Source organism: Phyllobates terribilis, unplaced genomic scaffold, assembly GCF_046119375.1.
Source record: "Phyllobates terribilis strain yellow unplaced genomic scaffold, ASM4611937v1 Scaffold_11__3_contigs__length_659146591, whole genome shotgun sequence".
Lineage (NCBI taxonomy): Eukaryota > Metazoa > Chordata > Amphibia > Anura > Dendrobatidae > Phyllobates > Phyllobates terribilis.
This window is the reverse complement of record NW_027362771.1, coordinates 602394942-602466270: the sequence shown is the minus strand read 5'-3', so window position 1 is coordinate 602466270 and position 71329 is coordinate 602394942. Positions and strand designations below refer to the sequence as shown.

The 71329-nt window shown below is 46.1% G+C and overlaps 8 non-coding genes across 8 annotated transcripts; all 8 read left to right on the top strand.

Annotated features, from left to right (window-relative positions):
• Nucleotides 1-45950: 45950 nt before the first annotated feature.
• On the top strand, nucleotides 45951-46024 carry TRNAW-CCA (transfer RNA tryptophan (anticodon CCA)). The gene has a single exon. It is a non-coding gene; the product is annotated as a tRNA-Trp (tRNA).
• Nucleotides 46025-46940: 916 nt separating this feature from the next.
• TRNAW-CCA (transfer RNA tryptophan (anticodon CCA)) lies at nucleotides 46941-47012 on the top strand. Its single transcript has one exon. It is a non-coding gene; the product is annotated as a tRNA-Trp (tRNA).
• Nucleotides 47013-47442: 430 nt separating this feature from the next.
• Nucleotides 47443-47514, top strand: TRNAW-CCA (transfer RNA tryptophan (anticodon CCA)). The gene has a single exon. It is a non-coding gene; the product is annotated as a tRNA-Trp (tRNA).
• Nucleotides 47515-50923: 3409 nt separating this feature from the next.
• Nucleotides 50924-50995, top strand: TRNAW-CCA (transfer RNA tryptophan (anticodon CCA)). The gene has a single exon. It is a non-coding gene; the product is annotated as a tRNA-Trp (tRNA).
• Nucleotides 50996-51922: 927 nt separating this feature from the next.
• TRNAW-CCA (transfer RNA tryptophan (anticodon CCA)) lies at nucleotides 51923-51994 on the top strand. The gene has a single exon. It is a non-coding gene; the product is annotated as a tRNA-Trp (tRNA).
• Nucleotides 51995-54906: 2912 nt separating this feature from the next.
• Nucleotides 54907-54978, top strand: TRNAW-CCA (transfer RNA tryptophan (anticodon CCA)). The gene has a single exon. It is a non-coding gene; the product is annotated as a tRNA-Trp (tRNA).
• Nucleotides 54979-57385: 2407 nt separating this feature from the next.
• Nucleotides 57386-57457, top strand: TRNAW-CCA (transfer RNA tryptophan (anticodon CCA)). The gene has a single exon. It is a non-coding gene; the product is annotated as a tRNA-Trp (tRNA).
• A 430-nt stretch (nucleotides 57458-57887) lies between these two features.
• On the top strand, nucleotides 57888-57959 carry TRNAW-CCA (transfer RNA tryptophan (anticodon CCA)). The gene has a single exon. It is a non-coding gene; the product is annotated as a tRNA-Trp (tRNA).
• The last annotated feature ends 13370 nt before the right edge of the window (nucleotides 57960-71329 follow it).

Genomic DNA, 71329 nt, shown 5'->3' with positions numbered 1-71329 from the left:
CTTGCAGTGCTAGTGCACAGTTCTCTGTGCTGTTCACCGCTTTCTGCAAGGTCTCTGTGTGTGAGTGCAGCTCACCCTGTAGTGTGTGCTTCAACCACGTCTGGTTGTAGTGCACTCAGTGTGTGTCACTGCCTCATACATTGTCCTTTTTTGCCAATTCATAATTTTTCCTGATATCTCCTATTAGTGTGGTGGTTCCATCCATATTCAGCTAAATTGGTTCCAAACACACTATATAGGAGTAGATAGAGAAATTTTTTTGGTCTTGCAGCGCTAGTGCACAGTGCTTTGCATCTGTACTGTTCACCGCTGTCTGCAAGGTCTGGTGTGTGAGTGCAGCTCACCCTGTAGTGTGTGCTTCAACCAGGTCTAGTTGTAGTGCACTCAGTGTGTGTCACTGCCTCATACATTGTCCTTTTTTGCCAATTCATAATTTTTCCTGATATCTCCTATTAGTGTGGTGGTTCCATCCATATTCAGCTAAATTGGTTCCAAACACACTATATAGGAGTAGATAGAGAAATTTTTTTGGTCTTGCAGCGCTAGTGCACAGTGCTCTGCATCTGTACTGTTCACCGCTGTCTGCAAGGTCTGGTGTGTGAGTGCAGCTCACCCTGTAGTGTGTGCTTCAACCACGTCTGGTTGTAGTGCACTCAGTGTGTGTCACTGCCTCATACATTGTCCTTTTTTGCCAATTCATAATTTTTCCTGATTTCTCCTATTAGTGTGGTGGTTCCATCCGTATTCAGCTAAATTGGTTCCAAACACACTATATAGGAGTAGTTAGAGGAGCCTTTCCGCAGCGTTGGGCCCTGCAGCCCCAGCCAGATTAGTATTAGCCTATTTTTTGTAGCCTCATCTATTGCATTGTAGGTTACCTTCCTACATTGTAATAGCTACAAAAAGTTTGTGATACTATCGTTATTACATCTGTAGGCACATCCAGTGTCTTTTTGTGACAAAAAAACCTAAATAAAGTTCACCAAACACTCCACTTTACAGTTGTGTAGGCCACATTAGCTCATATTAAAGCCTAGTCCACACTTTATAAAATTAGTGTTTCTTATACCTGTTAGCAGGTGTTCAGGAATAAGCACACTAAGCTCTTAGTACTTTTCTGCCTATCTTTATCAGTCTACCAAGATGAAGAAGGCAGGGAGTAAGGCATGTGGGCGTGGGCGTGGGCGTGGGCGTGGAGTTTCTGCAGGGAGAGGACGTGAGGATTCTGTGCCTGCAGGGAGAGGACGTGGGGATTCTGTGCCTGCTGCGGGCACCAGTGACTCAGCATCCCCCAGTTTTACCAGGGAACAGTCCTTTATGCGCAGCTTTGTAGGAGTTAGCCGTACCCCACTGTTGCGGGAGGACCAAATTGAAGCCGTTGTCGGATGGATGGCAGCTAACGCATCGACTTCAATGAGTTCCAGATCCTCTCAGGTCCTGAGCACTGAAGAGCACCCATCTGTCTCTTCACCACCTGCCAAATTGCCCAGGCAGTCAGAGAGCCCTGGACAGGAGCCATCTCTACTTCTGTTCTCTGAATCTCTTGGCTTGGAAAGAGGGGGCCAGCCAAGCAGAATTCGAGAATTTGAAGAAGAGGTAGTATGCAGTGATGCGCAACCGTTTTGTCTCTCTGAATCTGAAGAGGCGGGTGGGCCAGTGCCTATGGTCAGCAGCACACCTCAGTACGCATCTGATGATGAGACTCAGGTGCCACTTTCTGGTGCGTACTGTGCTGTCGAGACTACCCAGGAGAAGCAGTTGTTTGAAGAGGGTGGTGTAGATGATGAGGTCCTTGACCCATCATGGTGTGAGGGACAGGAAGGTGGTGGGAGCAGCTCTGAGGAAGAGATTCCCTGAACAGCCCAAAAAGGAGGGAAAGGGAGGGGGCAGACTTGGTTGCCTGTAGCCTCCACTTCGGCACCCATAAGGAGCATGGCTCTTCCAAAATACAAAGCGGGCGCTCCCAAGACTTGCAGTGCCTGGTCCTTTTTTGACACAGTTGCAGATGACATTTGCTTTGTCAAATGCAAGCTGTGTAATCAGAAGGTGAAAAGAGGGAAAAGTGTCAGCAACCTCAATACCACAAATATGTGGAAACATGTGCGGACCAAGCACGTGGTGGAGTTACAAAAACACACTGAAGACCTAGGCCAACCTACAGCGCCACCTACCACCTCTTCAGCTCGTGTTGTAGCCTCTTCCTCCAGCTCACACACAGCTGGTTCGGCTTCCTCACAGGATCGCCATGGAAGAATCTCTGACACTGTTGTACAGAGACACAGTGTAATTCCACCCACAGCACCACTTTCCCAGTCATCCTCGCACTCCCAGGCCAGTCTACAGCCATCGTTAGCACAGGCATGGGAGAAAAGGCGCCCATACTCGGCAAATCACCCCCGAGCACAGGCTCTGAATGCTGGCATTGCTAAACTACTGGCCCTTGAAATGCTATCATTCAGGCTGGTGGAGACTGACACATTCCGTAACTTTATGGCATTGGCAGTCCCACAATATAACGTGCCCAGCCGCTTTTATTTCAGCAGGCAAGCCGTCCCTGCCCTGCAACATCATGTGGAGGGAAAAATTAAACAAAACACTGTCAGTAGCAAGGTCCACCTGACCACCGATGCGTGGACCAGTAAGCGTGGACCGGGACGATATCTTTCCCTCACTGCCCATTGGGTAAATGTTGTGGAGCTGGGTACAGATCTTGAGAGTGGCGCTGTACGTGTTCTGCCAACTCCAAGGATTGCAGGAATCCAGTCTGTACACATTGACTCCTCCTCATACTCCAGTTCCTCTGAATCAGCGCTGCAGGAGCCGTCACGGTCTACCTCCACATCGACCCGTGAACTGTTACCTGTTATGGTGACCGATATGAGCACAGCCGTGGCCAAACGTCAACAGGCCATATTAAAATTAATTTCTTTGGGGAATCGAAGCCACACAGCGCAGGAGCTCTGGAATGCCATCAAGCAGCAGAGCGACGTGTGGTTTGTGCCAGCGAATCTCCAGCCAGGCATGGTAGTGTGTGACAATGGCCGAAATCTGGTGGCAGCTCTGGGCCTAGGCAACCTCACTCACATCCCATGTCTGGCACATGTGCTCAACTTAGTAGTGCAGAGTTTTTTGAGGGACTATCCGTATCTTGATGCACTGCTTCACAAGGTCCGCATAGAATGCGCTCACTTGCGGCGTTCCAGCAATGCAAGATCATGCATTGCAGCTCTGCAGCGCCGATTACGTCTTCCGGAACATCGCATCATATGTGACCTACCCACCAGGTGGAATTCAACGTTACATATGTTGGAGAGGTTGTGTGAGCAGCAGGCAGCAGTAATGGAGTACCAGCTGCATCAGGCGCAAACAAGTCGCAATTAGAGATGAGCGTTGTTCTACTCGAACTGTTCGCCAATCTCAAATTCGAGCTGTTTTGAGCGGTGTTCGAGCCGTTCGGCGAACACGAACAATTTGAGAAAAATTCGGCTGTTCGAGGTTATGTTCGATAACTGTTCGTGCACCAAAATCATAACTGGATTTTTTCTCTGATGAAAATTAATGTTAATACGCAGTTTGAGTGTACAGCGGGGTGGGGGGAGGGGCAGGGGATGGATCTCTGCAGGAACAATGAAGATCTCCATTTTTTTTTCTCTTTCCCGCATTTGCAGTGGGGAGGTGCAATCTGTCAGCCTATCAGCAGCGCACACACGGAGCGAAGTGCTTTTTTTCACACAAGCAAGGGCATGTGTCATTGGCAGTGTATGTCACATGTCCTTGCCCTATAAGACCAAGCCATTTTCCCCGTCGCCACCATTTTCTCACTGCTGCAGCTTCGTGTTAGACGGCACCGCTGTTGCTGTGTGCGCTATACCTTGTTAATTTCAAGCCAATTTTCGCACAAATATACAGATAGCTTGGGAGTAGGGAATAGTTGTGATTGCAGTCCTTTTAAGGACTAGGTTACAGCATTTCCTACGACTTTTATCAGGGAGGTCTGTGCTCTTAAATAGATAGGTTGTGGGAGTAAAGACTAATTGTAATTGGAGTCCTTTTCAGGACTAGGTTACATCAGTTCCTATCAGTTTTTGCCAGGCAGGTCTGTGCCAGTGCTGTGCAAGTTTTTTTCACAGCATTTGGCTGAATCTAGCAAAGCTAATCCTTTTTGGCCTATTGCAGAGTGTGTTAGTCAGTGGAGTAGCCTATCTGTGTTGCAAGATATACCACCTGTGTATAGAATACCAATTTTTTTACTGCACCTAGTGAAGTAAAATATTTTGGGCATAGCATCATTCTATTAGTCCATCTATACTGACCTCCATCAGGTTGCAAATTAAAACTAATTTTTATCTGCATCTACAGTACCTCTGAAAAAATATTTGGGATTCTACCTGTGTGTGGGACTTGTAGTATTAGTCCATCTATACTGACCTCCATCAGGTTGCAAACTGAATATATTTTTTTCCTACATCTACCTCTGAAAAAATATTGGGCTTCTAGCTGTGTGTGGGTCTTGTTCTTTTAATCCATCTATACTGACCTCCATCAGGTTGCAAACTGAATATAATTTTTTTCTGCATCTAGCTCTGAAAAAATATTTGGCCCTCTAGTAGTGTGTCGGACTTTCTCTATTAGTCCATCTATACTGACCTCCATCAGGTTGCAAACTGAATATAATTTTTTTCTGCATCTAGCTCTGAAAAAATATTTGGCCTTCTAGTAGTGTGTCGGACTTTCTCTATTAGTCCATCTATACTGACCTCCATCAGGTTGCAAATTAAAACTAATTTTTATCTGCATCTACAGTACCTCTGAAAAAATATTTGGGCTTCTAGCTGTGTGTGGGACTTGTTGTATTAGTCCATCTATACTGACCTCCATCAGGTTGCAAACTGAATATATTTTTTTCTGCATCTACCTCTGAAAAAATATTGGGCTTCTAGCTGTGTGTGGGACTTGTTGTATTAGTCCATCTATACTGACCTCCATCAGGTTGCAAACTGAATATATTTTTTTCTGCATCTACCTCTGAAAAAATATTGGGCTTATAGCTGTGTGTGGGTCTTGTTCTATTAATCCATCTATACTGACCTCCATCAGGTTGCAAACTGAATATAATTTTTTTCTACATCTAGCTCTGAAAAAATATTTGGCCTTCTAGTAGTGTGTCGGACTTTCTCTATTAGTCCATCTATACTGACCTCCATCAGGTTGCAAATTAAAACTAATTTTTATCTGCATCTACAGTACCTCTGAAAAAATATTTGGGCTTCTAGCTGTGTGTGGGACTTGTTGTATTAGTCCATCTATACTGACCTCCATCAGGTTGCAAACTGAATATATTTTTTTCTGCATCTACCTCTGAAAAAATATTGGGCTTCTAGCTGTGTGTGGGACTTGTTGTATTAGTCCATCTATACTGACCTCCATCAGGTTGCAAACTGAATATATTTTTTTCTGCATCTACCTCTGAAAAAATATTGGGCTTCTAGCTGTGTGTGGGTCTTGTTCTATTAATCCATCTATACTGACCTCCATCAGGTTGCAAACTGAATATAATTTTTTTCTGCATCTAGCTCTGAAAAAATATTTGGCCTTCTAGTAGTGTGTCGGACTTTCTCTATTAGTCCATCTATACCAGGGGTCTCAAACACGCGGCCCGCGGGCCGCATGCGGCCCCTGAGGCTGCTTTATGCGGCCCGCAGGCACAGACCCCTTGACGATCCCGACCTGGTCCAGGAGGAGCCGCCGACAGCAGCGCTGAATTGCCGCACAGAGACTGTTTCCCAGCACTGTATTTCCAATGCCAGCCGCTGGCCAATCAGAGGCCAGCAGCTGATATCTGCGTGTCGGCGCAGCGAGTATGACGTCATTGCCATATGCAGATGTCAGCTGCTGGCCTCTGATTGGCCGGCGGCTGACATTGAAAATGCTGTGCTGGGAGACAGTCTCTGTGCGGCAATGCAGCGCTGCTGTCGGCGGCTCCTCCTGGACTAGGTCGGGATCGTCAAGGGGTCGGACTCTGTGGTGCCTGCGGGCCACATCTGCAGGAAGGCCGCCGAGGGAACGGAGGACAGGTGAGAATCATCTTTTTTTTTTTTCCATTTTATGTGTGTGAAGAACAGCACAGGGGGCACAGAGCCACAACATGGGGACCAGGATGGGGCACAGAGCCACAAGAGGGGACCTGGATGGGGCCCAGAGCCACAAGAGGGGACCTGGATGGGGCACATAGCCACAAGAGGGGACCTGGATGGGGCACATAGCCACAAGAGGGGACCTGGATGGGGCACATAGCCACAAGAGGGGACCTGGATGGGGCACATAGCCACAGGATGGGGACCTGGATGGGGCACATAGCCACAGGATGGGGACCTGGATGGGGCACAGAGCTTCAAGATGTGGACCTGGATGGGGCACATAGCCTCAAGATGTGGACCTGGATGGGGCACATAATGGGGACCTGGATGGGGCACAGAGCCACAAGATGGGGACCAGAGCCACAAGATGGGGACCAGAGCCACAAGATGGGGACCTGGATGGGGCACATAGCCACAGGATGTGGACCTGGATGGGGCACAGAGCCTCAAGATGTGGACCTGGATGGGGCACATAGCCTCAAGATGTGGACTTGGATGGGGCACATAATGGGGACCTGGATGGGGCACAGAGCCACAAGATGGGGCACAGAGCCACAAGATGGGGACCAGAGCCACAAGATGGGGACCTGGATGGGGAACATTGCCACAGGATGGGGACCTGGATGGGGCACATAGCCCCAAGATGGGGACCTGGATGAGGCACATTAGTACAAGATGGGCGCCAGGATGGGGAACGTTGCCACAGGATGGGGACCTGGATGGGGCACATAGCCACAGGATGGGGACCTGGATGGGGCACATTAGTACAAGATGGGGACTTGGATGGGGAACATTACTACAAGATGTTTTCCATTATTACTATATGATGCTAATTGTAAGACAATATTACTGTATGTGGCCAATTGGGGGAAATAAAATTGTAAAAAAAATAAAAAATAAAATAAAGCATGAAAAAATATTGGGCACTAAAAATGCTGTTTTATATGTAAACTAAAGTAAACACAAAAAAGTGCACGTTTATTATCGCCACATCCATAACGACCCAAGCCATAAAAAAATAAACACGGCAAAAATGTTCAAAAGGTGTACACAAAAAAAAATGGTATCACTAAAAATGTCACATTGAACAAAGAATGCGGCCCCCCAAATTAAAATTTTTTCCATGTGCGGCCCATATACCCAGCCGAGTTTGAGACCCCTGATCTATACTGACCTCCATCAGGTTGCAAACTGAATATATTTTTTTCTGCATCTACTTCTGAAAAAATATTTGGCCTTCTAGTAGTGTGTCGGACTTTCTCTATTAGTCCATCTATACTGACCTCCATCAGGTTGCAAATTAAAACTAATTTTTATCTGCATCTACAGTACCTCTGAAAAAATATTTGGGCTTCTAGCTGTGTGTGGGACTTGTTGTATTAGTCCATCTATACTGACCTCCATCAGGTTGCAAACTGAATATATTTTTTTCCTGCATCTACCTCTGAAAAAATATTGGGCTTCTAGCTGTGTGTGGGTCTTGTTCTATTAATCCATCTATACTGACCTCCATCAGGTTGCAAATTCAAAATAATTTTTTTCTGCATCTAACCCAGCCAATAGTTTTGGCTTAATACCACAGTTTGGCCACTCAGCTCTGCTCGGTTACCATCCATTGTTTTTTTGTGCAAACAACTCCAGAGTTGTGAATTAGTTAACCACCAAAATGAGTGGAAAAAGGCCTGCTGCTGGTGGAAAGGGGAATAGGCGTGTTGGGAAGGGGAAAAAAGGTTGTGTCCGTGGGGTAGGTGTTAAAGCAACAGTAACATCTGCAGAAGAAAGACCATCTTCCAGCCAAACTATAATGTCTACTTCTTTTAGCGGACAATGTGATAAGATCCCTTTCTTACGGCCACGCCAATCGCTACAAATTCCAGATGAGGCACAAAAACAGCAGGTGCTTCAACGTATATCAAGTGCTCCTTTAAGTGGGCTCTCCTCCACATCAACTTCAACATCACAAATACTCCAGTCCTCAAAGGTGTCACCCAAATCGCACTTGCTTCCTCACAGCTCCCAAATCTCCAGCTGCCCGTCTGAGTATGAGGTAGAACAGATGGTTGAGTCTGCAGAGCTGTTTACTCATACTATAGCCTGGGAATCAGAGGTCGACTCCAGCGCTTCTGTGAATCCAGACGAGGAAATGATCTGCACTGATGCCCAGAATCTTTATGAGTCGGATCCAGGACCAGACGCAGAAGGTTCTGACCATAATGTAGAACCTCATTCCCAAACTGTAACTCCCGTTGGTGGAGACAATGAGGAAGACGATGATAAGACTCAAATACCTGATTGGAGCGACAACTTTAGTTTTTTGTCAGGGCAGGAACAGGTTGGCTCTGAGGACGACGGGTGTGATAACGCACAGGGTGATGATGATGAGGTCGGAGATCCCACTTACTGTCAACCCACAGTCAGCCAAGAGATGAGGTCAGCAGAGGAGGTGGAGGAAGATGCTAGTGACGACGAGGTCAGGTTGCGCCTTCCTGGACAGAGACGTAGTACTGGAAGCACGTCAACAACTGCATCCTCAAACACAACTCTGCCTCTCACCACAAGTCGTGGTGGCTCTTCAGGTCGCATGGGTGCTAAGCCTTGCATAGCCTGGGCATTTTTTCAGATCGATAAAGATGACCCAACTCGTGTTATCTGTAACATTTGTCAGCAAAAGCTAAGTAGAGGCCAAAAAATACATAGTTTGAGTACTTCATGCATGAACCGGCACATGGACATGAAGCATAAGTTGCAGTGGGAAGCTCAGTGTGCTACAATGCGTCCTAGCCGGCCGGGCCAACCACCGTCTGCCATATCTTGTGCATCCGCGGCCTCTTCATCCTCTGTGACTGGGGGGACAGCAGTCACACCTGTTTTGGGGCGCAGACCTGCCACTTCTTTACCCGCAACAGCCAGCGTGATTGGCAGGTCATCATTTTCTTTGGAGGTGGTAACACCAGCTAGTGTTGAGCGCTGTCCGACATCGATAGCACCACCTTTGGATCAAGGCAACCTAACATGTCCGCCTGCATCTTCCTCACAGACCGGCAGTTTGCCGGGGACACCCTTATCAACCCCGTCTAAGCACAATAGCCAGCCCTCGGTCCCTCAGATGTGGACAAGTGAAAGACCATTTCCTCCTAGCCATGAGAAAGCTAAGAGGTTGAATTTCACCATCTGCAAGCTCTTGGCTACAGAAATGCTGCCTTTCCGCCTGGTGGACACAGAGGATTTTCGAGACCTTATGTCCGTCGCAGTGCCCCAGTACCAGATGCCCAGTCGGCACTACTTCTCAAAGAAAGGTGTGCCTGCGCTCCACCAGCATGTCGCACATAACATCACCGCTTCTTTGAGAAACTCTGTGTGTGACAGGGTGCATTTCACCACAGACACTTGGACGAGTAGGCATGGACAGGGGCGTTACATGTCGCTGACTGGGCACTGGGTAACTATGGTGACAGCAGGACAAGGGGCTGCTGTCCAAGTCTTGCCGTCCCCACGAGTTGTGCGTCAATCCTCTTTATGTCAAAGTTCCTCCACTGTTTCTGCCTCCTCAACCTCCTCTCGGTCTTCCACCTGCACCCAAAGCCTGTCTGGTCATGCCACAAGCTATCTAACTGCGCAGAAGGGATCCTGCACACCTCCTTACTATGCTGGCAGTAGGGCTCAACGTCATCAGGCGGTTTTTACATTGAAATGTCTGGGAAATGTGAGTCACACAGCTGAGGAGTTGTGGTCAGCTCTGGAGAACCAATTTCATGAATGGTTGTCTCCACTGGACCTGAAACCAGGGAAGGCCGTGTGCGACAATGCTGCAAACCTGGGTGCGGCCCTTCGCCGGGGCAATGTCACACACGTGCCTTGTATGGCTCACGTGTTGAACCTGGTTGTCCAGCAATTTTTAGCCCACTATCCCAGACTAGATGGCCTTCTGCAGAGGGCACGGTCGCTGTGTGCTCACTTCCGCCGTTCGCATCCCACAGCTCAGCGACTTACATCTCTACAGAAGTCGTTGGGCCTGCCACTTCACCGGCTAAAATGCGATGTGCCTACCCGGTGGAATTCAACTCTGCACATGTTGCAGCGACTGTGGCAGCACCGACAAGCCCTGGTGCAATACGTTCTGACGTATAGCCTGGGCCAACGAGATTCAGAGGTGGGGCAAATCACGCTGGAGGAGTGGTCTCAGATCAGGGACGTATGCACCCTTCTGCACAGTTTTGAAATGGCGACGAAGATGTTTAGTGCTGACGATGCCATTTTCAGCATGACTATTCCGGTGATTTACATGCTGGAGCACATGTTAAACAGAATTCGGAGTCAGGTGGTGGCACAAGAGGAGGTGGAGGAAGTAGAGGAGGAGGAGTTGTATGCGGAAGGGCTAACATCTGCAAGGTCCAGACGGTCGGCAGCACCAAGGCGGCAGGCATGTGAGGGTGGGGGAGATGGTTTTACCAGGGCGCATGGTAGCAGCCAAACTAGTGAGGAAGGTGCAGGAGCCCAGGAAGAAGTGGAGGACGAACTGATGGAAGGCTCATCAGATGAGGGAGACCTTGATCACATTTCTGTTGTGCGAGGTTGGGGGGAGAGGACAGAGGAAGGAAGCATGATTGTTACCTCGCCACCAACACAACAGGGACTTGGTGCTCCTGGATGCGCAACACACATGAGTGCCTTCTTGCTGCACTACCTGCAACATGACCCTCGAATTGTGAGAATTAGAAATAATCCTGACTACTGGGTTGCCACACTGTTAGATCCCGGTACAAAAGTAAATTTGCAGAAATTATTCCTACCATAGAAAGGGATGCACGCATGCAGGAGTATCAGCAGAGACTGTTGCAGAATCTTACATGTGCTTTTCCACAAAATACCAGTGGTGCACGTAGTGAATCTCACAGTTCCAACTTGCCAACCGTGGGACCGTCAAGTGTTCAGCACTCAAACCGTAACAGAACCACAGTATCTGCTGGTAACATCAATTTTGCGGAATCATTTCACCACTTTTTTAGCCCATCCTTTGCAAGGCCACAGGAGACAAGAAGTCTGACACATAGTTAACGCCTAGAGACGATGGTATAGGAGTATCTCCAAGTAAACATTGAAGCCACGACTGTGTCACTGGACCCTTGCTCTTTTTGGGCTTCCAATCTGGATAAATGGCCGGAGCTAGCCACTTACGCCTTGGAGATCTTGTCATGCCCCGCAGCCAGCGTTCTGTCTGAACGTGTGTTCAGCGCTGCTGGTGGTGTGCTGACAGATAAGCGCACGCGGCTCTCCACTGATAATGTAGACAGACTCACGTTCATAAAGATGAACAAATCATGGATCCGAAACGACTTTTCTACCCCTGTGTCATCCTGGGGAGAGTAAAAGCTTGATGATTGGTTAAAATCACCCTACCAACCGTTTTAAGCTTTCAAATTACTAATCATGTTTATCTGTATCTTGACTGGAAAATAATTTGGGCTTTGTAGCAGTGTGCAGCACTGATCCTATTAGGCCATCTATACTAAAGCTTCACCAGATTTAAAATTAAAAATAATTTTTAGCTGCATCTAGCCCAGAAAATAATTTTGCGGCTCCGAGATGCGCAAGGCACATAAGTGCCTTCTTGCTGCACTACCTGCAGCATGACCCTCATATTGTCAGAATTCGAAGTAGTCATGACTACTGGGTTGCCACACTCTTAGATCCCCCAAACTTTTCAATCAACCTTTTCATTTTAATAAAGACCAAAAAAATGGTCATTTTTGAAATTATAAGCATTAGCAGGTTGTTAGAAACTGAAATCAAACAGTTTTCAACTCAAAACTTTATTCTAGGTGATGTTACATTTTCACATACGACCCCTTGTTCGAAAGGAGCTTCTGAACTCTCTCGTCCATTGAATTTGTCAGGTTTTGGATGGTTTCTGCTTCAATTGTTTTGCATGAGGACAGAATACCCTCCCAGAGCTGTTGCTTAGATGTGAACTGCCTCTCGCCATCATAGACACTCCTTTTAATGATGCTCCAAAGGTTCTGAATGGGGTAGAGGTCAGGGGAGCATGGGGGTCACACCATAAGTTTGTCCCCTTTTATGCCCATATCAGCCAGAGATGCAGATGTTTTATGTGCAGCATGAGATGGTGCATTATCATGCAGAAAAATGATCTTGCTGTGAAATACACGGTTCTTCTTCTTGAACCATGGCAGGAAGTGCTGTTTGAGAAAATCCACATACATTATGGAGTTCATCTTTAGCGCCTTCAGGGATCCTAAAGGGGCCGACAATCTCTCTCCCCATGATTCCAGCCCAAAACATTACTCCACCTCCTCCTTGTTGGCGCTGTAGCCGTGTTTGCGTGGGGTGTCCATCAACCAGCCATCCTCCACTCCATCCAACTGGACCATCGAGCGCTGCACGGCACTCAACCGTGAGCAAAACAGTTTTGAAATCAGTCTTCATGTAATGTTTGGCCCACTGGAGCCGTTTCTGATTGTGTGAAGTGGATAGAGGAGGTCGACAGGATGGCGCATGCACAGCTGCAAACCTCTGAAGGACCCTGCATCTTGTTGTTCGGGGGACGTTGGAGGCACAAGCAGCTTCAAAAACTTGTCTGCTGCTATGACAAGGCTTTTTTGCCGCTGCTCTTTCAACCTGACGTAATTGCCTGTAGGAAAGAGTCCTCAATTTGCCCTTATCAGCACGCACACGTGTGTACTGTGAATCAGCTACATACTTCTTGATTGCCAAGACACTTCATCCTGATCATCGCACAATGTTGATTGTAGTCATGCCTTGACCTAAACACTCCACAATTTGTTGCTTCTCAGCAGCCGACACATCCTTTTTCTTTCCCATTTTGGCAGAAAATGTAGGCTGCTTAATAATGTGAGAGAGCCTTCTTAAGTAGTCTTGCCTTTCATTGGACACACCTGCCAAACTAATTAGCACAGGTGTCTGCAATTGCTTACAGTGATATAAAGAGCCCTGACACACATCACCATCAATGAGTTTAACTGACAAACAAACAAATTCTTCCCTTATCACTCCTAAACACTTTTTGCATAATAATTTGGAACGCAGTGTACATGTGCTTTTCCACAAAACACCAGTGGTTCACGTAGTGAATCTTACAGTTCTAACTTGCCAACCGTGGTCTGTATGGAGTTGTTCAATAAAGGGCCCAAAATTAAGATAACATAGATGGGAGAGGTCTCTATGAATAGGAATTCCTAAGTATTTGATACCCTGTGAGGGCCAGGCAAAGGGAAAGTTGGACTGGATGGAATCCTATATGGATTTGGGGAGGGAGATATCAAGGGCCTCAGACTTCGCTGCATTGATTTTAAAATTTTACCATGTAACAAAGTGATCTATTTCAGCCATAACAGCATGGATGGACATATGTGATTGAGTGATATATACTAGGACATCATCAGCAAATAGAGAGCACTTGTACTCGGTGCCTCCCACCTCAATCCACCTAATATTGGGGTTATGGCGAATTGATGAGAGCAGGTGCTCCGTCACTAGGATGTATAAGAGAGGGGACAGAGGACATCACTGCCTTGTCCCATTGGTGATTGTGAAAGGTGATGAAAATGTTCTGACGCACCCCCTGGGCCTTGGGACACCCGGAGCCGGACCCTTTTTGGTGGATGCTGGTGGTTGTAGTCTTCGTGGCGGCGACCCGGTTCCGTGGCTCAGGGCGGTCAAACCAGTGGCGGAACTATTTATGTGGTTTTGATGTTTAAATGTCCGACTACGCCACCCGTGGATTGCGGTCAGAGTGAACCGCCGCTACAGGGCAGACCGCTGAGGCTGGTGTTGTGGGTGCAGCAGAGCGTAGCATAACTCCCCACGGGAGGAGTATAGCCTCAGGGCAGTGTATGCGGAGGATGGGGGTGATGGTGCAGGGCAGCAGCAGTAACGACACGTAGTCAGTGATGCAGTTCAGGGCCTTTACTCACAGTTCTTATTATCCAGACCATGTCTGCAGGTAACGGCTGCCCACGTCGTACTGTGCTCACCAGGTGAGGGGCTCAGACAACTCCCAGATAACTTTGGAGCACTTCACAGGACCCCCTTTGTGTGTCCTTTGTCTGGCCTTTCTTACCAACACTTCTGTCCGGCTGCCTCGGGCCTCCTCTTGGTAAACTTGGCGCCAATTTCCCTGACCCTATGTGGTGCCTTCCTAGCGGGTGTAGCGAGGGGCTGCGCCATATAAAATGTCAGAGCTTCCGGTTTCTAGCTGAGGGTCATTTCCTGCCTCCACTAGTTCGGGGACCGGTCTCCCCCTTTGGCCTGACCCCTCCACGCAGGTGGATTCGGGCATGCGGTGGCGACTCGCCCGTCCGCACCCCTGGGATCCCTTCATTCCTCGTTCCTGGAGCCTTCTCCGCTCCTCTTCCTTCCTTCTCCCTCTTGCAGGCCTGGGCCTCTGTTACCAGGCCCACCTCCGGAGCAGAGCTCATGCAGAGCCCCTGCTCCCTGCCACTTCTGCTCAGACTTCTCTGCACTGAACTAAGATGGTGCCCACCTTTTATACTCCCTTCTTAATGCACCCAGGAACTGCTTCCTCCCTGCTCCTGCACTACAGGGTTCCCCTTCCTCAGTGTTCCCTCCCCCCACTCCAGCCAGGGACAGGGACTGCAATGTGGTGTAATGCATGCAGGTGTCGGGTCCTGATCCACTCTCCATCCTTACCTGAGAGTGAGATATCACACCTCTGGGTGAGGTGCAATACGTCTGTAGCAACCGAGCCCTCAGGGTGCTACAGTTCCATTTATCTTCAGCCTAGGTGACGTATTGCGATACAGGGCCGTGATTTTGGCTATAAAAGGGTCCCCTAGACCCCTACCCCAAGCTTTTTAAGAGAATCATATATGGCGTGCCAGGAGACTCTATGGAATGCTTTCTCAACATCCAACGAGAGTATCTAATTACAAATTTTTAACTGCATCTAGCCCAGGAAATACTTTGTGCCTAGTAGCAGTGTCTGCTAGTCAGCGGATTATCCCGGCTGTTAAGCAAGCTGCACCACCTGTAGTTTAGACACTTAATTTTTTCAAAGGAAATGCTTCGGGACCATGGGATACTTAGTGAAGAGCATCAGGAGGCACCCCAAGGCATAGGGGCTGGGACTGGCAGTAGGATGCCTTGCGGTGGACAGCCGAACTCGATCCTTATAAAAGCTTTTTAACTGCAGCAGCTTTAGTGGACGCTACTGGAGCTGGAATTACCGCGGCTGCTGGCATGAGACTTGCCCTCCAATAGATCCTTGTAAATGGATTTAAAGTGTATTCATTCAAATTAGAGAGACATTTTAAATTAAAAAGCTTAGAGCTGCCTCCACCACAGGGGGGCTCGCTCGACCCACCAGCGGACAGGCACCAGTATTGGGAGAGGGGGGCTGGCCGTCAGGGTTCACCGCGGCTCTGGCACAAACCCGGCGACACGGAGGTGGCACGGGCAGGAGCGGACTGGCCGTGTCGGCTTCTCACTTTTTGGATTTTAGAAGGGCATGACATGCCTATATCTGTGTCTCCCCCTCCTTTTACTCCTCCACCTCTTTTATTTTCGCATGACTATATGTACTTGTCACTTTTCCATGTGTTAGTTATGTCTTCTGAGCAGTTTGTCAGCTTTTGGACACCTTTGAAGGTGTTTTCTATGTGTTTCTATGTGTTTTTGTTTGCCTGCCATTGGTTTTAACGGTGTTCGAAGGTGTTCGACGAACAGTTCGACGAACAGTTCGGCGAACACACTGGTGTTCGACGAACTGAACCGAACTCGAACACTACGGGGGTGGCTCAACACTAGTCGCAGTGCGCGCCGTTCACACTTCACCACCACTAAGTGGGCCTCTATGAAGGACATTTGCCACTTTTTGCGTGCCTTCGATTATTCCACGCGGATGGCGAGTGCAGATGATGCACTAGTCAGCATGACTATCCCCCTTATCTGCCTGCTTGAAAAAACACTGCAAGCACTAAGGGATGAGGTTTTGGAAGAGGTGGAGGATGAGGAGTCACAAATGCCATCTGCTTCTCTACAGTCTGCGCAACATGGTTCCTCACAAAGACCTAGGCAGGGGACACTTTGTGAGGAGGATGAGGAGGAGTCAATGGATGAGGAAGACATCTGTCCAGAGGAGGGAGGTACACAATGCTCTAGTAGTCAGTATCTAAAGCGAGGGTGGGGTGATGCAGAGCAGGCAGAGATCACGCCTCAAGCAGGGGACAGCGTTTCTTGGCCAGTTGGCAGTCTGCAGCACATGGTTGATTTCATGCTGCAGTGCCTGAGAAACGACCGCCGCATCGCCCACATTCTCAACACGGCTGATTATTGGGTGTCCACCCTCCTAGATCCTCGCTACCGGGACAACTTACAAAGCCTCATAACACCGTTGAACTGGGAGCGTAAAATGCGGGAGTACCCAGACGCACTGGTGCATTCCATCATGTTCTCCATTCCAACCGAGAGCAGTGCTGCTAGTGCTTTACAAAGCAGCTCAGTGCGTCGAGGCAGTGGAGGAAGCTCTGCACAAAGAGGGAGCAGAAGCAGCGCCTCAGCACAAGGCAAGACCAGTATGGCCAAAATGTGGCAAAGTTTTGTGTCCCCGCCGCCACAAATGTCTACACCATCACAGACGGCTCCAGTCAGCAGGAGGCAACGTTTCCATCAGATGGTGACAGACTACATGTCTTGCCCTCTTAGTGTACTCCCAGACGGCTCTTCTCCCTTCAAGTTTTGGGTCTGTAAGCTGGATATATGGCCAGAGCTTAGTCAGTATGCATTGGAGGTGCTAGCTTGCCCTACTGCTAGTGTATTATCGGAACGCGTCTTTAGTGCCGCAGGTGGTGTACTAACAGACCGTCGCATGCGACTATCCTCCGATAACGTTGACCGGCTTACTTTTCTCAAAATGAACAAGGCCTGCATCTCTCATGAATTTGCCAGTCCTCTTCCAGAATAAATAATTGGTTGGCAACAGTATCCAGGTCTCCTGTTCTGTTCATGTTTCTACCACCTGAACTGTAATCCCTGAGGTCCAACACTGCCAGTTGGCGCTCGGAAGTGCCGTCTGCACAGTTAACACTTGCTGCTGTGTTATTGGGGTTCAGTAACATCAGCTGTTCCCCTGCTGTGCGGACGGCAATTTCTCCTGCTCTGTCCACATTCTCACTACTACAGATTTTAAAGTTGCTCCAATTACACCTCTGGCTCCTCTGTTTTCAGTATTATCCCTGAGCTCCAACACCGCCAGTTGGCGCTCGGAAGTGCCGTCTGCACAGTCAACACTTGCTGCCGTGTCATTGGGGTTCAGTAACGTCAGCTGTTCCCCTGCTGTGCGGACGGCAATTTCTCCTGCTCTGTCCACATTCTCACTACTACAGATTTTAAAGTTGCTCCAATTACACCTCTGGCTCCTCTGTTTTCAGTATTATCCCTGAGCTTCAACACCGCCAGTTGGCGCTCGGAAGTGCCGTCTGCACAGTCAACACTTGCTGCCGTGTTATTGGGGTTCAGTAACGTCAGCTGTTCCCCTGCTGTGCGGACGGCAATTTCTCCTGCTATGTCCACATCCACTGTACTACTGATTTAAAACCTCCTCCAAATACACCTCTGGCTCCTCTGTTTTCAGTATTATCCCTGAGCTCCAACACCGCCAGTTGGCGCTCGGAAGTGCCGTCTGCACAGTCAACACTTGCTGCCGTGTTATTGGGGTTCAGTAACGTCAGCTGTTCCCCTGCTGTACGGACGGCAATTTCTCCTGCTCTGTCCACATCCACTGTACTACTGATTTGAAACCTCCTCCAAATACACCTCTGGCTCCTCTGTTTTCAGTATTATCCCTGAGCTCCAACACCGCCAGTTGGCGCTCGGAAGTGCCATCTGCACAGTCAACACTTGCTGCCATGTTATTGGGGTTCAGTAACGTAAGCTGTTCCCCTGCTGTGCGGACGGCAATTTCTCCTGCTCTGTCCACATTCTCACTACTACAGATTTTAAAGTTGCTCCAATTACACCTCTGGCTCCTCTGTTTTCAGTATTATCCCTGAGCTCCAACACTGCCAGTTGGTGCTCGGAAGTGCCGTCTGCACAGTCAACACTTGCTGCCGTGTTATTGGGGTTCAGTAACATCTGCTGTTCCCCTGCTGTGCGGATGGCAATTTCTCCTGCTCTGTCCACATTCTCACTACTACAGATTTTAAAGTTGCTCCAATTACACCTCTGGCTCATCTGTTTTCAGTATTATCCCTGAGCTCCAACACCGCCAGTTGACGCTCGGAAGTGCCGTCTGCACAGTCAACACTTGCTGCCGTGTCATTGGGGTTCAGTGACGTCAGCTGTTCCCCTGCTGTGCGGACGGCAAATTCTCCTGCTCTGTCCACATTCTCACTACTACAGATTTTAAAGTTGCTCCAATTACACCTCTGGCTCCTCTGTTTTCAGTATTATCCCTGAGCTCCAACACCGCCAGTTGGCGCTCGGAAGTGCCATCTGCACAGTCAACACTTGCTGCCATGTTATTGGGGTACAGTAACGTCAGCTGTTCCCCTGCTGTGCGGACGGCAATTTCTCCTGCTATGTCCACATTCTCACTACTACAGATTTTAAAGTTGCTCCAATTACACCTCCGGCTCCTCTGTTTTCAGTATTATCCCTGAGCTCCAACACCGCCAGTTGGCGCTCGGAAGTGCCATCTGCACAGTCAACACTTGCTGCCGTGTTATTGGGGTTCGGTAACGTCAGCTGTTCCCCTGCTGTGCGGACGGCAATTTCTCCTGCTCTGTCCACATCCACTGTACTATTGATTTAAAAACTCCTCCAAATACACTTCTGGCTCCTCTGTTTTCAGTATTATCCCTGAGCTCCAACACCGCCAGTTGGCGCTCGGAAGTGCCGTCTGCACAGTCAACACTTGCTGCCGTGTCATTGGGGTTCAGTAACGTCAGCTGTTCCCCTGCTGTGCGGACGGCAATTTCTCCTGCTCTGTCCACATTTTCACTACTACAGATTTTAAAGTTGCTCCAATTACACCTCTGGCTCCTCTGTTTTTAGTATTTACCCTGGGCTCCAATACCGCTAGTTGCTGCTCAGAAGTGCCGTCTGCACAGTCAACGCTTGCTCCAGTGTTATTGGAGTTCAGTAACATCAGCTGTTCCCCTGCTGTGTATCCGGCAAATTCTCCTGCTTTGTCCACATACACTGTACTACTGATTTAAAACTTGCTCCAATTACACCTCTGGCTCCACTCTGTTTTTAGTATTTACCCTGGGTTCCAGTGCCGCCAGCTGATTCTCGGCAGTTCCTTTGGATTAGGTGCCTCCTTCTCGGTATCCAAGTTACACCAAAGTCTGCTGGTCCTTGGTAGTGCTTTCTGGCTCAGGTACCTCCTGTTTAGTAACCGAGTTCCAGTACCGTCAGCTGGTCTTCGGCAGTTCCATTGGCTCTTGTACCTTCTGCTACCCATCCGGGTTCCAGAACCGTCAGCTGGTCCTCGGTAGTTCCATTTGCTCTTGTACCTTCTACTACCCATCCGGGTTCCAGTACCGTCAGCTGGTTCTCGGCAGTGACTTTGGCATGGGTACTACCTCCTGCCCAGCCTGGTTCCAGCACGCCAGCTGTTTCCAGGTAGTGTAAATTCACTTTGCCTCCAATGCATTGTCCTGTCGTGTTGCGGTCTGGTTAGACGACTCTATGGTGCCTGCAGTTTAGGTGACTCCTATGTGGGCTGCGGGATCTGGCAATGAAGGCTGGTTCCATAGTGCCAATAGGACAAGCACCCCCTGTAGGACTGTGGGTTTTGGTAACTGCAGCCGGCTCGCGGCCTTGAACTTTTTTTTACATGGGTACCTTCTGCTACCCATCCGGGTTCCAGTACCGTCAGCTGGTTCTCGGCAGTGCCTTTGGATTAGGTGCCTCCTTCTCGGTATCCAAGTTCCACCAACGTCTGCTGCTCCTTGGTAGTGCTTTCTGGCACAGGTACCTCCTGCTTAGTAACCGAGTTCCAGTACCGTCAGCTGGTCTTCGGCAGTTCCATTGGCTCTTGTACCTTCTACCACCCATTCGGGTACCAGTACCGTCAGCTGGTTCTCGGCAGTGTCTTTGGCACGGGTACTCCCTCCTGCCCAGCCTGGTTCCAGCACGCCAGCTGTTTCCGGGTAGTGTCAACGTCACTTTGCCTCCAATGCGTTGTCCTGTCGTGTTGCGGTCGGGTTAGCCGACTCTATGGTGCCTGCAGTTTAGGTGACTCCTATGTGGGCTGCGGGATCTGGCAATGAAGGCTGGTTCCATAGTGCCAATAGGACAAGCACCCCCTGTAGGACTGTGGGTTTTGGTAACTGTGGCCGGCTCGCGGCCTTGAAATTTTTTTTACATGGGTACCTTCTGCTACCCATCCGGGTTCCAGTACCGTCAGCTGGTTCTCGGCATTGCCTTTGGATTAGGTACCTCCTTCTCGGTATCCAAGTTCCACCAACGTCTGCTGGTCCTTGGTAGTGCTTTCTGGCACAGGTACCTCCTGCTTAGTAACCGAGTTCCAGTACCGTCAGCTGGTCTTCGGCAGTTCCATTGGCTCTTGTACCTTCTGCTACCCATCCGGGTTCCAGTACCGTCAGCTGGTCCTCGGTAGTTCCATTTGCTCTTGTACCTTCTACTACCCATCCGGGTTCCAGTACCGTCAGCTGGTTCTCGGCAGTGACTTTGGCATGGGTACTCCCTCCTGCCCAGCCTGGTTCCAGCATGACAGCTGTTTCCGGGTAGTGTCAACGTCACTTTGCCTCCAATGCGTTGTCCTGTCGTGTTGCGGTCGGGTTAGCCGACTCTATGGTGCCTGCACTTTAGGTGACTCCTATGTGGGCTGCGGGATCTGGAAATGAAGGCTGGTTCCATAGTGCCAATAGGACAAGCACCCCCTGTAGGACTGTGGGTTTTGGTAACTGCGGCCGGCTCGCGGCCTTGAACTTTTTTTTACATGGGTACCTTCTGAAACCCATCCGGGTTCCAGTACCGTCAGCTGGTTCTCGGCAGTGCCTTTGGATTAGGTGCCTCCTTCTCGGTATCCAAGTTCCACCAACGTCTGCTGGTCCTTGGTAGTGTTTTCTGGCAGAGGTACCTCCTGCTTAGTAACCGAGTTCCAGTACCGTCAGCTGGTCTTCGGCAGTTCCATTGGCTCTTGTACCTTCTACTACCCATCCGGGTTCCAGTACCGTCAGCTGGTTCTCGGCAGTGTCTTTGGCACGGGTACTCCCTCCTGCCCAGCCTGGTTCCAGCACGCCAGCTGTTTCCGGGTAGTGTCAACGTCACTTTGCCTCCAATGCGTTGTCCTGTCGTGTTGCGGTCGGGATAGCCGACTCTATGGTGCCTGCAGTTTAGGTGACTCCTATGTGGGCTGCAGGATCTGGAAATGAAGGCTGGTTCCATAGTGCCAATAGGACAAGCACCCCCTGTAGGACTGTGGGTTTTGGTAACTGCGGCCGGCTTGCGGCCTTGAACTTTTTTTTATATGGGTACCTTCTGCTACCCATCCGGGTTCCAGTACCGTCAGCTGGTTCTCGGCAGTGCCTTTGGATTAGGTGCCTCCTTCTAGGTATCCAAGTTCCACCAACGTCTGCTGGTCCTTGGTAGTGCTTTCTGGCACAGGTACCTCCTGCTTAGTAACCGAGTTCCAGTACCGTCAGCTGGTCTTCGGCAGTTCCATTGGTTCTTGTACCTTCTACTACCCATCCGGGTTCCAGTACCGTCAGCTGGTTCTCGGCAGTGTCTTTGGCACTGGTACTCCCTCCTGCCCAGCCTGGTTCCAGCACGCCAGCTGTTTCCGGGTAGTGTCAATGTCACTTTGGCTCCAATGCGTTGTCCTGTCGTGTTGCGGTCGGGTTAGCCGACTCTATGGTGCCTGCAGTTTAGGTGACTCCTATGTGGGCTGCGGGATCTGGCAATGAAGGCTGGTTCCATAGTGCCAATAGGACAAGCACCCCCTGTAGGACTGTGGGTTTTGGTAACTGCGGCCGGCTCGCGGCCTTGAACTTTTTTTTACATGGGTACCTTCTGCTACCCATCCGGGTTCCAGTACCATCAGCTGGTTCTCGGCAGTGCCTTTGGATTAGGTACCTCCTTCTCGGTATCCAAGTTCCACCAACGTCTGCTGGTCCTTGGTAGTGCTTTCTGGCACAGGTACCTCCTGCTTAGTAACTGAGTTCCAGTACCGTCAGCTGGTCTTCGGCAGTTCCATTGGCTCTTGTACCTTCTGCTACTCATCCGGGTTCCAGTACCGTCAGCTGGTCCTCGGTAGTTCCATTTGCTCTTGTACCTTCTACTACCCATCCGGATTCCAGTACCGTCAGCTGGCTCTCGGCAGTAACTTTGGCATGGGTACTCCCTCCTGCCCAGACTGGTTCCAGCACGCCAGCTGTTTCCGGGTAGTGTCAACGTCACTTTGCCTCCAATGCGTTGTCCTGTCGTGTTGCGGTCGGGTTAGCCGACTCTATGGTGCCTGCAGTTTAGGTGACTCCTATGTGGGCTGCGGGACCTGGCAATGAAGGCTGGTTCCATAGTGCCAATAGGACAAGCACCCCCTGTAGGACTGTGGGTTTTGGTAACTGCGGCCGGCTCGCGGCCTTGAACTTTTTTTTACATGGGTACCTTCTGCAACCCATCCGGGTTCCAGTACCGTCAGCTGGTTCTCGGCAGTGCCTTTGGATTAGGTGCCTCCTTCTCGGTATCCAAGTTCCACCAACGTCTGCTGGTCCTTGGTAGTGCTGTCTGTCACAGGTACCTCCTGCTTAGTAACGGAGTTCCAGTACCATCAGCTGGTCTTCGGCAGTTCCATTGACTCTTGTACCTTCTGCTACCCATCCGGGTTCCAGTACTGTCAGCTGGTCCTCGGTAGTTCCATTTGCTCTTGTACCTTCTACTACCCATCCGGATTCCAGTACCGTCAGCTGGCTCTCGGCAGTAACTTTGGCATGGGTACTCCCTCCTGCCCAGACTGGTTCCAGCACGCCAGCTGTTTCCGGGTAGTGTCAACGTCACTTTGCCTCCAATGCGTTGTCCTGTCGTGTTGCGGTCGGGTTAGCCGACTCTATGGTGCCTGCAGTTTAGGTGACTCCTATGTGGGCTGCGGGACCTGGCAATGAAGGCTGGTTCCATAGTGCCAATAGGACAAGCACCCCCTGTAGGACTGTGGGTTTTGGTAACTGCGGCCGGCTCGCGGCCTTGAACTTTTTTTTACATGGGTACCTTCTGCAACCCATCCGGGTTCCAGTACCGTCAGCTGGTTCTCGGCAGTGCCTTTGGATTAGGTGCCTCCTTCTCGGTATCCAAGTTCCACCAACGTCTGCTGGTCCTTGGTAGTGCTTTCTGTCACAGGTACCTCCTGCTTAGTAACGGAGTTCCAGTACCATCAGCTGGTGTTCGGCAGTTCCATTGACTCTTGTACCTTCTGCTACCCATCCGGGTTCCAGTACTGTCAGCTGGTCCTCGGTAGTTCCATTTGCTCTTGTACCTTCTACTACCCATCCGGGTTTCAGTACCGTCAGTTGGTTCTCGGCAGTGACTTTGGCATGGGTACTCCCTCCTGCCCAGCCTGGTTCCAGCACGCCAGCTGTTTCCGGGTAGTGTCAACGTCACTTTGCCTCCAATGCGTTGTCCTGTCGTGTTGCGGTCGGGTTAGCCGACTCTATGGTGCCTGTAGTTAAGGTGACTCCTATGTGGGCTGCGGGATCTGGATATGAAGGCTGGTTCCATAGTGCCAATAGGACAATCACCCTCTGTAGGACTGTGGGTTTTGGTATCTGCGGCCGGCTCGCGGCCTTGAACTTTTTTTTACATGGGTACCTTCTGAAACCCATCCGGGTTCCAGTACCGTCAGCTGGTTCTCGGCAGTGCCTTTGGATTAGGTGCCTCCTTCTCGGTATCCAAGTTCCACCAACGTCTGCTGGTCCTTGGTAGTGCTTTCTGGCACAGGTACCTCCTGCTTAGTAACCGAGTTCCAGTACCGTCAGCTGGTCTTCGGCAGTTCCATTGGCTCTTGTACCTTCTACTACCCATCCGGGTTCCAGTACCGTCAGCTGGTTCTTGGCAGTGTCTTTGGCACGGGTACTCCCTCCTGCCCAGCCTGGTTCCAGCACGCCAGCTGTTTCCGGGTAGTGTCAACGTCACTTTGCCTCCAATGCGTTGTCCTGTTGTGTTGCGGTCAGGTTAGCCGACTCTATGGTGCCGGCAGTTTAGGTGACTCCTATGTGGGCTGCGGGATCTGGCAATGAAGGCTGGTTCCATAGTGCCAATAGGACAAGCACCCCCTGTAGGACTGTGGGTTTTGGTAACTGCGGCCGGCTCGCGGCCTTGAACTTTTTTTTACATGGGTACCTTCTGCTACCCATCCGGGTTCCAGTACTATCAGCTGGTTCTCGGCAGTGCCTTTGGATTAGGTACCTCCTTCTCAGTATCCAAGTTCCACCAACGTCTGCTGGTCCTTTGTAGTGCTTTCTGGCACAGGTACCTCCTACTTAGTAACCGAGTTCCAGTACCGTCAGCTGGTCTTCGGCAGTTCCATTGGCTCTTGTACCTTCTGCTACCCATCCGGGTTCCAGTACCGTCAGCTGGTCCTCGGTAGTTCCATTTGCTCTTGTACCTTCTACTACCCATCCGGATTCCAGTACCGTCAGCTGGTTCTCGGCAGTGACTTTGGCATGGGTACTCCCTCCTGCCCAGCCTGGTTCCAGCACGCCAGCTGTTTCCGGGTAGTGTCAACGTCACTTTGCCTCCAATGCGTTGTCCTGTCGTGTTGCGGTCGGGTTAGCCGACTCTATGGTGCCTGCAGTTTAGGTGACTCCTATGTGGGCTGCGGGATCTGGCAATGAAGGCTGGTTCCATAGTGCCAATAGGACAAGCACCCCCTGTAGGACTGTGGGTTTTGGTAACTGCGGCTGGCTCGCGGCCTTGAACTTTTTTTTACATGGGTACCTTCTGCTACGCATCCGGGTTCCAGTACCATCAGCTGGTTCTCGGCAGTGCCTTTGGATTAGGTGCCTCCTTCTCGGTATCCAAGTTCCACCAACGTCTGCTGGTCCTTGGTAGTGCTTTCTGGCACAGGTACCTCCTGCTTAGTAACCGAGTTCCAGTACCGTCAGCTGGTCTTCGGCAGTTCCATTGGCTCTTGTACCTTCTACTACCCATCCGGGTTCCAGTACCGTCAGCTGGTTCTTGGCAGTGTCTTTGGCACGGGTACTCCCTCCTGCCCAGCCTGGTTCCAGCACGCCAGCTGTTTCCGGGTAGTGTCAACGTCACTTTGCCTCCAATGCGTTGTCCTGTTGTGTTGCGGTCGGGTTAGCCGACTCTATGGTGCCTGCAGTTTAGGTGACTCCTATGTGGGCTGCGGGATCTGGAAATGAAGGCTGGTTCCATAGTGCCAATAGGACAAGCACCCCCTGTAGGACTGTGGGTTTGGGTAACTGCGGCCGGCTCGCGGCCTTGAACTTTTTTTTACATGGGTACCTTCTGCTACCCATCCGGGTTCCAGTACCATCAGCTGGTTCTCGGCAGTGCCTTTGGATTAGGTGCCTCCTTCTCGGTATCCAAGTTCCACCAACGTCTGCTGGTCCTTGGTAGTGCTTTCTGGCACAGGTACCTCCTGCTTAGTAACGAAGTTCCAGTACCATTAGCTGGTCTTCGGCAGTTCCATTGGCTCTTGTACCTTCTGCTACCCATCCGGGTTCCAGTACTGTCAGCTGGTCCTCGGTAGTTCCATTTGCTCTTGTACCTTCTACTACCCATCCGGGTTCCAGTACCGTCAGCTCGTTCTCGGCAGTGACTTTGGCATGGGTACTCCCTCCTGCCCAGCCTGGTTCCAGAACGCCAGCTGTTTCCGGGTAGTGTCAACGTCACTTTGCCTCCAATGCGTTGTCCTGTTGTGTTGCGGTCGGGTTAGCCGACTCTATGGTGCCGGCAGTTTAGGTGACTCCTATGTGGGCTGCGGGATCTGGCAATGAAGGCTGGTTCCATAGTGCCAATAGGACAAGCACCCCCTGTAGGACTGTGGGTTTTGGTAACTGCGGCCGGCTCGCGGCCTTGAACTTTTTTTTACATGGGTACCTTCTGCTACCCATCCGGGTTCCAGTACCATCAGCTGGTTCTCGGCAGTGCCTTTGGATTAGGTGCCTCTTTCTCGGTATCCAAGTTCCACCAACGTCTGCTGGTCCTTGGTAGTGCTTTCTGGCACAGGTACCTCCTGCTTAGTAACGGAGTTCCAGTACCATCAGCTGGTCTTCGGCAGTTCCATTGGCTCTTGTACCTTCTGCTACCCATCCGGGTTCCAGTACTGTCAGCTGGTCCTCGGTAGTTCCATTTGCTCTTGTACCTTCTACTACCCATCCGGGTTCCAGTACCGTCAGCTCGTTCTCGGCAGTCACTTTGGCATGGGTACTCCCTCCTGCCCAGCCTGGTTCCAGCACGCCAGCTGTTTCCGGGTAGTGTCAACGTCACTTTGCCTCCAATGCGTTGTCCTGTTGTGTTGCGGTCAGGTTAGCCGACTCTATGGTGCCGGCAGTTTAGGTGACTCCTATGTGGGCTGCGGGATCTGGCAATGAAGGCTGGTTCCATAGTGCCAATAGGACAAGCACCCCCTGTAGGACTGTGAGTTTTGGTAACTGCGGCCGACTCGCGGCCTTGAACTTTTTTTTACATGGGTACCTTCTGCTACCCATCCGGGTTCCAGTACCGTCAGCTGGTTCTCGGCAGTACCTTGGGATTAGGTGCCTCCTTCTCGGTATCCAAGTTCCACCAACGTCTGCTGGTCCTTGGTAGTGCTTTCTGGCACAGGTACCTCCTGCTTAGTAACCGAGTTCCAGTACCGTCAGCTGGTCTTAGGCAGTTCCATTGGCTCTTGTACCTTCTGCTACCCATCCGGGTTCCAGTACCGTCAGCTGGTCCTCGGTAGTTCCATTTGCTCTTGTACCTTCTACTACCCATCCGGGTTCCAGTACCATCAGTTGGTTCTCGGCAGTGACTTTGGCATGGGTACTCCCTCCTGCCCAGCCTGGTTCCAGCACGCCAGCTGTTTCCGGGTAGTGTCAACGTCACTTTGCCTCCAATGCGTTGTCCTGTCGTGTTGCGGTCGGGTTAGCCGACTCTATGGTGCCTGTAGTTTAGGTGACTCCTATGTGGGCTGCGGGATCTGGCAATGAAGGCTGGTTCCATAGTGCCAATAGGACAAGCACCCCCTGTAGGACTGTGGGTTTTGGTAACTGCGGCCGGCTCGCGGCCTTGAACTTTTTTTTACATGGGTACCTTCTGAAACCCATCCGGGTTCCAGTACCGTCAGCTGGTTCTCGGCAGTGCCTTTGGATTAGGTGCCTCCTTCTCGGTATCCAAGTTCCACCAACGTCTGCTGGTCCTTGGTAGTGCTTTCTGGCACAGATACCTCCTGCTTAGTAACAGAGTTCCAGTACCATCAGCTGGTCTTCAACAGTTCCATTGGCTCTTGTACCTTCTGCTACCCATCCGGGTTCCAGTACTGTCAGCTGGTCCTCGGTAGTTCCATTTGCTCTTGTACCTTCTACTACCCATCCGGGTTCCAGTACCGTCAGCTCGTTCTCGGCAGTGACTTTGGCATGGGTACTCCCTCCTGCCCAGCCTGGTTCCAGCACGCCAGCTGTTTCCGGGTAGTGTCAACGTCACTTTGCCTCCAATGCGTTGTCCTGTTGTGTTGCGGTCGGGTTAGCCGACTCTATGGTGCCGACAGTTTAGGTGACTCCTATGTGGGCTGCGGGATTTGGCAATGAAGGCTGGTTGCATAGTGCCAATAGGACAAGCACCCCCTGTAGGACTGTGAGTTTTGGTAACTGCGGCCGGCTCGCGGCCTTGAACTTTTTTTTACATGGGTACCTTCTGCTACCCATCCGGGTTCCAGTACCGTCAGCTGGTTCTCGGCAGTACCTTGGGATTAGGTGCCTCCTTCTCGGTATCCAAGTTCCACCAACGTCTGCTGGTCCTTGGTAGTGCTTTCTGGCACAGGTACCTCCTGCTTAGTAACCGAGTTCCAGTACCGTCAGCTGGTCTTCGGAAGTTCCATTGGCTCTTGTACCTTCTACTACCCATCCGGGTTCCAGTACCGTCAGCTGGTTCTCGGCAGTGTCTTTGGATTAGGTGCCTCCTTCTCGGTATCCAAGTTCCACCAACGTCTGCTGGTCCTTGGTAGTGCTTTCTGGCACAGGTACCTCCTGCTTAGTAACGGAGTTCCAGTACCATCAGCTGGTCTTCGGCAGTTCCATTGGCTCTTGTACCTTCTGCTACCCATCCGGGTTCCAGTACTGTCAGCTGGTTCTCGGTAGTTCCATTTGCTCTTGTACCTTCTACTACCCATCCGGATTCCAGTACCGTCAGCTCGTTCTCGGCAGTCACTTTGGCATGGGTACTCCCTCCTGCCCAGCCTGGTTCCAGCACGCCAGCTGTTTCCGGGTAGTGTCAACGTCACTTTGCCTCCAATGCGTTGTCCTGTTGTGTTGCGGTCAGGTTAGCCGACTCTATGGTGCCGGCAGTTTAGGTGACTCCTATGTGGGCTGCGGGATCTGGCAATGAAGGCTGGTTCCATAGTGCCAATAGGACAAGCACCCCCTGTAGGACTGTGGGTTTTGGTAACTGCGGCCGGCTCGCGGCCTTGAACTTTTTTTTACATGGGTACCTTCTGCTACCCATCCGGGCTCCAGTACCATCAGCTGGTTCTCGGCAGTGCCTTTGGATTAGGTACCTCCTTCTCAGTATCCAAGTTCCACCAACGTCTGCTGGTCCTTTGTAGTGCTTTCTGGCACAGGTACCTCCTGCTTAGTAACCGAGTTCCAGTACCGTCAGCTGGTCTTCGGCAGTTCCATTGGCTCTTGTACCTTCTGCTACCCATCCGGGTTCCAGTACCGTCAGCTGGTCCTCGGTAGTTCCATTTGCTCTTGTACCTTCTACTACCCATCCGGGTTCCAGTACCATCAGTTGGTTCTCGGCAGTGACTTTGGCATGGGTACTCCCTCCTGCCCAGCCTGGTTCCAGCACGCCAGCTGTTTCCGGGTAGTGTCAACGTCACTTTGCCTCCAATGCGTTGTCCTGTCGTGTTGCGGTCGGGTTAGCCGACTCTATGGTGCCTGTAGTTTAGGTGACTCCTATGTGGGCTGCGGGATCTGGCAATGAAGGCTGGTTCCATAGTGCCAATAGGACAAGCACCCCCTGTAGGACTGTGGGTTTTGGTAACTGCGGCCGGCTCGCGGCCTTGAACTTTTTTTTACATGGGTACCTTCTGAAACCCATCCGGGTTCCAGTACCGTCAGCTGGTTCTCGGCAGTGCCTTTGGATTAGGTGCCTCCTTCTCGGTATCCAAGTTCCACCAACGTCTGCTGGTCCTTGGTAGTGCTTTCTGGCACAGATACCTCCTGCTTAGTAACAGAGTTCCAGTACCATCAGCTGGTCTTCAACAGTTCCATTGGCTCTTGTACCTTCTGCTACCCATCCGGGTTCCAGTACTGTCAGCTGGTCCTCGGTAGTTCCATTTGCTCTTGTACCTTCTACTACCCATCCGGGTTCCAGTACCGTCAGCTCGTTCTCGGCAGTGACTTTGGCATGGGTACTCCCTCCTGCCCAGCCTGGTTCCAGCACGCCAGCTGTTTCCGGGTAGTGTCAACGTCACTTTGCCTCCAATGCGTTGTCCTGTTGTGTTGCGGTCGGGTTAGCCGACTCTATGGTGCCGGCAGTTTAGGTGACTCCTATGTGGGCTGCGGGATTTGGCAATGAAGGCTGGTTGCATAGTGCCAATAGGAAAAGCACCCCCTGTAGGACTGTGAGTTTTGGTAACTGCGGCCGGCTCGCGGCCTTGAACTTTTTTTTACATGGGTACCTTCTGCTACCCATCCGGGTTCCAGTACCGTCAGCTGGTTCTCGGCAGTACCTTGGGATTAGGTGCCTCCTTCTCGGTATCCAAGTTCCACCAACGTCTGCTGGTCCTTGGTAGTGCTTTCTGGCACAGGTACCTCCTGCTTAGTAACCGAGTTCCAGTACTGTCAGCTGGTCTTCAGCAGTTCCATTGGCTCTTGTACCTTCTACTACCCATCCGGGTTCCAGTACCGTCAGCTGGTTCTCGGCAGTGTCTTTGGCACGCGTACTCCCTCCTGCCCAGCCTGGTTCCAGCACGCCAGCTGTTTCCGGGTAGTGTCAACGTCACTTTGCCTCCAATGCGTTGTCCTGTCGTGTTGCGGTCGGGTTAGCCGACTCTATGGTGCCGGCAGTTTAGGTGACTCCTATGTGGGCTGCGGGATCTGGAAATGAAGGCTGGTTCCATAGTGCCAATAGGACAAGCACCCCCTGTAGGACTGTGGGTTTTGGTAACTGCGGCCGGCTCGCGGCCTTGAACTTTTTTTTACATGGGTACCTTCTGCTACCCATCCGGGTTCCAGTACCGTCAGCTGGTTCTCGGCAGTGCCTTTGGATTAGGTGCCTCCTTCTCGGTATCCAAGTTCCACCAACGTCTGCTGGTCCTTGGTAGTGCTTTCTGGCACAGGTACCTCCTGCTTAGTAACGGAGTTCCAGTACCATCAGCTGGTCTTCGGCAGTTCCATTGGCTCTTGTTCCTTCTGCTACCCATCCGGGTTCCAGTACTGTCAGCTGGTCCTCGGTAGTTCCATTTGCTCTTGTTCCTTCTACTACCCATCCGGGTTCCAGTACCGTCAGCTCGTTCTCGGCAGTGACTTTGGCATGGGTACTCCCTCCTGCCCAGCCTGGTTCCAGCACGCCAGCTGTTTCCGGGTAGTGTCAACGTCACTTTGCCTCCAATGCGTTGTCCTGTTGTGTTGCGGTCGGGTTAGCCGACTCTATGGTGCCGGCAGTTTAGGTGACTCCTATGTGGGCTGCAGGATCTGGCAATGAAGGCTGGTTCCATAGTGCCAATAGGACAAGCACCCCCTGTAGGACTGTGGGTTTTGGTAACTGCGGCTGGCTCGCGGCCTTGAACTTTTTTTTACATTGGTACCTTCTGCTACCCATTCGGGTTCCAGTACCGTCAGCTGGTTCTCGGCAGTGCCTTTGGATTAGGTGCCTCCTTCTCGGTATCCAAGTTCCACCAACGTCTGCTGGTCCTTGGTAGTGCTTTCTGGCACAGGTACCTCCTGCTTAGTAACGGAGTTCCAGTACCATCAGCTGGTCTTCGGCAGTTCCATTGGCTCTTGTACCTTCTGCTACCCATCCGGGTTCCAGTACTGTCAGCTGGTCCTCGGTAGTTCCATTTCCTCTTGTACCTTCTACTACCCATCCGGGTTCCAGTACCGTCAGCTCGTTCTCGGCAGTGACTTTGGCATGGGTACTCCCTCCTGCACAGCCTGGTTCCAGCACGCCAGCTGTTTCCGGGTAGTGTCAACGTCACTTTGCCTCCAATGCGTTGTACTGTTGTGTTGCGGTCGGGTTAGCCGACTCTATGGTGCCGGCAGTTTAGGTGACTCCTATGTGGGCTGCGGGATCTGGCAATGAATGCTGGTTCCATAGTGTTAATAGGACAAACACCCCCTGTAGGACTGTGGGTTTTGGTAACTGCGGCCGGCTCGCGGCCTTGAATTTTTTTTTACATGGGTACCTTCTGCTACCCATCCGGGTTCCAGTACCGTCAGCTGGTTCTCGGCAGTACCTTGGGATTAGGTGCCTCCTTCTCGTTATCCAAGTTCCACCAACGTCTGCTGGTCCTTGGTAGTGCTTTCTGGCACAGGTACCTCCTGCTTAGTAACCGAGTTCCAGTACCGTCAGCTGGTCTTCGGCAGTTCCATTGGCTCTTGTACCTTCTGCTACCCATCCGGGTTCCAGTACTGTCAGCTGGTCCTCGGTAGTTCCATTGGCTCTTGTACCTTCTACTACCCATCCGGGTTCCAGTACCGTCAGCTGGTTCTCGGCAGTGACTTTGGCATGGGTACTCCCTCCTGCCCAGCCTGGTTCCAGCATGCCAGCTGTTTCCGGGTAGTGTCAACGTCACTTTGCCTCCAATGCGTTGTCCTGTCGTGTTGCGGTCGGGTTAGCCGACTCTATGGTGCCTGCAGTTTAGGTGACTCCTATGTGGATTGCGGAATCTGGAAATAAAGGCTGGTTCCATATGCCAATAGGACAAGCACCCCCTGTAGGACTGTGGGTTTTGGTAACTGCGGCCGGCTCGCGGCCTTGAACTTTTTTTTACATGGGTACCTTCTGAAACCCATCCGGGTTCCAGTACCGTCAGCTGGTTCTCGGCAGTGCCTTTGGATTAGGTGCCTCCTTCTCGGTATCCAAGTTCCACCAACGTCTGCTGGTCCTTGGTAGTGCTTTCTGGCACAGGTACCTCCTGCTTAGTAACCGAGTTCCAGTACGTCAGCTGGTCTTCGGCAGTTCTATTGGCTCTTGTACCTTCTACTACCCATCCGGGTTCCAGTACCGTCAGCTGGTTCTCGGCAGTGTCTTTGGCACGGGTTCTCCCTCCTGCCCAGCCTGGTTCCAGCACGCCAGCTGTTTCCGGGTAGTGTCAACGTCACTTTGCCTCCAATGCGTTGTCCTGTCGTGTTGCGGTCGGGTTAGCCGACTCTATGGTGCCTGCAGTTTAGGTGACTCCTATGTGGGTTGCGGGATCTGGAAATGAAGGCTGGTTCCATAGTGCCAATAGGACAAGCACCCCCTGTAGGACTGTGGGTTTTGGTAACTGCGGCCGGCTCGCGGCCTTGAACTTTTTTTTACATGGGTACCTTCTGCTACCCATCCGGGTTGGAGTACCGTCAGCTGGTTCTCGGCAGTGCCTTTGGATTAGGTGCCTCCTTCTCGGTATCTAAGTTCCACCAACGTCTGCTGGTCCTTGGTAGTGCTTTCTGGCACAGGTACCTCCTGCTTAGTAACCGAGTTCCAGTACTGTCAGCTGGTCTTCGGCAGTTCCATTGGCTCTTGTACCTTCTACTACCCATCCGGGTTCCAGTACCGTCAGCTGGTTCTCGGCAGTGTCTTTGGCACGGGTACTCCCTCCTGCCCAGCCTGGTTCCAGCACGCCAGCTGTTTCCGGGTAGTGTCAACGTCACTTTGCCTCCAATGCGTTGTCCTGTTGTGTTGCGGTCGGGTTAGCCGACTCTATGGTGCCGGCAGTTTAGGTGACTCCTATGTGGTCTGCGGGATCTGGCAATGAAGGCTGGTTCCATAGTGCCAATAGGACAAGCACCCCCTGTAGGACTGTGGGTTTTGGTAACTGTGGCCGGCTCGCGGCCTTGAACTTTTTTTTACATGGGTACCTTCTGCTACCCATCCGGGTTCCAGTACCGTCAGCTGGTTCTCGGCAGTACCTTGGTATTAGGTGCCTCCTTCTCGGTATCCAAGTTCCACCAATGTCTGCTGGTCCTTGGTAGTGCTTTCTGGCACAGGTACCTCCTGCTTAGTAACCGAGTTCCAGTACCGTCAGCTGGTCTTCGTCAGTTCCATTGGCTCTTGTACCTTCTGCTACCCATCCGGGTTCCAGTACCGTCAGCTGGTCCTCGGTCGTTCCATTTCCTCTTGTACCTTCTACTACCCATCCGGGTTCCAGTACCGTCAGTTGGTTCTCGGCAGTGACTTTGGCATGGGTACTCCCTCCTGCCCAGCCTGGTTCCAGCACGCCAGCTGTTTCCGGGTAGTGTCAACGTCACTTTGCCTCCAATGCGTTGTCCTGTCGTGATGCGGTCGGGTTAGCCGACTCTATGGTGCCTATGGTACCTTCTGCTAGCCATCCGGTTCCCAGTACCGTCAGCTGGTCCTCGGTAGTTCCTCAGCTTTCTTGTACCTTCTGCTACATTTCCAAGTTTAAGCTTTTTGAAATGGTTCTTGGTAATCACTCTAGATCTCCCTGACGAGGACCCTGAAGACGAGGACCCTGAAGACCAACCGTAAGAAGACGAGGATCCCGAAGACGACGACCCTGAAGACGAGGACCCTGAAGACCACCCCGAAGAAGACGAGGACCCTGAAGACCACCCCGAAGAAGACGAGGACCCTGAAGACCACCCCGAAGAAGACGAGGACCCCGAAGACGAGGACCCAGAAGACCAACCCGAAGAAGACGAGGACCCCGAAGACGAGGACCCCCGAAGACGACGACCCTGAAGACCACCCCGAAGAAGACCAAGAAGATGACCCTGAAGAAGTTGACCAAGAGGACAAAGAAGAGAAGACAAGCACCAAGATACAGAAGAACAAGAGACAGAAAACCAAGAAGCAGAAATACAAGAAGCTGCAGAACAAAAAGCGGAAGAATATTAAGCATAAGACTAAAAATCAGAGCAAAAGCTAATATCTAAATTATAAGCAGAAGATGACTAAGCAGTGTATGGGGGTGAGTCCGTTCCTCCTCGTGTTGCCCCTGGAAAAGACCTGCTGCTGCAGGCCAAACTGAACGCGGACAAATCCTGTTGTAAATCTTTTATGGTGGGCAGAACGAAAGGTGTAATGTCCAACCTTTTATAGAAAACAACTACAGGAATGCCTGCCACAAATAAGAATATGATGAAGAAGATGAATATGAAGAAGATGAAGAAGTAGAATATGAAGAATGTAAAAAAAAAGAATAATACGAAGAAGGTGAAGAAGAAGAAGATGAAGAAGGTGAAGAAGAAGTGGATGAAAAAGATGCTGAGGATAATGAAGGAGCAAGTGTGGGAGAAGTAAAAAAGAAGGTGAAGAGCATGGAAGTAGTGAAACATAAATATCTGAAAAAATATAAAAATACTTAACATAGTCAATATTTCCATAACTCAGAACGTCTTAAAAAAATATTAATTACTGCTATTCCATTTGATTGGGCTAACCCTCTATGCCTTTATTGTCTCCCCCAACTCCCCCAATACATTCTACATTATTCTTAGTTATTTTCCTTCATGTAGAATTAACCTACAAGGAAAGAAAGGGTTTATTTTCATTCCGATATTTCTGTCCCATTGACTTGCATTGGTTTCCGGTATCGGAATCGGCGATATCCGATACTTTTTCGGTATCGGTCCGATCCAATCCGATCCGATATTTCCCGATATCGGAAGGTATCGCTCAACACTACTTATAAACAATTATTTGATGAGAAAAATCATAGGGAAGCGAAATCAAAACATTGAATATTTAAGGCACGTTGGGATCTCTTTTCACTTTGATCATAGCATTGTCATCTTTGAATCCATAAGAAAAAAGGGTTCTTTACTAGACTCTGAATTTTAAACTGGAAAACCCTGCATTCCCAATATCAAGATGTTCATTCATCCTTGTTTATGTCTTTTTCAGTCTGTGAGTAAAAGTAGAACATTTCGAGAAGGTGTGCCACAATTTCTTCATGCACTTTTTAAGTAAGTTATATTATGGGTGTAAAGTTACATTTCATATCATCTCGTGGTGCAATAGTAGCGTGTCTGACTCCATAACAGAAGGTTGCGTGTTCAAATCACTTCGGGGTCAAAAAACTTTTTCATAACTTAACCCATGTCTGGATTAAAATTGAAGCTGTGTTGCTATCTGTCAGCACAGTGTCTTAAAAAGTGTCTTTTAGTTGAATGTTATAGATTAATATCTTACAAACAATTCTTTGATGAGAAAAATCATCGGGGAACAAAAGCAAAACATTGAATATTTTAGGCACATCAGGATCTCCTTTCACTTTGATCATAGCATTGTCATCTTTGAATCCATAAGAAAAAAGGGTTCTTGACTAGATTCTAAATTTTAAACAGGAAAACCCCGCATTCCCAATATCAAGATGTTCATTCGTCCTTTTTTATGTCATTTTCAGTCTGTGAGCAAAAGTAGCAAATTTCGAGAAGGTTTGCGCGATTTCTTCATACACTTTTCATGTGAATTATGGGCGGAAAATATTTTTTCGTATAATCTTGTGGTTCAACAGTAGCGAGTCTGACTCCAGATCAGAAGGTTGCGTGTTCAAATCATGCCAGGGTCAAGCAACTTTTTCATTACTTAACCCATGTCTGGATTAAAATTGGAACTGTGTTGCTATCTGTCAGCGCAGTGTCTAAAAAAGTGTCTTTTAGTTGAATGTTATAGATTAATATCTTATAAACAATTCTTTGATGAGAAAAATCATCGTGAAACGAAATCAAAACATTGAATATTTAATGCATTTCGGGATCTCTTTTCACTTTGATCATAGCATTGTCATCTTTCAATCCAAAAGAAAAAAGGGTTCTTTACTAGACTCTGAATTTTAAACTGGAAAACCCTGCATTCCCAATATCAAGATGTTCATTCATCCTTGTTTATGTCTTTTTCAGTCTGTGAATAAAAGTAGCAAATTTCGAGAAGGTGTGCCACGATTTCTTCATGCACTTTTCACGTGAGTTATATTATGGGCGGAAAGTTGTTTTTCATATGACCTCGAGGTGCAACGGTAGCGCGTCTGACTCTATTTCAGAAGGTTGCGTGTTCAAATCATGTCGGGGTCAAAAACCTTTTTCATAACTTAACCCATGTCTGGATTAAAATTGAATTTGTGTTGTTATCTGTCATCACAGTGTATGAAAAAGTGTCTTTTAGTTGAATGTTATAGATTAATATCTTATAAACAATTCTTTGATGAGAAAAATCATCGTGAAACGAAATCAAAACATTGAATATTTAATGCATTTCGGGATCTCTTTTCACTTTGATCATAGCATTGTCATCTTTCAATCCAAAAGAAAAAAGGGTTCTTTACTAGACTCTGAATTTTAAACTGGAAAACCCTGCATTCCCAATATCAAGATGTTCATTCATCCTTGTTTATGTCTTTTTCAGTCTGTGAGTAAAAGTAGAAAATTTCGAGAAGGTGTGCCACGATTTCTTCATGCACTTTTCACGTGAGTTATATTATGGGCGGAAAGTTGTTTTTCATATGACCTCGAGGTGCAACGGTAGCGCGTCTGACTCCATTTCAGAAGGTTGCGTGTTCAAATCATGTCGGGGTCAAAAACCTTTTTCATAACTTAACCCATGTCTGGATTAAAATTGAATTTGTGTTGTTATCTGTCATCACAGTGTATGAAAAAGTGTCTTTTAGTTGAATGTTATAGATTAATATCTTACAAACAATTCTTTGATGAGAAAAATCATCGGGGAACAAAATCAAAACATTGAATATTTAAGGCACGTCAGGATCTCCTTTCACTTTGAACATAGCATTGTCATTAGTGTTGAGCCACCCCCGTGGTGTTCGAGTTCGGTTCGGTTCGTCGAACACCCGTGTGTTCATCGAACACCTTCGAACACCGTTAAAACCAATGGCAGGCAAATAGAAACACATAGAAAACACCTTCAAAGGAGTCCAAAAGCTGACAAACTGCTCAGAAGACACAACTAACACATGGAAAAGTGACAAATACATATAGTCATGCAAAAAGAAAAGAGGTGGAGGAGTAAAAGGAGGGGGAGACACAGATATAGGCATGTCATGCCCTTCTAAAATCCAAAAAGTGAGAAGCTGACACGTTCAGTCCGCTCCTGCCCGTGCCACCTCCGTGTTGCCGGGTTTGTGCCAGAGCCGCGGTGAACCCTGACGGCCAGCCCCCCTCTCCCAATACTGGTGCCTGTCCGCTGGTGGGTCGAGCGAGCCCCCCTGTGGTGGAGGCAGCTCTAAGCTTTTTAATTTAAATTGTCTCTCTAATTTGAATGAATACACTTTAAATCCATTTACAAGGATCTATTGGAGGGCAAGTCTCATGCCAGCAGCCACTTAATTCCAGCTCCAGTAGCGTCCACTAAAGCTGCTGCAGTTAAAAAGCTTTTATAAGGATCGAGCTCGGCTGTCCACCGCAAGGCATCCTACTGCCAGTCCCAGCCCCTATGCCTTGGGGTGCCTCCTGATGCTCTTCACTGAGTATCCCGTGGTCCCGAAGCATTTCCTTTGAAAAAATGAAGTGTCCAAACTACAGGTGGTGTAGCTTGCTTAACAGCCGGGATAATCCGCTGACTAGCAGACACTGCTACTAGGCACAAAGTATTTCCTGGGCTAGATGCAGTTAAAAATTTGTAATTAGATTCTCTCGTTGGATGCTGAGAAAGCATTCCATAGAGTCTTCTGGCACGCCATATATGATTCTCTTAAAAAGCTTGGGGTAGGGGTCTAGGGGACCCTTTTATAGCCAAAATCACGGCCCTGTATCACAATACGTCACCTAGGCTGAAGATAAATGGAACTGTAGCACCCTGAGGGCTCGGTTGCTACAGAGGTATTGCACCTCACCCAGAGTTGTGATATCTCACTCTCAGGTAAGGATGGAGTGTGGATCAGGACCCGACACCTGCATGCATTACACCACATTGCCGTGGGGCAGGGCGACCAATATGCCTTTGAGATGGGCATGACAGTCCCTGTCCCTGGCTGGAGTGGGGGGAGGGAACACTGAGGAGGGGGAACCCTGTAGTGCAGGAGCAGGGAGGAAGCAGTTCCTGGGTGCATTGAGAAGGGAGTATAAAAGGTGGGCACCATCTTAGTTCAGTGCAGAGAAGTCTGAGCAGAAGTGGCAGGGAGCAGGGGCTCTGCATGAGCTCTGCTCCGGAGGCGGACCTAGTAACAGAGGCCCAGGCCTGGAAGAGGGAGAAGGAAGGAAGAGGAGCGGAGAAGGCTCCAGGAATGAGGAATGAAGGGATCCCAGTGGTGCGGACGGGCGAGTCGCCACCGCACGCCCGATTCCACCTGCGTGGAGGGGTCAGGCCAAAGGGGGAGACCGGTCCCCGAAACTAGTGGAGGCAGGAAACGACCCTCAGCTAGAAACCGGAGGCTGTGACATTTTATGTGGCGCAGCCCCTCGCTACACCCGTTAGGAAGGCACCACATAGGGTCAGGGAAACTGGCGCCAAGTTTACCAAGAGGAGGCCCGAGGCAGCCGGACAGAAGGGTTGGTAAGAAAGGCCAGACAAAGGACACACAAAGGGGGTCCTGTGAAGCGCTCCAAAGTTATCTGGGAGTTGTCTGAGCCCCTCACCTGGTGAGCACAGTACGACGTGGGTAGCCGTTACCTGCAGACGTGGTCTGGATAATAAGAACTGTGAGTAAAGGCCCTGGACTGCATCACTGACTCTGTGTCGTTACTGCTGCTGCCCTGCACCATCACCCCCATCCTCCGCATACACTGCCCTGAGGCTATACTCCTCCCGTGGGGAGTTATGCTACGCTCTGCTGCACCCATAACACCAGCCTCAGCGGTCTGCCCTGCAGCGGCGGTTCTCTCTGACCGCAATCCACGGTTGGCGTAGGCGGACATTTAAACATCAAAACCACATAAATAGTTCCGCCACTGGTTTGACCACCCTGAGCCATGGAACCGGGTCGCCACCACGAAGACTACAACCACCAGCATCCACCAAAAAGGGTCCGGCTCTGGGTGTCCCAAGGCCCAGGGGGTGCATCAGAACATTTTCATCACCTTTCACAATCACCAATGGGACAAGGCAGGGATGTCCTCTGTCCCCTCTCTTATACATCCTAGTGACGGAGCACCTGCTCTCATCAATTCGCCATAACCCCAATTGTTAGAACCTTGCTCTTAGGTTTTTTCCTTTGCTGGTCACATGACCTTGTTGGCCTATTTAATCCTGCTCCGTCCTTCTGGCTTTGCTGGACTTCATTGTATAACTACTTTCTAGCTAGCCTGTGCTCTGTATCTAACTCTGTTAGTTTGCTTGGTCTACGGACCTCTATGTTCTATATATTTTGTTTTTTCGTCTGTCTGCTACTATTTCTGTTAGGAGGTGTCCCATTTTCCTCCCAGTCCTTAGTACTTGTAGGGATTCCTTCCCCACATCTATAGGTCTCCGTACAGACTAGCTTAGGACTTTAGCAGGTCTGATCGCAGGATCAGGTTCCCTGTTACATCATAGGGATTCAGCTGAGTTCTATCGTAGGGACAGATCTCCTCTCTTTCCTTAGCTCTGGTAGCAGAACATAACAGTAAGTCCAGCCTGCAAATTCTCTAAGGAAATATTTTTCTGTTCCATCATGGTGTCGGTTCAGGATTTGGCTCATCGCCTGCAGGGACTCTCTCTGGAGGTGGCCGAGCTCCGTCAGCACGTGAGTAACTGTCCTAGAGCACATTTCTTGGAGCCTAAGGTATGTTTGCCGGATTTATTTTTTGGTGAACACCGAGAATTTTTTTCATTTAAAAATGCTTGCTTATTGTATTTTTGTTTGAGACCCAAGTCCTCTGGGGATGAATCCCAGCGCATAGGGTTCATAATGTCACTTTTGCGCAAAGAGCCTCAGGAGTGGGCCTTTTCTTTGCAACCTATTGATACATGCTTCAGATCAGTGGATAGTTTTTTTTCGCTTTGGGACTATTATATGATGATCCTGACCGTGTCGCATCAGCTGAGACTGAGTTGAGACGTTTGAAACAGGGATCAGGTAATGTGGAAAAATATTGTACTCATTTCCGTCGATGGTCTACTCAAACAGGGTGGAACGATTCTGCTCTGAAAAGTCTATTTCTTGCTGGGCTCAATGAAAGGGTTAAAGACCTGCTAATTGCTTATCCTACACCTGAAGATTTGCAACAGGCTATGCAATTAGCTATACGGGTGGATAGGAGACTGCGTGCAAGGGTTAATGAGAGCAAATCCTCTGCTATGTCAGTTTCTGGTTATGAGAATGTGTGTACTAACAGTGGTGAACCGATGGAGATTGGATCGGTGGCACCTCGCTCTCAAGAAAAAGACCGTCGATTTTTTGAAGATTTGTGTTTCTATTGCGGAAAATCTGGTCATTTGAGTAAAGGCTGTGAGCTTCGTATGAAGAAAGAAAAAAAAAAGGTCAGTCATGCCCGTATTGCCTGTTTAAATTCCAAGAGTGTATTTTTAGCTGCTTCCACGATTGCTCAGGAAAAATTAATGGAATTTCGGGTGTTTGTTGATTGTGGGTCTACTCTGAATGTAATTGATGGGGGATTCTTGGAAAGACTCAATTTAAAACCCGAACCTTTATCATCCCCCATTGCTGTGGTTTCTGTGGATGGTTCCCCTTTGAAGAATATTACTCTCAAGGTCTGTGAATTTCCTCTCACTATTAATGGTGTTCACCATGAGAAATTGGATTTGGTAGTTTTGAATAACTTGCCTTCTCCAGTAATATTGGGATTGCCCTGGTTAAAATTTCACAATCCTGTACTGGATTGGTCTACCAGTGAAATTAAATCCTGGAGCCATAAATGTTATGACAAGTGTTGTAATGGGCGTATTGCAGCTTTGGATAGGGGAGAATTGCCTGTTCCTATTCAGGATTTTTGGAGAGTTTTTTCTGAGAAGGAATCGCAGGTTTTGCCTCCCCATAGAGACTATGTTTGTTCTATTGAATTTGTCCCTGGAGCGACTCTTCCTAAAAGTCGTTTATTTAACCTTACTATTCCTGAGAGGAAGGCTTTGGAGGAATACATACAGACAAGTTTGGCCGCCGGTCACATTAGGCCCTCTAAGTCTCCTGTGGCGGTTGGATTTTTTTTTGTAAAAAAAAAGGACGGCGGTTTACATCCTTGTCTGGATTTTCGTGAGATTAACAAAATTACTGTACGCAATCCTTACCCACTGCCATTGATTCCTGATCTGTTTAACCAGTTAATGGGGGCCAAGTGGTTCTCTAAAATTGACATTAAGGGGGCATACAATCTGTTGCGCATGAAGGAGGGTGACGAATGGAAGACTGCTTTTAACACTCCTGTGGGTCATTTTGAGAACCTGGTTATGCCTTTTGGTCTTACTAATGCTCCTGCATTTTTTCAGAATCTTATTAATGACATCCTTAGACCTTTGATCGGCAAAAATGTGGTTGTGTATTTGGATGACATTTTGATTTATTCGCCGGATCTGGAGTCTCATTGGTGGAGCGTACGTGAGGTATTACAGTTATTAATGGACAATTCGCTTTTTGCTAAGCTGGAGAAATGTGAGTTCGCTGTACAGAGAATTAGTTTTTTGGGTTACATTATCTCCAGCGAAGGTTTTGAGATGGACCCGGTTAAAGTTCAAGCTGTACAGGAATGGCCTAGGCCTATTGGTTTGAAATCGATACAGAGGTTTTTGGGTTTCACCAATTATTACAGAAAATTCATAAAAAAATTTTCTAGTATTGTCAAACCTCTGACCGATCTCACCAGGAAAGGTGCTGATGCGGTTCAGTGGTCTTCTGAGGCCATTGAAGCTTTTGTGTATCTCAAGGAGAGGTTCACCTCTGCTCCCATCCTTATGCAGCCTGATGTGACTAAGCCGTTTTTGGTTGAGGTTGATGCTTCCTCTGTGGGGGTTGGCGCAGTATTGTCTCAGGATAACGGGGATGGATTACATCCCTGTGCCTTTTTTTCAAAAAAATTTTCGGAGACTGAACTGAATTACGATATTGGTAATCGGGAATTATTGGCTATTAAACTCGCATTTGAACACTGGCGCCACTTCTTGGAAGGTGCGGAATTTCCCGTTCAGGTTCTTACGGATCATAAAAATCTGATATATCTTGATGCTGCCAAGCGCCTGAATGCCCGTCAGGCTAGGTGGGCACTGTTTTTCTCGCGGTTTAATTTCTCCGTTACTTACATCCCAGGTACTAAGAATGTTAAGGCGGATGCCTTGTCTCGCAGTTTTTCTCCCATAGTCGGTGCTGAGAAAGAGGAGAACATTTTACAAGAAGGTGTTGTGATAGCTGCTTTGGACTCCGTTTTGGAAGATGAGATTCTTAAAGCACAGGAGAATGCCCCATCTAACACTCCTCATGGGAGGTTGTTTGTGCCTGGGACCTTTAGGAGAGATTTGTTTGTTGAGTGTCACGAATCTCGGTTGGCAGGTCATCCCGGAATCTCTGAGACCAAGAGACTGGTGGGTCGCAGTTTTTGGTGGCCTGAATGGCAGAAGGAAGTCATTAAGTGGGTGCGTCAATGTACTATATGTGCTAGATCTAAGTCCTCACATACTCCTGCTGCGGGGTTGCTTTGTCCTTTGGAGGTTCCCAGTGCTCCTTGGACACATTTGGCTATGGACTTTATAACTGACCTTCCCCCCTCTGAGGGTTTTACTGTCATCTGGGTGGTCATGGACCGTTTTAGCAAGATGTGTCACTTGGTTCCCTTCGTCAAACTGCCCTGCGCTAAAACTCTCGCTAAGGCCTTTGTCAAGGAAATTGTCAGACTTCATGGCGTTCCTACTGACATTGTTTCTGATAGGGGTCCTCAGTTCGTGGCTCGTTTTTGGCGTGCCTTTTGTGACAGGTTGGGAGTTCATTTGTCGTTCTCGTCCGGATATCATCCTGAATCTAATGGCCAGACAGAAAGGAAAAACCAGGATGTTGAGCAGTTCTTGCATTGTTTTGTGGCAGACAATCAAGAGGGGTGGTCTGAGTTTCTGCCACTTGCTGAATTTGCTCTGAACAATCATACATATTCTTCTGCTGGTTGTTCGCCTTTTTTTTGTTGTTCTGGGAGACATCCGTCGTTTGGGTCGTTCTCCAAGTTGGGATCTGCCGTGCCTGAGGAGGAGAATTTTTCCGGTGATTTGGAGAGAGTTTGGACGGATGTGCGTGGTAATCTTCAGGAGGCCAACAGAAAATCTAAAGACTACTTTGATAGGAAACGACAGGAGGTTTTGTTCGCTGTTGGTGACATGGTCTGGTTGTCCTCTAGGAATCTGCGGTTGAGGATTCCTTCTAAGAAATTGGGTCCCAAGTTTGTAGGGCCCTTTAAGGTGCTTCAGGTTGTCAACCAATCTGCTGTTAGGTTGGAGGTTCCTACCTCCTGGAGAATTAATCCGGTATTTCATGTCTCTCTGTTAAAAAAAGCTGTTGTGTCAGATGGTGACGCCTCTGCCTCTGTTCCTCCGGTGGTGGAGGACGGGGAATATGAAATTTCTCGCATCCTTAACTCTAGACGGTATAGAGGTAGTTTGCAGTATCTTGTGGCCTGGAAAGGTTTCGGACCCGAGGATAACTCTTGGGTGAGGTCAGATGATGTTTCCGCGTCCAGACTTATCAGAGCGTTTCACAGGAGATTTCCTGATAAGCCTGGTCCTAGGGGATCCGGAGGATCCTCTTAGAAGGGGGGGTACTGTTAGAACCTTGCTCTTAGGTTTTTTCCTTTGCTGGTCACATGACCTTGTTGGCCTATTTAATCCTGCTCCGCCCTTCTTGCTTTGCTGGACTTCATTGTATAACTACTTTCTAGCTAGCCTGTGCTCTGTATCTAACTCTGTTAGTTTGCTTGGTCTACGGACCTCTATGTTCTATATATTTTGTTTGTTCGTCTGTCTGCTACTATTTCTGTTAGGAGGTGTCCCATTTTCCTCCCAGTGCTTAGTACTTGTAGGGATTCCTTCCCCACATCTATAGGTCTCCGTACAGACTAGCTTAGGACTTTAGCAGGTCTGATCGCAGGATCAGGTTCCCTGTTACATCGTAGGGATTCAGCTGAGTTCTATCGTAGGGACAGATCTCCTCTCTTTCCTTAGCTTTGGTAGCAGAACATAACAATAGTATGAGTAAACAGCTGTGCAGACTCAACCATCTGTGTTACCCCATACTCAGACGGGCAGCTGGAGACTTGGGAGCTGTGAGGAAGCAAGTGCGATCGGGGTGACACCTCTGAGGACTGGAGTATTTGTGATGTTGAAATTGAGGTGATGGAGAGCCCACTTGAAGGAGCACTTTATATCTGTTGAAGCACCTGCTGTTTTTGTGCCTCATCTGTAATTTGTAGCGATGGGCATGTCCGTAAGAATGGGATCGTATCACATTGTCCACGAAAAGAAGCCGACATCTTAGTTTGGCTGGAAGATGGTCTTTCTTCTGCAGATGTTACTCCCCCCCCCACCGAGGGGGGCCTCGACCCACCGGCGGACAGGCACCAGTATTGGGATAGGGGGGCTGGCCGTCAGGGTCCACCGTGGCTCTGGCACAAACCCGGCGACACAGAGGTGGCACGGGCAGGAACGGACTGGCCGTGTCGGCTTCTCACTTTTTGGATTTTAGAAGGGCATGACATGCCTATATCTGTGTCTCCCCCTTCTTTTACTCCTCCACCTCTTTTCTTTTCGCATGACTATATGTACTTGTCACTTTTCCATGTGTTAGTTGTGTCTTCTGAGCAGTTTGTCAGCTTTTGGACACCTTTGAAGGTGTTTTCTATGTGTTTCTATGTGTTTTTGCTTGCCTGCCATTGGTTTTAACGGTGTTCGAAGGTGTTCGACGAGCAGTTCGACGAACAGTTCGACGAACACACGGGTGTTCGACGAACCGAACCGAACTCGAACACTACGGGGGTGGCTCAACACTAGCCACGATTTCTTCATGCACTTTTTAAGTGAATTATGGGCGGAAAGTTTCTTTTCGTATGATCTTGTGGTGCAACAGTGACGCGTCTGACTCCCAATCAGAAGGTTGTGTGTTCAAATCACGCCAGGGTTAAGCAACTTTTTCATTACTTAACCCATGTCTGGATTAAAATTGAAACTGTGTTGCTATCTGTCAGCGCAGTGTCAAAAAAAGTGTCTTTTAGTTGAATGTTATAGATTAATATCTTATAAACAATTCTTTGATGAGAAAAATCATTGTGAAACGAAATCAAAACATTGAATATTTAAGACACGTTGGGATCTCTTTTCACTTTGATCATAGCATTGTTATCTTTGAAACCATAAGAAAAAAGTGTTCATTACTAGATTCTAAATTTTAAACTGGAAATCCCTGCATTCCCAATATCAAGATGTTCATTCATCCTTGTTTATGTCTTTTTCAGTCTGTAAGTAAAAGTGGCAATTTCGAGAAGGTGTGCCACGATTTCTTCATGCACTTTTTACGTGAGTTATATTATTGGCGGAAAGTTTCTTTTCATATGACATCGTGGCGCAATGGTAGCGCGTCTGACTCCAGATCAGAAGGTTGCGTGTTCAAATCACGTCTGGGTCAAAAAGCTTATTCATAACTTAACCCATGTCTGGATTAAAATTGAATCTGTGTTGCTATCTGTCAGCACAGAGTCTGAAAAGCGTCTTTTAGTTGAATGTTATAAATTAATATTTTATAAACAATTATTTAATGAGAGAAATCATAGGGAAGCGAAATCAAAATATTGAATATTTAAGGCACGTTGGGATCTCCTTTCACTTTGATCATAGCATTGTCATCTTTGAATCCATAAGAAAAAAGGGTTCTTTACTAGACTCTAAATTTTAAACTGGAAAACCCTCCATTCCCAATACCAAGATATTCATTCGTCCTTGTTTATGTCTTTTTCAGTCTGTTAGTAAAAGTAGAAAATTTCGAGGTGTGACACGATTTCTTCATGCACTTTTTAAGTGAATTATGGGTGGAAAGTTTCTTTCCGTATGATCTTGTGGTGCAACAGTGACGCATCTGACTCCAGATCAGAAGGTTGCGTGTTCAAATCACGCCAGGGTCAAGCAACTTTTTCATTACTTAACCCATGTCTGGATTAAAATTGAAACTGTGTTGCTATCTGTCAGCGCAGTGTCTAAAAAAGTGTCTTTTAGTTGAATGTTATAGATTAATATCTTATAAACAATTCTTTCATGAGAAAAATCATCAGGGAACAAAATCAAAACATTGAATATTTAAGGCACGTCGGGATCTCCTTTCACTTTGATCATAGCATTGTCATCTTTGAATCCATAAGAAAAAAGGGTTCATAACTAGATTCTAAATTTTAAACAGGAAAACCCTGCATTCCCAATATCAAGATGTTCATTCGTCCTTGTTTATGTCATTTTCAGTCTGTGAGCAAAAGTAGCAAATTTCGAGAAGGTTTGTGAGATTTCTTCATACACTTTTCATGTGAATTATGGGCGGAAAGTTTCTTTTCATATGATCTTGTGGTGCAACGGTAGCGCGTCTGACTCCAGATCAGAAGTTTGCGTGTTCAAATCACGCCAGGGTCAAGCAACTATTTCATTACTTAACCCATGTCTGGATTAAAATTGAAACTGTGTTGCTATCTGTCAGCGCAGTGTCTAAAAAAGTGTCTTTTAGTTGATTGTTATAGATTAATATCTTATAAACAATTCTTTGATGAGAAGAATCATCGGGAAATGTCGTCAAAACATTGAATATTTAATGCACTTCGGGATCTCTTTTCACTTTGATCATAGCATTGTCATCTTTGAAACCATAAGAAAAAAGGGTTCATTAATAGATTCTAAATTTTAAACTGGAAATCCCTGCATTCCCAATATCAAGATGTTCATTCGTCCTTGTTTATGTCTTTTTCAGTCTGTAAGTAAAAGTAGCAAATTTCGAGAAGGTGTGCCACGATTTCTTCATGCAATTTTTAAGTGAGTTATATTATGGGCGGAAAGTTTCTGTTCATATGACCTCGTGGTGCATTGGTAGCACGTCTGACTCCAGATCAGAAGGTTGCGTGTTCAAATCACGCCAGGGTCAAGCAACTTTTTCATTACTTAACCCATGTCTGGATTAAAATTGAAACTGTGTTGCTATCTGTCAGTGCAGTGTCTAAAAAAGTGTCTTTTAGTTGAATGTTATAGATTAATATCTTATAAACAATACTTTCATGAGAAAAATCATCGGGGAACAAAATCAAAACATTGAATATTTAAGGCACGTCGGGATCTTCTTTCACTTTGATCACAGCATTGTCATCTTTGAATCCATAAGAAAAAAGGGTTCATAACTAGATTCTAAATTTTAAACAGGAAAACCCTGCATTCCCAATGTCAAGATGTTCATTCGTCCTTGTTTATGTCATTTTCAGTCTGTGAGCAAAAGTAGCAAATTTCGAGAAGGTTTGCGCGATTTCTTCATACACGTTTGATGTGAATTATGGGTGGAAAGATTCTTTTCATATGATCTTGTGGTGCAACGGTAGCGCGTCTGACTCCAGATCAGAAGATTGTGTGTTCAAATCATATCGGGGTCAGAAAAGTTTTTCATAACTTAACCCATGTCTGGATTAAAATTGTAACTGTGTTGCTATCTGTCAGCGCAGTGTCTAAAAAAGGGTCTTTTAGTTGATTGTTATAGATTAATATCTTATAAACAATTCTTTGATGAGAAGAATCATCGGGAAATGTCGTCAAAACATTGAATATTTAATGCACTTCGGGATCTCTTATCACTTTGATCATAGCATTGTCATCTTTGAAACCATAAGAAAAAAGTGTTCATTACTAGATTCTAAATTTTAAACTGGAAATCCCTGCATTCCCAATATCAAGATGTTCATTCGTCCTTGTTTATGTCTTTTTCAGTCTGTAAGTAAAAGTAGCAAATTTCGAGAAGGTGTGCCACGATTTCATGCACTTTTTAAGTGAGTTATATTATGGGTGGAAAGTTTCTTATCATATAACCTCATGGCGCAATGGTAGCGCGTCTGACTCCAGATCAGAAGGTTGCGTGTTCAAATCACGTCAGGGTCCAAAAACTTTTTCATAACTTAACCCATGTCTGGATTAAAACTAAAGCTGTGTTGCTATCTGTCAGCACAGTGTCTGAAAAAGTGTCTTTTAGCTGAATGTTATAGATTAATATCTTATAAACAATTCTTTGATGAGAAAAATCATCGGGGAACAAAATCAAAACATTGAATATTTAAGGCACGTCGGGATCTCCTTTCACTTTGATCATAGCATTGTCATCTTTGAATCCATAAGAAAAAAGGGTTCTTAACTAGATTCTAAATTTTAAACAGGAAAACAATGCATTCCCAATATCAAGATGTTCATTCGTCCTTGTTTATGTCATTTTCAGTTTGTAAGCAAGAGTAGCAAATTTCGAGGTTTGCGCGATTTCTTCATACACTTTTCATGTGAATTATGGGCGGAAAGTTTCTTTTCGTATGATCTTGTGGTGCAACGGTAGCGCATCTGACTCCATAACAGAAGTTTGCATGTTCAAATCACGCCAAGGTCAAGCAACTTTTTCATTACTTAACCCACGTCTGTATTAAAATTGAAACTGTGTTGCTATCTGTCAGCGCAGTGTCTAAAAAAGTGTCTTTTAGTTGAATGTTATAGATTAATATCTCATAAACAATTATTTGATGAGAAAAATAATCAGGAAGCAAAATCAAAACATTGAATATTTAAGGCAAGTCGGGATCTGCTTTCACTTTGATCATAGCATTGTCATCTTTGAATCCATAAGAAAAAAGGGTTCATTAATAGATTCTAAATTTTAAACTGGAAATCCCTGCATTCCCAATATCAAGATGTTCATTCGTCCTTGCTTATGTCTTTTTCAGTCTGTAAGTAAAAGTAGCAAATTTCGAGAAGGTGTGCCACGATTTCTTCATGCAATTTTTAAGTGAGTTATATTATTGGCGGAAAGTTTCTTTTCATATGACATCGTGGCGCAATGGTAGCGCGTCTGACTCCAGATCAGAAAGTTGCGTGTTCAAATCACGTCTGGGTCAAAAAGCTTATTCATAACTTAACCCATGTCTGGATTAAAATTGAAGCTGTGTTGCTATCTGTCAGCACAGAGTCTGTAAAGTGTCTTTTAGTTGAATGTTATAAATTAATATTTTATAAACAATTATTTGATGAGAGAAATCATAGGGAAGCGAAATCAAAATATTGAATTTTTAAGGCACGTTGGGATCTCTTTTCACTTTGATCATAGCATTGTCATCTTTGAATCCATAAGAAAAAAGGGTTCTTTACTAGACTCTAAATTTTAAACTGGAAAACCCTCCATTCCCAATACCAAGATATTCATTCGTCCTTGTTTATGTCTTTTTCAGTCTGTTAGTAAAAGTAGAAAATTTCGAGGTGTGACACGATTTCTTCATGCACTTTTTAAGTGAATTATGGGTGGAAAGTTTCTTTCCGTATGATCTTGTGGTGCAACAGTGACGCATCTGACTCCAGATCAGAAGGTTGTGTGTTCAAATCACGCCAGGGTCAAGCAACTTTTTCATTACTTAACGCATGTCTGGATTAAAATTGAAACTGTGTTGCTATCTGTCAGCGCAGTGTCTAAAAAAGTGTCTCTTAGTTGAATGTTATAGATTAATATCTTATAAACAATTCTTTCATGAGAAAAATCATCGGGGAACAAAATCAAAACATTGAATATTTAAGGCACGTCGGGATCTCCTTTCACTTTGATCATAGCATTGTCATCTTTGAATCCATAAGAAAAAAGGGTTCATAACTAGATTCTAAATTTTAAACAGGAAAACCCTGCATTCCCAATATCAAGATGTTCATTCGTCCTTGTTTATGTCATTTTCAGTCTGTGAGCAAAAGTAGCAAATTTCGAGAAGGTTTGTGCGATTTCTTCATACACTTTTCATGTGAATTATGGGCGGAAAGTTTCTTTTCATATTATCTTGTGGTGCAACGGTAGCGCGTCTGACTCCAGATCAGAAGTTTGCGTGTTCAAATCACGCCAGGGTCAAGCAACTTTTTCATTACTTAACCCATGTCTGGATTAAAATTGAAACTGTGTTGCTATCTGTCAGCACAGTGTCAAAAAAAGTGTCTTTTAGTTGATTGTTATAGATTAATATCTTATAAACAATTCTTTGATGAGAAGAATCATCGGGAAATGTCGTCAAAACATTGAATATTTAATGCACTTCGGGATCTCTTTTCACTTTGATCATAGCATTGTCATCTTTGAAACCATAAGAAAAAAAGGTTCATTAATAGATTCTAAATTTTAAACTGGAAATCGCTGCATTCCCAATATCAAGATGTTCATTCGTCCTTGTTTATGTCTTTTTCAGTCTGTAAGTAAAAGTAGCAAATTTCGAGAAGGTGTGCCACGATTTCTTCATGCAATTTTTAAGTGAGTTATATTATGGGCGGAAAGTTTCTTTTCATATGACCTTGTGGCGCATTGGTAGCGCGTCTGACTCCAGATCAGAAGGTTGCGTGTTCAAATCACGCCAGGGTCAAGCACCTTTTTTCATTACTTAACCCATGTCTGGATTAAAATTGAAACTGTGTTGCTATCTGTCAGCGCAGTGTCTAAAAAAGTGTCTTTTAGTTGAATGTTATAGATTAATATCTTATAAACAATTCTTTCATGAGAAAAATCATCGGGGAACAAAATCAAAACATTGAATATTTAAGGCACGTCGGGATCTCCTTTCACTTTGATCATAGCATTGTCATCTTTGAATCCATAAGAAAAAAGTGTTCATAACTAGATTCTAAATTTTAAACAGGAAAACCCTGCATTCCCAATATCAAGATGTTCATTCGTCCTTGTTTATGTCATTTTCAGTCTGTGAGCAAAAGTAGCAAATTTCGAGAAGGTTTGTGCGATTTCTTCATACACTTTTCATGTGAATTATGGGAGGAAAGTTTCTTTTCATATGATGTTGTAGTGCAACGGTAGCGCCTCTGACTCCAGATCAGAAGTTTGCGTGTTCAAATCACGCCAGGGTCAAGCAACTTTTTCATTACTTAACTCATGTCTGGATTAAAATTGAAACTGTGTTGCTATCTGTCAGCGCAGTGTCTAAAAAAGTGTCTTTTCGTTGATTGTTATAGATAAATATCTTTTAAACAATTCTTTGATGAGAAGAATCATCGGGAAATGTCGTCAAAACATTGAATATTTAATGCACTTTGGGATCTCTTTTCACTTTGATCATAGCATTGTCATCTTTGAAACCATAAGAAAAAAGGGTTTATTAATAGATTCTAAATTTTAAACTGGAAATCCCTGCATTCCCAATATCAAGATGTTCATTCGTCCTTGTTTATGTCTTTTTCAGTCTGTAAGTAAAAGTAGCAAATTTCGAGAAGATGTGCCACGATTTCTTCATGCAATTTTTAAGTGAGTTATATTATGGGCGGAAAGTTTCTTTTCATATGACCTCGTGGTGCATTGGTAGCGCGTCTGACTCCAGATCAGAAGGTTGCGTGTTCAAATCACGTCTGGGTCGAAAAGCTTATTCATAACTTAACCCATGTCTGGATTAAAATTGAAGCTGTGTTGCTATCTGTCAGCACAGTGTCTGAAAAGCATCTTTTAGTTGAATGTTATAAATTAATATTTTATAAACAATTATTTGATGAGAAAAATCATAGGGAAGCGAAATCAAAACATTGAATTTTTAAGGCACGTTGGGATCTCTTTTCACTTTGATCATAGCATTGTCATCTTTGAATCCATAAGAAAAAAGGGTTCTTTACTAGACTCTAAATTTTAAACTGAAAAACCCTCCATTCCCAATACCAAGATATTCATTCGTCCTTGTTTATGTCTTTTTCAGTCTGTTAGTAAAAGTAGAAAATTTCGAGGTGTGCCACGATTTCTTCATGCACTTTTTAAGTGAATTATGGGTGGAAAGTTTCTTTCCGTATGATATTGTGGTGCAACAGTGACACATCTGACTCCCGATCAGAAGGTTGCGTGTTCAAATCACGCCAGGGTCAAGCAACATTTTCATTACTTAACCCATGTCTGGATTCAAATTGAAACTGTGTTGCTATCTGTCAGCGCAGTGTCTAAAAAAGTGTCTCTTAGTTGAATGTTATAGATTAATATCTTATAAACAATTCTTTCATGAGAAAAATCATCGTGAAACGAAATCAAAACATGGAATATTTAATGCATTTCGGGATCTCTTTTCACTTTGATCATAGCATTGTCATCTTTGAAACCATAAGAAAAAGGGTTTATTAATAGATTCTAAATTTTAAACTGGAAATCCCTGCATTCCCAATATCAAGATATTCATTCATCCTTGTTTATGTCTTTTTCAGTCTGTAAGTAAAAGTAGCAAATTTCGAGAAAGTGTGCCACGATTTCTTCATGCAATTTTTAAGTGAGTTATATTATGGGCGGAAAGTTTCTTTTCATATGAACTCGTGGAGCAACTGTAGCGCGTCTGACTCCAGATCAGAAGGTTGCGTGTTCATATTATGTCGAGATCAAAATACTTTTTCATAACTTAACCCATGTCTGGATTAAAATTGAAGCTGTGTTGCTATCTGTCAGCACAGTGTCTGAAAAAGTGTCTTTTAGTTGAATGTTATAGATTAATATCTCATAAACAATTATTTGATGAGAAAAATAACAGGAAGCAAAATCAAAACATTGAATATTTAAGGCAAGTCGGGATCTGCTTTCACTTTGATCATAGCATTGTCATCTTTGAATCCATAAGAAAAAAGGGTTCTTTACTAGACTCTAAATTTTAAACTGGAAAACCCTCCATTCCCAATACCAAGATATTAATTCGTCCTTGTTTATGTCTTTTTCAGTCTGTAAGTAAAAGTAGCAAATTTCGAGAAGGTGTGCACGATTTCTTCATGCACTTTTTAAGTGAATTATGGGCGGAAAGCTTCTTTTCATATGATCTTGTGGTGCAACGGTAACGCGTCTGACTCCAGATCAGAAGGTTGCGTGTTCAAATCACGTCGGTGTCAAAAAAATTTTTCATAACTTAACCCATGTCTGGATTAAAACTAAAGCTGTGTTGCTATCTGTCAGCACAGTGTCTAAAAAAGTGTCTTTTAGTTGAATTTTATAGATTAATATCTTACAAACAATTCTTTGATGAGAAAAATCATCGTGGAACAAAATCAAAACATTGAATATTTAAGGCACGTCGCGATCTCCTTTCCCTTTGATCATAGCATTGTCATCTTTGAATCCATAAGAAAAAAAGGGTTCTTAACTAGATTCTAAATTTTAAACAGGAAAACCCTGCATTCCCAATATCAAGATGTTCATTCGCCTTGTTTATGTCATTTTCAGTCTGTGAGCAAAAGTAGCAAATTTCGAGAAGGTTTGCGTGATTTCTTCATACACTTTTCATGTGAATTATGGGCGGAAAGTTTCTTTTCGTATGATCTTGTGGTGCAACGGTAGCGCATCTGACTTCACATCAGAAGTTTGCGTGTTCAAATCACACCAGGGTCAAGCAACTTTTTCATTACTTAACCCATGTCTGGATTAAAATTGAAACTGTGTTGCTATATGTCAGCGCAGTGTCTAAAAAAGTGTCTTTTAGTTGAATGTTATAGATTAATATCTTAAAAACAATTCTTTGATGAGAAAAATCATCGTGGAACAAAATCAAAACATTGAATATTTAAGGCACGTCGCGACCTCCTTTCCCTTTTATCATAGCATTGTCATCTTTGAATCCATAAGAAAAAAAGGGTTCTTAACTAGATTCTAAATTTTAAACAGGAAAACCCTGCATTCCCAATATCAAGATGTTCATTCGTCCTTGTTTATGTCATTTTCAGTCTGTGAGCAAAAGTAGCAAATTTCGAGAAGGTTTGCGCGATTTCTTCATATACTTTTCATGTGAATTATGGGCGGAAAGTTTCTTTTCGTATTATCTTGTGGTGCAACGGTAGCGCATCTGACTTCACATCAGAAGTTTGCGTGTTCAAATCACACCAGGGTCAAGCAACTTTTTCATTACTTAACCCATGTCTGGATTAAAATTGAAACTGTGTTGCTATATGTCAGCGCAGTGTCTAAAAAAGTGTCTTTTAGTTGAATGTTATAGATTAATATCTTAAAAACAATTCTTTGATGAGAAAAATCATCGGGAAACGAAATCAAAACATTGAATATTTAATGCACTTCGGGATTTCTTTTCACTTTGATCATAGCATTGTTATCTTTCAAACCATAGGAAAAAAGTGTTCATTACTAGATTCCAAATTTTAAACTGGAAATCCCTGCATTCCCAATATCAAGATGTTCATTCGTCCTTGTTTATGTCTTTTTCAGTCTGTAAGTAAAAGTAGCAAATTTCGAGAAGGTGTGCCACAATTTCTTCATGCACTTTTTAAGTGAGTTATATTATGGGCTGAAAGTTTCTTTTCATATGACCTCGTGGTGCAACGTTAGCACATCTGACTCCAGATCAGAAGGTTGCGTGTTCAAATCATGTCGGGGTCAAAAAACTTTTTCATAACTTAACCTATGTCTGGATTAAAACTAAAGCTGTGTTGCTATCTGTCAGCACAGTGTCTAAAAAAGTGTCTTTTAGTTGAATGTTATAGATTAATATCTTACAAACAATTCCTTGATGACAAAAATCATCGGGGAACAAAATCAAAACATTGAATATTTAAGGCATGTCGGGATCTCCTTTCACTTTGATCATAGCATTGTCATCTTTGAATCCATAAGAAAAAAGGGTTCTTAACTAGATTCAAAATTTTAAACAGGAAAACCCTGCATTACCAATATCAAGATGTTCATTCGTCCTTGTTTATGTCATTTTCAGTCTGTGAGCAAAAGTAGCAAATTTCGAGAAGGTTTGCGCGATTTCTTCATACACTTTTCATGTGAATTATGGGCGGAAAGCTTTTTTTCGTATGATCTTGTGGTGCAACGGTAGCTCGTCTGACTTCACATCAGAAGTTTGCGTGTTCAAATCACACCAGGGTCAAGCAACTTTTTCATTACTTAACCCATGTCTGGATTAAAATTGAAACTGTGTTGCTATATGTCAGCGCAGTGTCTAAAAAAGTGTCTTTTAGTTGAATGTTATAGATTAATATCTTATAAACAATTCTTTCATGAGAAAAATCATCGTGATACGAAATCAAAACTTTGAATATTTAATGCATTTCGGGATCTCTTTTCATTTTGATCATAGCATTGTCATCTTTGAAACCATAAGAAAAAAGGGTTCATTAATAGATTCTAAATTTTAAACTGGAAATCCCTGCATTTCCAATATCAAGATGTTCATTCGTCCTTGTTTATGTCTTTTTCAGTCTGTAAGTAAAAGTAGCAAATTTCGAGAAGGTGTGCCACGATTTCTTCATGCAATTTGTAAGTGAGTTAAATTATGGGCGGAATGTTTCTTTGTATATGACATTGTGGCGCAACGGTAGCGCGTCTGACTCCAGATCAGACGGTTGCGTGTTCAAATCACATTGGGGTCAAAAAGCTTATTCCTAACTTAACCCATGTCTGGATTAAAATTGAAGCTGTGCTGCTATGTGTCTGAAAAAGTGTCTTTTAGTTGAATGTTATAAATTAATATCTAATAAACAAATATTTGATGAGAAAAATCATAGGGAAGTTAAATCAAAACATTGAATATTTAAGGCACGTTGGGTTCTCTTTTCACTTTGATCATAGCATTGTCATCTTTGAATCCAAAAGAAAAAAGGGTTCTTTACTAGACTCTAAATTTTAAACTGGAAAACCTTCCATTCCCAATACCAAGATATTCATTCGTCCTTGTTTATGTCTTTTTCAGTCTGTTAGTAAAAGTAGCAAATTTCGAGGTGTGCCACGATTTCTTCATGCACTTTTTAAGTGAATTATGGGCGGAAAGTTTCTTTCCGTATGATCTTGTGGTGCAACAGTGACACGTCTGACTCCATATCAGAAAGTTACGTGTTCAAATCACTCCAGGGTCAAGCAACTTTTTCATTACTTAACCCATGTCTAGATTAAAATTGAAACTGTGTTGCTATCTGTCAGCGCAGTGTCTAAAAAAGTGTCTTTTAGTTGAATGTTATAGATTAATATCTTATAAACAATTCTTTCATGAGAAAAATCATCGTGAAACGAAATCAAAACATTGAATATTTAATGCATTTCGGGATCTCTTTTCACTTTGATCATAGCATTGTCATCTTTGAAACCATAAGAAGAAAGGGTTTATTAATAGATTCTAAATTTTAAACTGGAAATCCCTGCATTCCCAATATCAAGATGTTCATTCATCCTTGTTTATGTCTTTTTCAGTCTGTAAGTAAAAGTAGCAAATTTTGAGAAAGTGTGCCACGATTTCTTCATGCAATTTTTACGTGAGTTATATTATGGGCGGAAAGTTTCTTTTCATATGACCTCGTGGAGCAACGGTAGAGCTTCTGACTGCAGAACAGAAGGTTGCGTGTTCAAATCATGTCGAGATCAAAATACTTTTTCATAACTTAACCCATGTCTGGATTAAAATTGAAGCTGTGTTGCTATCTGTCAGCACAGTGTCTGAAAAAGTGTCTTTTAGTTGAATGTTATAGATTATTATCTCATAAACAATTATTTGATGAGAAAAATAATCAGGAAGCAAAATCAAAACATTGAATATTTAAGGCACGTCGGGATCTGCTTTCACTTTGATCATAGCATTGTCATCTTTGAATCAATAAGAAAAAAGGGTTTTTTACTAGACTCTAAATTTTAAACTGGAAAACCCTACATTCCCACTACCAAGATATTCATTCGTCCTTGTTTATGTCTTTTTCAGTCTGTAAGTAAAAGTAGCAAATTTGGAGAAGGTGTGCACGATTTCTTCATGCACTTTTTAAGTGAATTATGGGCGGAAAGTTTTTTGTCATATGACCTTGTGGCGCAACGGTAGCGCGTCTGACTCCAGTTCAGAAGGTTGCGTGTTCAAATCACGCCAGGGTCAAGCAACTTTTTCATTACTTAACCCATGTCTGGATTAAAATTGAAACTGTGTTGCTATATGTCAGCGTAGTGTCTAAAAAAGTGTCTTTTAGTTGAATGTTATAGATTAATATCTTATAAACAATTCTTTGATGAGAAAAATCATCATGAAACGAAATCAAAACATTGAATATTTAATGTACTTCGGGATTTCTTTTCACTTTGATCATAGCATTGTTATCTTTCAAACCATAAGAAAAAAGTGTTCATTACTAGATTCTAAATTTTAAACTGGAAATCCCTGCATTCCCAATATCAAGATGTTCATTCGTCCTTGTTTATGTCTTTTTCAGTCTGTAAGTAAAAGTAGCAAATTTCGAGAAGGTGTGCCAGGATTTCTTCATGCACTTTTTAAGTGAGTTATATTATGGGCGGAAAGTTTCTTTTCATATGACCTCGTGGCGCAACGGTAGCGTGTCTGACTCCAAATCAGAAGGTTGCGTGTTCAAATCATGTCGGGGTCAAAAAACTTTTTCATAACTTAACCCATGTCTGGATTAAAACTAAAGCTGTGTTGCTATCTGTCAGCACAGTGTCTAAAAAAGTGTCTTTTAGTTGAATGTTATAGATTAATATCTTACAAACAATTCTTTGATGAGAAAAATCATCGGGGAACAAAATCAAAACATTGAATATTTAAGGCACGTCGGGACCTCCTTTCACTTTGATCATAGCATTGTCATCTTTGAATCCATAAGAAAAAATGGTTCTTAACTAGATTCTAAATTTTAAACAGGAAAACCCTGCATTACCAATATCAAGATGTTCATTCGACCTTGTTTATGTCATTTTCAGTCTGTGAGCAAAAGTAGCAAATTTCGAGAAGGTTTGCGCGATTTCTTCATACACTTTTCATGTGAATTATGGGCGGAAAGTTTCTTTCCGTATGATCTTGTGGTGCAACAGTGACACGTCTGACTCCTGATCAGAAGGTTGCGTGCTGAAATCACGCCAGGGTCAAGCAACTTTTTCATTACTTAATCCATGTCTGGATTAAAATTGAAACTGTGTTGCTATCTGTCAGCGCAGTGTCTAAAAAAGTGTCTTTTAGTTGAATATTATATATTAATATCTTATAAACAATTCTTTCATGAGAAAAATCATCGTTAAACAAAATCAAAACATTGAATATTTAATGCATTTCGGGATCTCTTTTCACTTTGATCATAGCATTGTCATCTTTGAAACCATAAGAAAAAAATTTTCATTACTAGATTCTAAATTTTAAACTGGAAATCCCTGCATTTCCAATATCAAGATGTTCATTCATACTTGTTTATGTCTTTTTCAGTCTGTAAGTAAAAGTAGCAAATTTCGAGAAAGTGTGCCACGATTTCTTCATGCAATTTTTAAGTGAGTTATATTATGGGCGGAAAGTTTCTTTACATGTGAACTTGTGGTGCAACAGTAGCGCGTCTGACTCCAGATCAGAATGTTGCCCGTTCAAATCACGGCGGGGTCAAAATACTTTTTCATAACTGAACCCATGTCTGGATTAAAACTAAAGCTGTGTTGCTATCTGTCAGCACAGTGTCTAAAAAAGTGTCTTTTAGTTGAATTTTATAGATTAATATCTTACAAACAATTCTTTGATGAGAAAAATCATCGTGGAACAAAATCAAAACATTGAATATTTAAGGCACGTCGCGATCTCCTTTCCCTTTGATCATAGCATTGTCATCTTTGAATCCATAAGAAAAAAAGGGTTCTTGACTAGATTCTAAATTTTAAACAGGAAAACCCTGCATTCCCAATATCAAGATGTTCATTCGTCCTTGTTTATGTCATTTTTAGTGTTGAGCCACCCCCGTAGTGTTCGAGTTCGGTTCGGTTCGTCGAACACCCGTGTGTTCGCCGAACTGTTCGTCGAACACCTTCGAACACCGTTAAAACCAATGGCAGGCAAACAAAAACACATAGAAACACATAGAAAACACCTTCAAAGGTGTCCAAAAGCTGACAAATTGCTCAGAAGACACAACTAACACATGGAAAAGTGACAAGTACATATAGTCATGCGAAAAGAAAAGAGGTGGAGGAGTAAAAGGAGGGGGAGACACAGATATAGGCATGTCATGCCCTTCTAAAATCCAAAAAGTGAGAAGCCGAGACGGCCAGTCCGCTCCTGCCCGTGCCACCTCCGTGTCGCCGGGTTTGTGCCAGAGCCGCGGTGAACCCTGACGGCCAGCCCCCCTCTCCCAATACTGGTGCCTGTCCGCTGGTGGGTCGAGAGAGCCCCCCTGTGGTGGAGGCAGCTCTAAGCTTTTTAATTTAAATTGTCCCTCTAATTTAAATGAATACACTTTAAATCCATTTACAAGGATCTATTGGAGGGCAAGTCTCATGCCAGTAGCCGCGTAATTCCAGCTCCAGTAGCGTCCACTAAAGCTGCTGCAGTTAAAAAGCTTTTATAAGGATCGAGCTCGGCTGTCCACCGCAAGGCATCCTAGTACCAGTCCCAGCCCCTATGCCTTGGGGTGCCTCCTGATGCTCTTCACTAAGTATCCCGTGGTCCCGAAGCATTTCCTTTGAAAAAATTAAGTGTCCAAACTACAGGTGGTGTAGCTTGCTTAACAGCCGGGATAATCCGCTGACTAGCAGACACTGCTACTAGGCACAAAGTATTTCCTGGGCTAGATGCAGTTAAAAATTTGTAAGTAGATACTCTCGTTGGATGCTGAGAAAGCATTCCATAGAGTCTCCTGGCACGCCATATATGATTCTCTTAAAAAGCTTGGGGTAGGGGTCTAGGGGACCCTTTTATAGCCAAAATCACGGCCCTGTATCACAATACGTCACCTAGGCTGAAGATACATGGAACTGTAGCACCGAGGGCTCGGTTGCTACAGACGTATTGCACCTCACCCAGAGGTGTGATATCTCACTCTCAGATAAGGATGGAGTGTGGATCAGGACCCGACACCTGCATGCATTACACCACATTGCCGTGGGGCAGGGCGACCAATATGCCCCTGAGATGGGCACGACAGTCCCTGGCCCTGGCTGGAGTGGGGGGAGGGAACACTGAGGAAGGGGAACCCTGCAGTGCAGGAGCAGGGAGGAAGCAGTTCCTGGGTGCATTGAGAAGGGAGTATAAAAGGTGGGCACCATCTTAGTTCAGCGCAGAGAAGTCTGAGCAGAAGTGGCAGGGAGCAGGGGCTCAGCATGAGCTCTGCTCCGGAGGCGGGCCTAGTAACAGAGGCCCAGGCCTGCAAGAGGGAGAAGGAAGGAAGAGGAGCGGAGAAGGCTCCAGGAACGAGGAATGAAGGGATCCCAGTGGTGCGGACGGGCGAGTCGCCACCGCACGCCCGAATCCACCTGCGTGGAGGGGTCAGGCCAAAGGGGGAGACCGGTCCCCGAACTAGTGGAGGCAGGAAATGACCCTCAGCTAGAAACCGGAGGCTCTGACATTTTATGTGGCGCAGCCCCTTGCTCCACCCGCTAGGAAGGCACCACATAGGGTCAGGGAAACTGGCGCCAAGTTTACCAAGAGGAGGCCCGAGGCAGCCAGACAGAAGTGTTGGTAAGAAAGGCCAGACAAAGGACACACAAAGGGGGTCCTGTGAAGCGCTCCAAAGTTATCTGGGCGTTGTCTGAGCCCCTCACCTGGTGAGCACAGTACGACGTGGGCAGCCGTTACCTGCAGACGTGGTCTGGATAATAAGAACTGTGAGTAAAGGCCCTGAACTGCATCACTGACTCCGTGTCGTTACTGCTGCTGCCCTGCACCATCACCCCCATCCTCCGCATACACTGCCCTGAGGCTATACTCCTCCCGTGGGGAGTTATGCTACGCTCTGCTGCACCCACAACACCAGCCTTAGCGGTCTGCCCTGTAGCGGCGGTTCACTCTGACCGCAATCCACGGGTGGCGTAATCAGACATTTAAACATCAAAACCACATAAATAGTTCCGCCACTGGTTTGACCGCCCTGAGCCACGGAACCGGATCGCCGCCACGAAGACTACAACCACCAGCATCCACCAAAAAGGGTCCGGCTCCGGGTGTCCCAAGGCCCAGGGGGTGCGTCAGAACATTTTCATCACCTTTCACAATCACCAATGGGACAAGGCAGGGATGTCCTCTGTCCCCTCTCTTATACATCCTAGTGACGGAGCACCTGCTCTCATCAATTCGCCATAACCCCAATATTAGGTGGATTGAGGTGGGAGGCACCGAGTACAAGTGCTCTCTATTTGCTGATGATGTCCTAGTATATATCACTCAATCACATATATCCATCCCTGCTGTTATGGCTGAAATAGATCACTTTGTTACATGGTAAAATTTTAAAATCAATGCAGCGAAGTCTGAGGCCCTCGATGTCTCCCTCCCTAAATCCATATAGGATTCCATCCAGTCCAACTTTCCCTTTGCCTGGCCCTCACAGGGTATCAAATACTTAGGAATTCCTATTCATAGAGACCTCTCCCATCTATGTTATCTTAATTTTGGGCCCTTTATTGAACAATTCCATACAGACCACGGTTGGCAAGTTAGAACTGTAAGATTCACTACGTGAACCACTGGTGTTTTGTGGAAAAGCACATGTACACCGCGTTCCAAATTATTATGCAAAAAGTGTTTAGGAGTGATAAGGGAAGAATTTGTCTGTTTGTCAGTTAAACTCATTGATTGTGATGTGTGTCAGGGCTCTTTATATCACTGTAAGCAATTGCAGACACCTGTGCTAATTAGTTTGGCAGGTGTGTCCAATGAAAGGCAAGACTACTTAAGAAGGCTCTCTCACATTATTCAGCAGCCTACATTTTCTGCCAAAATGGGAAAGAAAAACGATGTGTCGGCTGCTGAGAAGCAACAAATTGTGGAGTGTTTAGGTCAAGGCATGACTACAATCAACATTGTGCGATGATCAGGATGAAGTGTCTTGGCAATCAAGAAGTATTTAGCTGATTCACAGTACACACGTGTGCGTGCTGATAAGGGCAAATTGAGGACTCTTTCCTACAGGCAATTACGTCAGGTTGAAACAGCAGCGGCAAAAAAGCCTTGTCATAGCAGCAGACAAGTTTTTGAAGCTGCTTGTGCCTCCAACGTCCCCCGAACAACAAGATGCAGGGTCCTTCAGAGGTTTGCAGCTGTGCATATGCCATCCTGTCGACCTCCTCTATCCACTTCACACAAGCAGAAACGGCTCCAGTGGGCCAAACATTACATGAAGACTGATTTCAAAACTGTTTTGTTCACGGATGAGTGCCGTGCAGCGCTCGATGGTCCAGATGAATGGAGTGGAGGATGGCTGGTTGATGGACACCCCACGCAAACACGGCTACAGCGCCAACAAGGAGGAGGTGGAGTAATGTTTTGGGCTGGAATCATGGGGAGAGAGATTGTCGGCCCCTTTAGGATCACTGAAGGCGCTAAAGATGAACTCCATAATGTATGTGGATTTTCTCAAACAGCACTTCCTGCCATGGTTCAAGAAGAAGAACCGTGTATTTCACAGCAAGATCATTTTTCTGCATGATAATGCACCATCTCATGCTGCACATAAAACATCTGCATCTCTGGCTGATATGTGCATAAAAGGGGACAAACTTATGGTGTGACCCCCATGCTCCCCTGACCTCTACCCCATTCAGAACCTTTGGAGCATCATTAAAAGGAGTGTCTATGATGGCGGGAGGCAGTTCACATCTAAGCAACAGCTCTGGGAGGGTATTCTGTCCTCATGCAAAACAATTGAAGCAGAAACCATCCAAAACCTGACAAATTCAATGGACGAGAGAGTTCAGAAGCTCCTTTCGAACAAGGGGTCCTATGTGAAAATGTAACATCACCTAGAATAAAGTTTTGAGTTGAAAACTGTTTGATTTCAGTTTCTAACAACCTGCTAATGCTTATAATTTCAAAAATGACCATTTTTTTGGTCTTTATTAAAATGAAAAGGTTGATCGAAAAGTTTGGGGGATCTAAGAGTGTGGCAACCCAGTAGTCATGATTACTTCGAATTCTGACAATATGAGGGTCATGCTGCAGGTAGTGCAGCAAGAAGGCACTTATATGTCTTGCGCATCTCGGAGCCCCAAAATTATTTTCCGGGCTAGATGCAGCTAAAAATTATTTTTAATTTTAAATCTGGTGAAGCTTATTATAGATGGCCTAATAGGATCAGTGCTGCACACTGCTACAAAGCCCAAATTATTTTCCAGTCAAGATACAGATAAACATGATTAGTAATTTGAAAGCTTAAAACGGTTGGTAGGGTGATTTTAACCAATCATCAAGCTTTTACTCTCCCCAGGATGACACAGGGGTAGAAAAGTCGTTTCGGATCCATGATTTGTTCATCTTTATGAACGTGAGTCTGTCTACATTATCAGTGGAGAGCCGCGTGCGCTTATCTGTCAGCACACCACCAGCAGCGCTGAACACACGTTCAGACAGAACGCTGGCTGCGGGGCATGACAAGATCTCCAAGGCGTAAGTGGCTAGCTCCGGCCATTTATCCAGATTGGAAGCCCAAAAAGAGCAAGGGTCCAGTGACACAGTCGTGGCTTCAATGTTTACTTGGAGATACTCCTGTACCATCGTCTCTAGGCGTTGACTATGTGTCAGACTTCTTGTCTCCTGTGGCCTTGCAAAGGATGGGCTAAAAAAGTGGTGAAATGATTCCGCAAAATTGATGTTACCAGCAGATACTGTGGTTCTGTTACGGTTTGAGTGCTGAACACTTGACGGTCCCACGGTTGGCAAGTTGGAACTGTGAGATTCACTACGTGCACCACTGGTATTTTGTGGAAAAGCACATGTAAGATTCTGCAACAGTATCTGCTGATACTCCTGCATGCGTGCATCCCTTTCTATGGCAGGAATAATTTCTGCAAATTTACTTTTGTACCGGGGATCTAACAGTGTGGCAACCCAGTAGTCAGGATTATTTCTAATTCTCACAATTCGAGGGTCATGTTGCAGGTAGTGCAGCAAGAAGGCACTCATGTGTGTTGCGCATCCAGGAGCACCAAGTCCCTGTTGTGTTGGTGGCGAGGTAGCAATCATGCTTCCTTCCTCTGTCCTCTCCCCCCAACCTCGCACAACAGAAATGTGATCAAGGTCTCCCTCATCTGATGAGTCTTCCATCAGTTCGTCCTCCACTTCTTCCTGGGCTCCTGCACCTTCCTCAATAGTTTGGCTGCTACCATGCGCCCTGGTAAAATCATCTCCCCCACCCTCACATGCCTGCCGCCTTGGTGCTGCCGACCGTCTGGACCTTGCAGATGTTAGCCCTTCCGCATACAACTCCTCCTCCTCTACTTCCTCCACCTCCTCTTGTGCCACCACCTGACTCCGAATTCTGTTTAAAATGTGCTCCAGCATGTAAATCACCGGAATAGTCATGCTGAAAATGGCATCGTTAGCACTCAACATCTTCGTCGCCATTTCAAAACTGTGCAGAAGGGTGCATAGGTCCCTGGTCTGAGACCACTCCTCCAGCGTGATTTGCCCCACCTCTGAATCTCGTTGGCCCAGGCTATACGTCAGAACGTATTGCACCAGGACTTGTCGGTGCTGCCACAGTCGCTGCAACATGTGCAGAGTTGAATTCCACCGGGTAGGCACATCGCATTTTAGCCGGTGAAGTGGCAGGCCCAACGACTTCTGTAGAGATGTAAGTCGCTGAGCTGCGGGATGCGAACGGCGGAAGTGAGCACACAGCGACCGTGCCCTTTGCAGAAGGCCATCTAGTCTGGGATAGTGGGCTAAAAATTGCTGGACAACCAGGTTCAACACGTGAGCCATACAAGGCACGTGTGTGACATTGCCCCGGCGAAGGGCCGCACCCAGGTTTGCAGCATTGTCGCACACGGCCTTCCCTGGTTTCAGGTCCAGTGGAGACAACCATTCATGAAATTGGTTCTCCAGAGCTGACCACAACTCCTCAGCTGTGTGACTCACATTTCCCAGACATTTCAATGTAAAAACCGCCTGATGACGTTGAGCCCTACTGCCAGCATAGTAAGGAGGTGTGCAGGATCCCTTCTGAGCAGTTAGAAAGCTTGTGGCATGACCAGACAGGCTTTGGGTGCAGGTGGAAGACCGAGAGGAGGTTGAGGAGGCAGAAGCAGTGGAGGAAAAAAGACATAAAGAGGATTGACGCACAACTCGTGGGGACGGCAAGACTTGGACAGCAGCCCCTTGTCCTGCTGTCACCATAGTTACCCAGTGCCCAGTCAGCGACATGTAACGCCCCTGTCCATGCCTACTCGTCCAAGTGTCTGTGGTGAAATGCACCCTGTCACACACAGAGTTTCTCAAAGAAGCGGTGATGTTGTGTGCGACATGCTGGTGGAGCGCAGGCACACCTTTCTTTGAGAAGTAGTGCCGACTGGGCATCTGGTACTGGGGCACTGCGACGGACATAAGGTCTCGAAAATCCTCTGTGTCCACCAGGCGGAAAGGCAGCATTTCTGTAGCCAAGAGCTTGCAGATGGTGAAATTCAACCTCTTAGCTTTCTCATGGCTAGGAGGAAATGGTCTTTTACTTGTCCACATCTGAGGGACCGAGGGCTGGCTATTGTGCTTAGACGGGGTTGATAAGGGTGTCCCCGGCAAACTGCCGGTCTGTGAGGAAGATGCAGGCGGACATGTTAGGTTGCCTTGATCCAAAGGTGGTGCTATCGATGTCGGACAGCGCTCAACACCAGCTGGTGTTACCACCTCCAAAGAAAATGATGACCTGCCAATCACGCTGGCTGTTGCGGGTAAAGAGGTGGCAGGTCTGCGCCCCAAAACAGGTGTGACTGCTGTCCCCCCAGTCACAGAGGATGAAGAGGCCGCGGATGCACAAGATATGGCAGACGGTGGTTGGCCCGGCCGGCTAGACCGCATTGTAGCACACTGAGCTTCCCACTGCAACTTATGCTTCATGTCCATGTGCCGGTTCATGCATGAAGTACTCAAACTATGTATTTTTTGGCCTCTACTTAGCTTTTGCTGACAAATGTTACAGATAACACGAGTTGGGTCATCTTTATCGATCTGAAAAAATGCCCAGGCTATGCAAGGCTTAGCACCCATGCGACCTGAAGAGCCACCATGACTTGTGGTGAGAGGCAGAGTTGTGTTTGAGGATGCAGTTGTTGACGTGCTTCCAGTACTACGTCTCTGTCCAGGAAGGCGCAACCTGACCTCGTCGTCACTAGCATCTTCCTCCACCTCCTCTGCTGACCTCATCTCTTGGCTGACTGTGGGTTGACAGTAAGTGGGATCTCCGACCTCATCATCATCACCCTGTGCGTTATCACACCCGTCGTCCTCAGAGCCAACCTGTTCCTGCCCTGACAAAAAACTAAAGTTGTCGCTCCAATCAGGTATTTGAGTCTTATCATCGTCTTCCTCATTGTCTCCACCAACAGGAGTTACAGTTTGGGAATGAGGGTCTACATTATGGTCAGAACCTTCTGCGTCTGGTCCTGGATCCGACTCATAAAGATTCTGGGCATCAGTGCAGATCATTTCCTCGTCTGGATTCACAGAAGCGCTGGAGTCGACCTCTGATTCCCAGGCTATAGTATGAGTAAACAGCTCTGCAGACTCAACCATCTGTTCTACTCAGACGGGCAGCTGGAGATTTGGGAGCTGTGAGGAAGCAAGTGCGATTTGGGTGACACCTTTGAGGACTGGAGTATTTGTGATGTTAAAGTTGATGTGGAGGAGAGCCCACTTAAAGGAGCACTTGATATCCGTTGAAGCACCTGCTGTTTTTGTGCCTCATCTGGAATTTGTAGCGATTGGCGTGGCCGTAAGAAAGGGATCTTATCACATTGTCCGCTAAAAGAAGTAGACATTTTAGTTTGGCTGGAAGATGGTCTTTCTTCTGCACCTACCCCACGGACACAACCTTTTTTCCCCTTCCCAACACGCCTATTCCCCTTTCCACCAGCAGCAGGCCTTTTTCCACTCATTTTGGTGGTTAACTAATTCACAACTCTGGAGTTGTTTGCACAAAAAAACAATGGATGGTAACCGAGCAGAGCTGAGTGGCCAAACTGTGGTATTAGGCCAAAACTATTGGCTGGGTTAGATGCAGAAAAAAAATATTTTTAATTTGCAACCTGATGGAGGTCAGTATAGATGGACTAATAGACCAAGTCCCACACACCGCTAGAAGCCCAAATATTTTTTCAGAGCTAGATGCAGAAATTTTTTTTATTCAATTTGCAACCTGATGGAGGTCAGTATAGATGGACTAATAGACCAAGTCCCACACACTGCTAGAAGCCCAAATATTTTTTCAGAGCTAGATGCAGAAAATTTTTTTATTCAATTTGCAACCTGATGGAGGTCAGTATAGATGGACTAATAGACCAAGTCCCACACACCGCTAGAAGCCCAAATATTTTTTCAGAGCTAGATGCAGAATTTTTTTTTATTCAATTTGCAACCTGATGGAGGTCAGTATAGATGGACTAATAGACCAAGTCCCACACACTGCTAGAAGCCCAAATATTTTTTCAGAGCTAGATGCAGAAAAAAATTATTTTTAATTTGCAACCTGATGGAGGTCAGTATAGATGGACTAATAGACCAAGTCCCACACACCGCTAGAAGCCCAAATATTTTTTCAGAGCTAGATGCAGAAATTTTTTTTATTCAATTTGCAACCTGATGGAGGTCAGTATAGATGGACTAATAGACAAAGTCCCACACACTGCTAGAAGCCCAAATATTTTTTCAGAGCTAGATGCAGAAAAAAAATATTTTTAATTTGCAACCTGATGGAGGTCAGTATAGATGGACTAATAGACCAAGTCCCACACACCGCTAGAAGCCCAAATATTTTTTCAGAGCTAGATGCAGAAAATTTTTTTATTCAATTTGCAACCTGATGGAGGTCAGTATAGATGGACTAATAGACCAAGTCCCACACACTGCTAGAAGCCCAAATATTTTTTCAGAGCTAGATGCAGAAAAAAATTATTTTTAATTTGCAACCTGATGGAGGTCAGTATAGATGGACTAATAGAACAAGTCCCACACGCTGCTAGAAGCCCAAATATTTTTTCAGAGATAAATGAAGTAAAAAATTATTTTTAATTTGCAACCTGATGGAGGTCAGTATAGATGGACTAATAGACCAAGTCCCACACACTGCTAGAAGCCCAAATATTTTTTCAGAGCTAGATGCAGAAAAAAATTATTTTTAATTTGCAACCTGATGGAGGTCAGTATAGATGGACTAATAGAACAAGTCCCACACGCTGCTAGAAGCCCAAATATTTTTTCAGAGATAAATGAAGAAAAAAATTATTTTTAATTTGCAACCTGATGGAGGTCAGTATAGATGGACTAATAGACCAAGTCCCACACACTGCTAGAAGCCCAAATATTTTTTCAGAGCTAGATGCAGAAAAAAATTATTTTTAATTTGCAACCTGATGGAGGTCAGTATAGATGGACTAATAGACCAAGTCCCACACACCGCTAGAAGCCCAAATATTTTTTCAGAGCTAGATGCAGAAAAAAATTATATTCAATTTGCAACCTGCTGGAGATCAGTATAGAAGGACTAATAGAACAAGTCCCACACACTGCAAGAAGCCCAAATATTTTTTCAGAGCTAAATGAAGAAAAAAATTATTTTTAATTTGCAACCTGATGGAGGTCAGTATAGATGGACTAATAGACCAAGTCCCACACACTGCTAGAAGCCCAAATATTTTTTCAGAGCTAGATGCAGAAAAAAATTATATTCAGTTTGCAACCTGATGGAGGTCAGTATAGATGGACTAATAGAATGATGCTATGCCCAAAAGATTTTACTTCACTAGGTGCAGTAAAAAAATTGGTATTCTATACACAGGTGGTATATCTTGCAACACAGATAGGCTACTCCACTGACTAACACACTCTGCAATAGGCCAAAAAGAATTAGCTTTGCTAGATTCAGCCAAATGCTGTGAAAAAAACTTGCACAGCACTGGCACAGACCTGCCTGGCAAAAACTGATAGGAACTGATGTAACCTAGTCCTGAAAAGGACTCCAATTACAATTAGTCTTTACTCCCACAATCTATCTATTTAAGAGCACAGACCTGCCTGATAAAAGTCGTAGGAAATGCTGTAACCTAGTCCTTAAAAGGACTGCAATCACAACTATTCCCTACTCCCAAGCTATCTGTATATTTGTGCGAAAATTGGCTTGAAATTAACAAGGTATAGCGCACACAGCAACAGCGGTGCCGTCTAACACGCAGCTGCAGCAGTGAGAAAATGGTGGCGACGGGGAAAATGGCTTGGTCTTATAGGGCAAGGACATGTGACATACACTGCCAATGACACATGCCTTTGCTTGTGTGAAAAAAAGCACTTCGCTCCGTGTGTGCGCTGCTGATAGGCTGACAGATTGCACCTCCCCACTGCAAATGCGGGAAAGAGAAAAAAAAATGGAGATCTTCATTGTTCCTGCAGAGATGCATCCCCTGCCCCTCCCCCCACCCCGCTGTACACTCAAACTGCGTATTAATATTAATTTTCATCATTACTGAGAAAAAATCCAGTTATGACTTTGGTGCACGAACAGTTATCGAACATAACCTCGAACAGCCGAATTTTTCTCAAATTGTTCGTGTTCGCCGATCGGCTCGAACACCGCCCAAAACAGCTCGAATTTGAGATTGGCGAACAGTTTGAGTAGAACAACGCTCATCTCTAGTCATTTTCAGTTTGTGCGCAAAAGTATCAAATTTCGAGAAGGTTTGCACGATTTCTTCATACACTTTTCATGTGAATTATGGGCGGAAAGTTTATTTTCATATGATCTTGTGGTGCAACGGTAGCGCGTCTGACTCCATATCACAAGTTTGCGTGTTCAAATCACACCGGGGTCAAGTAACTTTTTCATTACTTAACCCATGTCTGGATTAAAATTGAAACTGTGTTGCTATCTGTCAGCGCAGTGTCTGAAAAAGTGTCTTTTAGTTGAATATTATAGATTAATATCTTATAAACAATTCTTTCATGAGAAAAATCATCGTGAAACGAAATCAAAACATTGAATATTTAATGCATTTCGGGATCTCTTTTCACTTTGAACATAGCATTGTCATCTTTGAAACCATAAGAAAAAAGGGTTCATTAATAGATTCTAAATTTTAAACTGGAAATCCCTGCATTTCCAATATCAAGATGTTCATTCGTCCTTGTTTATGTCTTTTTCAGTCTGTAAGTAAAAGTAGCAAATTTCGAGAAGGTGTGCCACGATTTCTTCATGCAATTTTTAAGTGAGTTATATTATGGGCGGAAAGTTTCACTCCATATGACTAGAGATGAGCGTTGTTCTACTCGAACTGTTCGCCAATCTCAAATTCGAGCTGTTTTGGGCGGTGTTCGAGCCATTCGGCGAACACTAACAATTTGAGAAAAATTTGGCTGTTCGAGGTTATGTTCGATAACTGTTCGTGCACCAAAATCATAACTGGATTTTTTCTCAGTAATGATGAAAATTAATGTTAATACGCAGTTTGAGTGTACATCGGGGTGGGGGGAGGGGCAGGGGATGGATCTCTGCAGGAACAATGAAGATCTCTATTTTTTTTCTCTTTCCCGCATTTACAGTGGGGAGGTGCAATCTGTCAGCCTATCAGCAGCGCACACACGGAGCGAAGTGCTTTTTTTCACGCAAGCAAGGGCATGTGTCATTGGCAGTGTATGTTACATGTCCTTGCCCTATAAGACCAAGCCATTTTCCCCGTCGCCACCATTTTCTCACTGCTGCAGCTGCGTGTTAGACGGCACCGCTGTTGCTGTGTGCACTATATCTTGTTAATTTCAAGCCAATTTTCGCACAAATCTACAGATAGCTTGGGAGTA